General features: G+C 46.6%; 1 protein-coding gene across 1 annotated transcript; it reads left to right on the top strand.

Moving 5' to 3' along the window:
- Positions 1 to 26,653: 26,653 nt before the first annotated feature.
- On the top strand, positions 26,654 to 67,425 carry Ube2ql1 (ubiquitin conjugating enzyme E2 Q family like 1). Its single transcript, XM_032894829.1, is given in 3 exon segments — positions 26,654 to 27,401; positions 27,404 to 27,918; positions 66,101 to 67,425. Coding segments are annotated over 3 exon segments (906 nt in total). The 5' UTR covers positions 26,654 to 27,142; the 3' UTR covers positions 66,233 to 67,425.
- Positions 67,426 to 72,089: the final 4,664 nt, after the last annotated feature.

The raw sequence follows: 72,089 nt of genomic DNA, 5'->3' as shown, positions 1-72,089 counted from the left end.
ATCATTGCCTAAGCAGTGCCTTGGAGAGGAGCCCAGACTGGAGGCTGCAAGAGGTGTGGGAGCCAGGCAAGGGAGCCAGACAGATGGGCCAAGACTCTGAAGGATGTGCAGACCACAGTGCAGCCATGAACAGCATGCTCCACTGTAGTCCATACCGAGGAGTCAGACCTTGAGTCCCACAGTCAGATAGACAATGGGAGAAGCCCACACAGGACCCCCCAGCTGGTTCTCCAGCCCACCCACCCCCCAGAGCCAGTCTCAGCTTACTGGTAACTCCCTCTTTGGTTGACAACAAGACATGATCTTCCACCCTTCCAAGGACCTGGTGCCTCAGGACAGGGAATGGATGAGTGGTTCTTTTATTTGTCTACATGTTATTCCCAGAGGCTCTGCTGGAAGTGGGAGGGGAGTGCAGGGTCAGGAAAGAGATCAAGGCCTCTCCCTACCGTTCTCTCAGTTTGTGTCAGGGTCCCCATCCTCACGATAGGTACTTGATGAAGTCCTAGGTTCCAGTGCTTGGCTGGACACAGGGAAGAGGGTGTGACCCACTCACTCACAGGCAGTTCATGACCTACATGAGGGAAAAGATTAAGCAAGATCAGGTCTTAGATTTCTAGGTGAATTCTGTCAAAGAGAACTAACTGAAGAGAGTCACAGCACATACATAGACACACACCACACTCACACCTACACATACACACCACACACACCAACACATACACCACACATATATATACACACCATAGATACATACCATAGATACACACCACACACACACACACACATCTACACATACACACCACACATACCAACATAACACACACACACACACACACACACACTGTCCTACCTAAGTGTCCAGGATGGCCCCAAATGACATGATCAGCAACACAAGATAAAGTAACAATGTAGTCATCTGGGATAGAGATTTCTCTTCAGTCTGTGGCTTAACTTACTGATGGATGGTGAAATCACACAGAGGATAGCTGGGAGTTAATTCTAAACCGTCAGAGTTCAAAGCTCCTGGGTCATCTAGAATCTAATCACTGTACCACTGAACACAGGTGCTGCCCTCAGTCTTAGAAGTGATGGCGGTTCCATATGCAATCACCAAACCCAGACACTATTGTTGATACCAAGAAGTGCTTGCTGACAGGAGCCTGATATAGCTGTCTCCTGAGAGGCTTTGCCAGAGCCGGACCAATACAGAGGTGGATGCTTGCAACCAACCATCAAACTGAACATTCAGACCCCAATGGAGGAGTTAGAAAAAGGTCTGAAGGAGCTGAAGGGGTTTGCAACCCCATAGGAAGAACAACAGTATCAACGAACCAGACCCACCCCCAGAACTCCCAGGGACTAAACCACCAACCAAAGAGTACACATGGGGGAACCCATGGCTCCAACTGCATATGTAGCAGAGGATGGCCTTGTCTGGCATCAGTGGGAGGGAAGGACCTTGGTCCTGTGAAGGCTCAATGCCCTAGCAGAGGGGAATGCTAGCGTAGTGACCCCTAGGGTAGTGAGGCAGGAATGGGTGGGTGAAGGGGGAGCACCCTCCCAGAAGAGGGGGAGGGAGGAATGGAATGGGGGTTTGCAGAGGGGAAACCAGGAAGGGGGATAGCATTTGAAATGTGAAAACATAAAATAAAAGTGGTGGAGGGGTCCACAGCTGTTCCCCAAACAGATCCTGCCAGGACTTCACACATCCACTTTGTACAGCTCAGGAAGGCTGAAATGACAGCCACAGCCATCTACAGTGAGCAAAGGGTGCAGGCGGAAGACAGGGAGCAAGTGCCACTTGGGTTGACAGACTCCTTGGAGAGAGGAATGTTCCTTTGTTTGGGCTGCTATGCAATGGGGCCTACCTGGGTGGCTTAAAGAGCAAAACCTGTCACCCCTCATGGAGGTCAGGAGGGCTAGCATGAGATCTCTCTTTTTCTACACTCACACACACATTCACTCCTCCTCCCTAAACTTCTCCCAGATCTACTCCCCTCCCCACCCAACTTTGGAGCAACACAAAGTGAGCTTATTTTTTTTTTAATTCCCACATCTTAAATGAGCACCGACCATCTTGAATTAGGACCCATCCAACCTCCTTAACCTAAAGACCTCTTTGAAGCCTTCTCTTGAAATACAGTCTGACCTGTGGTGTGGTACTGACAGGGACTCTGACCTCAAACAGTGAAGAAGAGTGACTAGAAGCTTTGCAAGGGTGGAGAGGCAAAGAGAAAACCACTTTCTGCTCTTGCAGAGGACTTGCGTTCAGTTCCCAGCACCCAGATAGCAGCACACAACCTACCTGGTCTCCTCAGGCAGCAGGGCAGACACATGGCTCACGTGCAGGCAGAACAGTCAGTTACACAATACAATAAAAGTTACAAATCTTTAAAAAGCATTAATTTTAAGGGCAACGTGGTTTATTCCACACTGGGGAAATTGGAATAGGGAGGAAGGAGTAGACACACCATTCCCCTCCCCGCTACCCATGGGCTCAGACATAGTTGTGTCGAGCTGAAGCAAGTTGTCACGTTCTGTGATGTGTTGTTGCCAAAAGTAGATTCTATACAGAGCTGGCTGTAGCCCAGCTTCAAATATAAACAAGATGCCGCCTGACAGAGTGTGCCTCCCTGTAACTGAGCTACTGACTCTCAGCCAATCACAACAGTTGTGTTTTAACCAGTCACAAGCCAGCTACTGATCAGACCATGTTTACCTAAGGTCTGTACCCTCTGCAGCCAATCACACATCGCTTCCTTTCCTCTGGCTATCAATAGAACGCTTTTGTGTGGGGTCCATTCTTTGATCTGGAAAAATGCCTGGTTCTAAGTTTTTCTGGGTAAATTTCGTTAAAGTAAGCTGGTTTCTGTTTTTCTTGTAACTGTCTTAGTTAGGGTTTTACGGCTATGAACAGACACCATGACCGAGGCAACTCTTATAAGGACAGCATTTAATTGTGGCTGGCTTACAGGTTCAGAGGTTCAGTCCAGTATCATCAAGGCAGGAAGCATGGCAGCATCCAGGCAGGCATGGTGCAGGAGGAGCCGAGAGTTCTACACCTTCATCTGAAGGCTGCTAGGAGAAGAATAGCTCCCAGACAGCTAGGATGAGGGTCTGATAGCCCACATCCACAATGACACACCTACACCAACAAGGCCACAGCTTCTGATAGTGCCATTCCCTGGGCCCAGCATATACTAACCATCACACGGTTGAATTATCCAAATAATTGTCACTCCTCAGAAACCACTCGTAGATGTGATAAGGTCATCATGGGAAAGATGAGGGCATCAATTTTAAATATCCTTTTTTATTTGTTGGGAATTTTATACACCTGTCCAAGGTATTTTGTTCATATTCACCACACCCTTCAATTGCTCCTGGGTCCCCAGCACATCCTGCTCCCAACTTCATCTCCCCCCCCCCACTTTTTTTAATAACCAACCTAGTGTTGCCCATGTGTGCATGAGTGTGGAGCCATCCACTGGAACACAGGCAACCAGAAGGGCCAATAAGGAAGACAGATACTCCCCTGCGGTTGCAGCCATCAATCACCAAGAGCTCCTTAGCTTGGGTGGCGCCTTGTGAGCCCGTGCCCATCCATGCTGACCTCTAGACTGGCTTGCTCCTGTGCAGGTCTTCTGAAAACAACTTTAGCTGTGTGTTTTCATGAGTAAGAGGTCCTGTTGTGTCCAGCAGGCACCTGCACAGATGCTCCTAACTTGTGTTGCCTGAGGGAGAGTAGGAGACAGGGAGAACTGAATGTAGGAGGAAGCTTTCAGGAAGGGTGATGGCGAGAACCAGAGGACAGGAGTGAGGGCTTGATTTCTTCCACTTCTCAGTCTGAAAGTGAGCCTCGTGCTAGGAACGGATGGGGAATTCAACTTGCACACTGGTTGCAAGTAAAGTAGATCAATCAAAAGGATCCATCCAGGATGTATTTATTCATCAGGGTTATCCAGTGAAATAGATTTTATAGAATGAATCTATAGAGAGGGAGAGAGAGGATTTATTAGAATGGCCTACAGGCTATGGTTCATCTAGTCCAATATTGGCTGTGTACCAGTGGAAACTCTAAGAATCCAGTAGTCATTCAATCTTTGAGGCTGGATGTCTCAGCTGATCTTCAGTATATGCTGGAGTCCCAAAGACAATAAAGGAATGGACTTACTAGCAAGAGAGAGCAGGTAAACAAAGAGAGCTGGCTTCCTTCTCCCAGTGATACGGCTCAGTAGGTAAAGGTGCATGTAAAACCCCAGGACAAAACCAACTCTTGCACATTGTTCTCTGACCTCCACATTCATGACACAGCGCACGCGCGTGCACGCACACACACACACACACACACACACACACACACACACACACACACACCTTTTAAGGAAGATTTTTAAAAGGCATTCCCTCATCTTGAACAATTCCCCTTCCCAAAATCCTTTAGAAACCATAAGTATCTTTTTAAATTCTCTAAGTTACAAGAAACTTCAAGTCTAAACTCCTCTAGTCAGAACCAAAATGCTGTTTACATAATAAATTTGAAAATAAAAGGAAAGTATTAGCAGATTTTTTTCATGAATTCCAATAAGGGTATTACTCTGTGCAGAGGCAACCTAATTATAAAGCTACACAATAAACTTCCATTCTAAGAGTTATTCTTTTCTATTAGGCGGATGGTAATTGCTTTTAAAAATATGTATGTGTGTGTGTAACTCACGTCTTATCTGTTTGTAATCTCTTTAGAGGAAGTAATATCTATCTTTTAAATTGCCTACTTTTTATTCTGCAAAAACTAACTCGGAGTAAATTATCTTCTTAGGATGATTTTGCTGGCCTAGACCAAAATTTTAAAGGCAGTAAAAAATGAAACAGTATTTTCTCGAAAGAGATGAGGTTGCAAAGTGACAATAACAAGAAACTTTTGCTACCTGCTACTTGGGAATGCAGAGAGCAAAACAAAGCAATCTACCACGTAGCAGCTAGTCCACACGCCACAAGGAAGCGGTTTTGTGCGTATTATGAATGACTTTGTGCAATTGTTCTTGCAGTTTTACCAGAGCCATTCTATTTCTTTGAAAATTGGATTCAGATCAACTATCCCAGCTGTCACTCTTTCCTGGTGTGGTAGTTGGTCTTGTAAACCTGATAGCTTTTAGAATTACCTAGGAAACGTACCTCTGGATGTGTCTGCCAGTACATTTCTAGAGAGAAGAGCAGTCCTCAGAGGGATTAGGACCTTCTACTGGGAGCCTTCCACCTTCCACCTTCCACCTTCCACCTTCCTCCACCTTCCACCTTCCACCTTCCACCTTCCACCTTCCACCTTCCACCTTCCACCTTCCACCTTCCACCTTCCACCTTCCACCTTCCACCTTCCACCTTCCACCTTCCTCCACCTTCCACTTCCACCTTCCACCTTCCACCTTCCACCTTCCACCTTCCACCTTCCACCTTCCACCTTCCACCTCCCTCCACCTTCCACCTTCCACCTTCCACCTTCCACCTTCCACCTTCCACCTTCCACCTTCCACCTTCCACCTTCCTCCACCTTCCACTTCCACCTTCCACCTTCCACCTTCCACCTTCCACCTTCCACCTTCCACCTTCCTCCACCTTCCACTTCCACCTTCCACCTTCCACCTTCCACCTTCCACCCTCCACCTTCCACCTTCCTCCACCTTCCACCTTCCACCTTCTCAATAGAAAGGGCTCATGCCGTTTGACACCATTTTTCAGCTAATATGAAATGTACTAAGAAGACCTGGAACGCAACTCAAAAGAGCATCTTTTTTATTGGGATATTTTATGTATTCAAATTTCAAATGTTATTTATCCCCTTTCCTGGTTTCTCCTCCAGAACCCCCTATCACATCCCCCCTCCTCATTCTATGAAGTTTCTTCTCTCCCACCTACCCACTCCCTGCTCACCTCCCTGGCATTCCCCTACACTGGGGAATCGAGCCTTCAGAGGACCAAAGACCTCTCTTCCTATTGATGTCAGACAATGCCATTCTCTGCTACATATGCTGCTGGAGCCATGGATCCATCCCAGTGTACTCTTTGGTTGGTTGTTTAGTCCCTGGGAGCTCTGGGGGTCTGGTTGGTTGACACTGTTGTTCTTCCTATGGGGTTGCAAACCCCTTCAGCTCTCAAAGGGCCATGTTAAGTGTCACATAGCATCGAGGCACATAAAATTCTGATGGAGTGGGAGGCTCAGGATCAAAACTGCATCCTCTCTGCCTGAGTGCCCAGAGACAAGAAACAAGCCAGTGGCTCTGTGTGTGTGTGGAGCTGGAGTCACTGGGGTGCGAAGGTAAGGGAAAGAAGGAAGGATGCTGTTGCTGGCCAAATAAACCCTTTCCTCCCCAACTTGCTTTTGACTCATGATGTGCACCAAAACACCCACATCTTAAAGATAGATATGCACCTGTGGCTGTCTTCAGAGTCTTTTTCCTTCCAATGAAGTGCTGCAGATTTTATCCTCATGATACCTGAGTGTCTTACACCTCACTTTTGTACCTTGAGTGCATAAAATACATTTCTTGCTAAATATTTACAGCAAAATTGAATTTTCAAAAATAAATGACAAAACTGAAATTTAAATATGGGTATGGAGGACAGAGGTGGGGGTGAAGACAGAGGTGTGGGTGAGGACAGGGGTGAGGACAGAGGTGAGGACAGAGGTGGGGGTGAGGACAGATGTGGGGGTGAGGGCAGAGTAGTGGATGAGGACAGAGGGGGCTCAGCTTCAGTTTGTGGAAATCCAAGAGGTCATCTCCTCCCATACTTTCCATGCTCACCCTGAGTCGTTTAATTAAGAATTCTTGAGCTGTGGTAACTTTTAAACTCTGAAGTCCGAATAGGACCAGCAGTTATGTTCTATAACGCCCATCCGGTGTGTCGTGTTCATTGACACCATTGTGTTTGACAAACTATGGTTAGTCCTGTCTTTTATTTCTCATCAACATCTACAAAATTTCATTTTTCTCCCCAGCCTTCTCGTACATTTGAGAGGACTCTATTCTAAGCTCCTCTGCTGATGTGGTCATCCAAGAGGCCCTTATTCCTCAGAGGCCTGAAATCCTTCCTTCAGTCCCGCATTAAGATTTCTGGTGGCTCTGGGTTCTATAAGAAAGCAAGCTAAGCAAGCCATAGAGAACAAGCCAGTAAGTAGCACTCTTCATGGTCTCTGCATCAGCTCCTGCCTCCAGGATCCTGCCCTCTTTGAGCTCCTATCCTGACTTCCTCCAATGAAGAAATGCACCATGGGAGCACAGGCCAAATAAACCCTTTCCTCCCCAACTTGCTTTCGACTCATGATGTCCCATTGCAGCAACAGAAACTCTTACGACATTTCTCTACCATGCACTGCCTGCTGATTTGGGGGTTGTGTTCCCAACAGCACACTGCCTGAACTGAGACACCCTGAGACCTTTGGGAAAGGCTGCACATACCGGGCCATCCATTTATAACTGAAAAGGTCAGTCAGGTGAGGGCTTGGTGACAGAGGCTGACCTGTTGTCTCCTGGCTTGGAACCGTAAGAGGAAGGCTATAGGGACGGACATGTCTGGAGAGAACATCACAAGCTGTGGTGTGACCAGGACGCAGGCTTTCCACTGGCGTATTCATTCTTGCATCGCTTCGCTTCAACCAAAAACACTCTACAATTCAGAAAGCGCAGCAGATATTATCTGACATCTTCTCCTTCCCATTCCGTGAGAATCTCAGACTGTATGCAATGGATTTTAAGCACACCACCCCTCCTTAATTCTTCTCCAGCTCTCCCCAAGTCCTCCAGTCATGGTCCCCTCTTAACTTCATGTCTTCTTTCCATGAAACACTGAGTCCAATCACTGTTGTCCCTATGTGCAGAGCTGTAAGGTTGTTCATAGTTTCATTGACAGTGACAACCTGTCAGGGGTCACAGCCCTGGGGAACCATCACCTGCTAAATCTCCTCAGCCAGGAGTGGGGCTTCCCACATCCCTCTGTAAAGATGTCCCTTGCACGAGTTAAAGTATATATACATAGTCCCCTTTCTTTCCCTTCCCCTTGATCTTCCTCTCTCCATTCTCTCCATTCTTCCTTCCCATTCAGCTCTGTTCTTCAGTGTTAGGCCTTGACTTTGGTCCCCTTTTCTCAGATATTTGGTGGTGTTTTCATTCCTGAGATACTGACTGTTTGGGACCCCCCACTCACTGACTCTGGGAGATGCTTCTCCTTGATGACTGGTGCACTTCCAGGAGGAGGAAAGTGGTACTTCCTGCGGGTGATCAGATTTCAGTTCATCCTGGGGCATGCAGGCGCACCCATGATTTCTCCTAGATGAGAAAGCCTGACAGGCAGGGGAGCAGGAACCCCCATATCTTTGGGTTGTTTTCCACTCTACTGTATACAGTCTCATTGCCTGTCTTGGTTTCATTACCTGTATACAGTTTCTATTGCTGTCATTTAAAACATCATGACCAAAGCAACTTGTAAAGAAAGCATTTAGTTGGGTTTACAGATCCAGAAGGTTAGAGTGCATGTGGGTGGCAAGAACAGTAGAGCTCTCACATCCCAACCCCAGTCTGGAGGCAGGTAGCACACTAAGAATGGAAAACAGAATTTTTTGAAACCTCAACACCCACCCCACTTACACCTCCTCTAATAAGCCACACCTCTTAATCCTTCTCAAACAGCTCTACCAACTGAGGACTAAGTACCTGCCTATGCCTCTATGGGGACTATTCATAGCATCCTTGACAGAGAACTCCTGCTGTGGCCATGCTATTCTTCCAGAGTTCCTCTGAGATCCATGCTTTCAGGTAAGCTTCTTTCTTGTTCTGTAGCAGTTATGTTGATGGGAATATAAAATACAATCATCTCGGAGAGTCTGGCATTACCACATAAAGTTAAATCTGTGAAGTTAAATCCATTCCCACCTCTTGGTATAGTCCAGGCCATGCTTTGCCATCTGTGAAGAGAAGTAAAAATGTATCCTAAAAGACCTTAACAGGATCATTCCAGAAGCCGTGTGCACCACAGCCCAAGCCAGACGAAAGCCAAATGTACTCCAATGGCGAGATGGGTAAACAGTCTCTGGTGTCTGAATGCAAAAAATACTTCCAGCCATAAAAAGCAAACTATCCCACACACAAGATGGGCCAGGCTCAGGATGAGACTATAAACTGATTGACAGATGCTCGATATGTGCATCGTGTATTCTTCCATTTGTATGTCACTTGCACAAAGACAGAGACAGAGACACAGCGACACAGAGAGACACAGAGAGAGAATATAAAACAAAACTATGGTGATAGGAACCAAAACAGTGCCTCTTGCAAAGGGGTGGTATGGAGTTGACTAGAGAATGAGATGGGAAAACTTTTTAGAACTGTGGAAATCCTCCATGCATTGACTGGGGTGTTTCCTAAATTACATATGTGCCCCCCCCCTTTTTTTTTCTTTTAAAACCCAGTGTTATGCAGTTAAACTCTGTGTCTTCTGGTGCAAGTAAATGACTGTTCTATTTTACACAATTTTAAAAATCAGCTTCTAATATCAAACTCCTAGCTGAGTTAGAGAGGTTATTCTTGACTGTATTCTTCAAAGCTGGCATTGTAGCTGTAGACATAGTGACAGCAAAATAAACAGCAAGATTCTCTCCCGCTCTAACGCTCTGGGAATATCTAATGTGACTGTGAGGCACAGTCCTTGTTTCAGCTAATTATGGGATTTCACTCACCACCCTCAGCAACCACGAAACAGAATCAACTTTCTTTTCTCAGAATACTACGTACGGTAGGATCTATATTTAGACCTAGCACTGGAGGTGACATGGGATAGAGACACTATCTTGACACAATGTCAGCTGTCATCCCGCATTTCCACACAACTGGAGTGCAACTGCCTTTGCCTAAAGCAAAGATGAAAGGAATAGGAGGGATGAGACTCCTCTTCTGGAAGTCTCTTTAGGAGAAAACCATGTCTTCCTCAGAAAAGAACGTATGATTCATCTCGTCACTCAGCTGCCTTAGAAAACCTATATTCCGTGGTGACAAAAATCTCGATCCCTTCTTCCCTGCTCCCAAGCTGAGCACAGCACGTGGGGCAGATACTGGGTCCTCTAAAAGCATCAAACCCACCTGTGCCAGCACCTGACCAAAGAGCATCTGGAGGTCACAGATGAGCAGAGGAGCTGTGATGCTCCTAACGTCCCATAGTAGCCATGAACGGAACACATCAGCCATGCACACACTGTTCCGTGGCAACTCCAGGACCATGACCTAGGTATAGATTTGTACAGTGGAAGGGGGTCAGCAAAATTCTCAGGATGCTAGCCCCTCTTACTTACTTTTCCCTGTTCTGTTTCTTCCTTTGCTCTTAAATATCCCAACATTTTGTGACCGATTATCTAAATTAAATTCTTCTATTGGTAAAACCAGTGTACCCTGTGCTCCCAATCAGAGTTTAACCTGAAGTTCAGGGCTCACCTTAGGGAATGTATCCAAACACAGAGAGCTATTGTCTTAGTCAGGGTTTCTATTCCTGCACAAACATCACAACCAAGAAGTAAGTTGGGGAGGAAAGGGTTTATTCAGCTTACACTTCCACATTGCTGTTCATCATCAAAGGAAGTCAGGACTGGAACTCAAGCAGGTCAGGAAGCAGGAACTGATGAAGAGACCATGGAGGGATGTCACTTACTGGTTTGCTGTCCCTGGCTTGCTCAACTTGCTTTCTTATAGAACCCAATCCTAAATATCCAAATGCAAGGACACCTACATTTATAAAAGAAACCTTACTAAAACTCAAAGCACACATTGTACCTCACATGATAATGGTAGGAGATTCCAACACCCCCACTGTCATCACTGGACAGATCATGGAAACAGAAATTAAACAGAGATGTGGAGAAACTATCAGAAGTTATGAACCAAATGGATTTAACAGATATTTATAGAACATTCCATCCTAAAACAAAAGGATATACCTTCTTCTCACCACCTCATGGAACCTTCTCCAAAATTGATTATATAGTCGGTCATAAAACAGGCCTCAACAGATACAGGAAGATAGAAATAATCCCATGCACCCTATTAGATCACCATGAACTAAGACTGGTCTTCAATAACCACAATAATGACAGAAAGCCCACATATACATGGAAGTTGAACAATGCTCTATTCAATGATAACTATTCAATGGTCAAGGAAGAAATAAAGAAGGAATTTAAAGACTTCTTAGGATTTAATGAAAATGAAGATACAACATTCCCAAATTTATGGGACACAATGAAAGTGGTACTAAGAGGAAAACTCATAGCTCTGAGTGCCTGCAGAAAGAAACGAGAGAGCATATATCAGCAGCTTGATAGCACACCTTAAAGCTCTAGAACAAAAATAAACCCAAGAGGAGTAGAAGGCAGGAAACAATCAAACTCAGAGCTTTTGTTTCAACCAAGTAGAAATGAAAAGGACTATACAAAGAATCAACAAAACCAGGAGAAAATCAACAAGATAGATAAACCCTTAGCCAGACTAACGAGAGGTCACAGAGAGTGTGTCCAAATTAACAAAATCAGAAATGAAAAGGGAGACACAACAACAGAATCTGAAGAAATTAAAAACATCATCAGATCCTACTACAAAAGCCTATATTCAACAGAACTGGGAAATCTGGAGGAAATGGACAATTTTCTAGACAGATACCAGGTACCAAAGTTAAATCAGGAACAAATAAATCATCTAAACAACCCCATAACTCCTAAATAAATAGAAGCAGTTATTAAAAGTCTCCCAGCCAAAAAGATTCCAGGTCCAGATGGGATCAGTGCAGAATTCTATCAGACCTTCATAGAAGACCTCATACCAATACTGTCCAAACTATTCCACAAAATAGAAACAGATGGAGCACTACCAAATTCCTCCTATGAAGCCACAATTACTCTTATACTGAAAACACACAAAGACCTAACAAAGAAAAAGAACTTCAGACCAATTTCCCTTATGAATACTGACACAAAAATACTCAATAAAATTCTTGCAACCGAATCCAAGAACACATCAAAACGATCATCCATCATGTTCAAGTAGGCTTCATCCCAAGGATACGAGGATGGTTTAATATACAAAAATCCATCAATGTAATCCACTATATAAACAAACTCAAAGATTAAAAACCACATGATCATTTCATTAGAAGCTGAGAAAGCATTTGACAAAATTCAACACCCCTTCATGATAAAAGTCCTGGAAAGAAAAGGAATTCAAGGCCCATACCTAAACATAGTAAAAGCCATATACAGCAAACCAGTAGCCAACAATAAACTAAATGGAGAGAAAATTGAAGCAATCCCACTAAAATCAGGGACAAGACAAGGCTGCCCACTCTTTGCCTACTTATTCAATATAGTTCTTGAAGTCCTAGCCAGAGCAATCAGATGACAAAAGGAGGTCAAAGGGATACAAATTGGAAAAGAAGAAGTCAAAATATCACTATTTGCACATGATATGATAGTATACTTAAGTGACCCCAAAAGTTCCACCAGAGAACAACCAAGCCTGATAAACAACTTCAGCAAAGTGACTGGGTATAAATTACCTCAAACAAATTAGTAGCCTTCCTCTACTCAAAGGATAAACAGGCTGAAAAAGAAATTAGGGAAACAACACCCTTCATAATAGTCCCAAGTTACATAAAACACCTTGGTGTGACTTTAACCAAGCAAGTGAAAGATCTGTATGATAAGAACTTCAAGTCTCTGAAGAAAGAAATTGAAGAAGATCTCAGAAGATGGAAAGATCTCCCATGCTAATGGATTGGCAGGATTAATATAGTAAAAATGGCCATTTTACCAAAAGCAGTCCGTAGATTCAATGCAATCCCCATCAAAATACCAATCCAATTCTTCAAAGAGTTAGACAGAACAATTTGCAAATTCATCTGGAATAACAAAAAACCCAGGATAGCTAAAACTATCCTCAACAATAAAAGGACTTCTAGGGGAATCACCATCCCTGACATCAAGCAGTATTACAGAGCAATAGTGATTTTAAAAAAAACTGTATGGTATTGGTACAGAGACAGACAGATAGACCAATGGAATAGAATTGAAGACCCAGAAATGAACCCACACACCTATGGTCACTTGATATTTGACAAAGTAGCCAAAACCATCCATAGCACTTTCAAGAACTGGTGCTGGTTCAACTGGAGGTCAGCATGTAGAAGAATGTAGATTGATCCATTCTTATCACCCTGTACAAAGCTTAAGTTCAAATGGATCAAGGACCTCCACATCAAGCCAGATATACTCAAACTAATAGAAGAAAAAGTGGGGAAGAGTCTCAAACACATGGGCACTGGAGAAAATTTCCTGAACAAAACACCAATGGCTCATGCTCTAAGATCAAAAATTGGCAAATGGGATCTCATAAAACTGTAAAGCTTTTGTAAGGCAAAGGACACTGTCATTAGGACAAAACGGCAACCAACAGATTGGGAAAAGATCTTTACCAATCCTACAACTGATAGAGGGCTAATATCCAAAATATACAAAGAACTCACGAAGTCAAACTCCAGAGAGCCAAATAACCCTATTAAAAATGGGGTACAGAGCTAAACAAAGAATTCACAACTGAGGAATATCAAATGGCTGAGAAGCACCTAAAGAAATGTTCAACATCCTTAGTAATCAAGGAAATACAAGTTAAAACAACCCTGAGATTCCACCTCACACCAGTCAGAATGGCTAAGATCAAAAACTCAGGTGACAGCAGATGCTGGCAAGGATGTGGAGAAAGAGGAACACTCCTCCATTGTTGGTGGGATTGCAGATTGGTACAACCATTCTGGAAATCAGTCTAGAGATTCCTCAGAAAATTGGACATTGCACTACCTGAGAACCCAGCTATACCTCTCCTGGGCATATACCCAAAAGATACTCCAACATACAACAAAGACACATGCTCCACTATGTTCATAGCAGCCTTATTTATAATAGCCAGAAGCTGGAAAGATTCCAGATGCCCTTCAACAGAGGAATAGATTCAAGAAATGTGGCACATCTACACAATGGAGTACTACTCAGCTATCAAAAACAATGACTTCATGAAACTCATAGGCAAATGGAATGAACTAGAAAATATCATCCTGAGTGAGGTAACCCAGTCACAGAAAATCACACTTGATATGCACTCTTTGATAAGTGGATATTAGTCCAAATGCTTGAATTACCAAAGATGCACAGACCACATGAAACTCAAGAAGAATGGCCAAAATGTGGATGCTTCACTCCTTCTTTAAAAGGGGAACAAAAATATCCACAGGAGGGGATATGGAGGCAAAATTTAGAGCAGAGACTGAAGGATCGTCCATTCAGAGCCTGCCCCATATGTGGCCCATACATATACAGCCACTAAAAATAGATAAGATGGATGAAACTAAGAAGTGCATGCTGACAGGAACCAGATATAGATCTCTCCTGAGAGACACAGCCAGAACATGTCAGATACATAGGCGAATGCCAGCAGCAAACCACTGAACTGAGAATGGGATCCCCTTTGGAGAAATTAGAGAAAAGACTGAACGAGTTGAAGGGGCTTGCAACCTCATAAGAACAATAATGCCAACCAACCAGAGCTTCTAGGGACTAAGTCACTACCCAAAGACTATATACATGGACTAACCCATGGTTCCAACTGCATAGGTAGCAGTGAATAGCCTTGTTGGGGCACCAGTGGAAGGGGAAATCCTTGGTCCTGCCAAGGTTGGACCCCCAGTGCAGGGGGGAAATGGGGGAGCAGTAAGGGAGATGTATGGAGGGAATAACCATATAGGGGATTGGGATGGGATGGGGGCTTATGGACAGGAAACAGGGAAAGGGAATAACATTTTAAATGTAAATAAGAAATACCCAATTTAATAAAAATCGAAGAAAAAATAAAGTAAGTTAAATTTAAAAAAAATAAAATAAAGCTCACAAGACTCACCAACCCCTCCTGGAGTTACAGAAGGGTGAGCAGCTCTTCAGTGGGTACTGCCTGTGAGTTTCATGAGGTTCCAACAATGCAGTGTTCATGAATGGCCATCCATGTTGGGACCAGCCTTGGCTGGTGTTACTGCTCAATGTACCCAAGCACACATAAGTGATTCAATTAACCTTATTGGCTCATCAAGCCAGAATTGGAATTGTTTCTTTGGCCTACAAGTGCCTTCTCTGTCTGATGTGAACAGGTATAGATGTCCCCTTAAAAGAAATAGAACACCCAGTGTTGACTGTACCCCTGCGAAGAATTACCTGCTGTCTATTGTCAAACCAGAGCACAGCAAGTCACTGGACTACCAATGCTGTGGGTGTCTCAAGAAGAGGTAGCTTACATTCCCCAACGAATCACTGTGCATTGTCAACAAATCCTGGCAGGGACCTGAGTACCAACCAAGGGCTGTGGGGAGAATTGCTCTAGCCCAGGTGGGAGAAAAGGCCAACAGAGAGAATGGTTGTATGTGGTCAGAAACCAATGGCTTCACTTTTTTCTCTGGAACTGAGCTGTAAAAAGAGAAGAGCACCCCAATTAGTTATCTAATTCTAAATGATCAACCCTGAAAACATGTGTACAATAACAGTATACCGTCTGAGCTGCTTGTATTTATGTATTTAAGAACACACATTTATATACATATATGTGTGTTAACAATTAGCGATAAAGAAGCCATGGATTTGAGAGACAGCAATGAGAACTATATGGAAGGGTTTGGGGGCATGAAAGGGAAGGAGGAAATGATGTAATGGTGATGAAGATATTAAAGTCCACTTAGGACAGTGACAAGGCAAGGGCTCTTACTGGCACCTGCATTCATTGTCCCCTCCAGTGAGGAATCACCTGGACTCATGCATCCCTTCCCCAAGACATGCAGTAGCTACGTGTAAATGGGGTCCACCACAGGTGCTGTGGAAAGGAACACTGGAGCCACTATGGGAAATGTGTTAAGTCCTCTATGCTATTGCATGGGAGAGAAATAGACTTTTCTGACTGACTCTCATTACAGCAAGATGCTCTAAAGAATATGAGACACATTGCTGTAAAGTATAAATTCTGCTGGGAAGCAGTGTGTTATTTAAAGTCCATATTACTTACCTTAACCAAATTTTCCTCTGGATTCCTTATAGTTAATTAGGTCCAAGTCAGCTTGGTATAGATATGGCTTCTCCCAGTCCTAAGGGTAGGAGGGACTGCTGATGGTGCCCCTGCAGCACAACTGGTACATAAATCTTCCCAGGCTCTTTCAGGCTGCCGCCCCTCCCCTTGTGCTTACCTCCTTCTCCTCTTCTCTTCCTTTCTTCCCATTATTTTGATAGAGGTGCAGAAGCCTGTAGAATGTGGTGGCATGAGACAGTTCAGAGCTGTCAGATCTGGGGACCCCTTTCCCATGGCCTGCATGTATTCCAGGCATGACACAGATCTCTGATCTCAGACATCTGTGCCAGGAAATAATGGACTGTGATTTTTAACTCAACCAGGCCAACAGAAGTGAGTATGTGTCTACCCTGTTCCAAGCAAATGCAAAGTGGTTATATCACATTCCCTTGCATCTCCAGGGCCTGCGATGTAGCTAGAGAATGATAGTGGTGCTCTCTGTGAAAAGCTAGTATTAGAAAAGGGGGGCTTCCTTCCCTGCATCTCCACAGTGATGGTTCCTGGGGGCTCATGGAGCTGTGGGTTCAAGTGCCACCCAGAAGCCAAGCCTCCCTAACTGCTGGCTCCACTGGAACAGCCTGGCTTCTTTGTATTTAGCTCATCTGGCTCTAAAGTCCAGGTGGATACAGAATCTGCCCAGTAGCATTGTGGGAATTAAGTGGGCTGTGTACACAGAGTGCTTTTGGTGGTGCTTAAGACATGGTGAATGCCAACTAAATGTAGACATTTCTGCTAAAGATGGAGGAGTTGGTCCTGCAACCTCGTATATCACATATTTGTACATAGAAGCATTCATGTCAAAGTTCATAGTGACATTAATCCATTCCCGTGCAAACAAACAGTATTGCAAATTTAGGGCACGCGTTTCTTGACATGGTTATTGTTGCTGTCTTACTGTCCTTTAGGTGGAAGCTCATGAAGAAATAACCAAAAGCATTGAGAGGCAGTTCTTTTCCTTATTTATTTGTCTGATCATCACTGAGACAGTCTTACTCTGTAGCTCAGGCTGATCAGGAACTCACAAGCCACCTGCCTCAGCCTGTCACTTGCTAGCATTACAGACATGTGCCACCACACTTAACTCTTGGAGACCATTCTTGAGGGCAAAGAATAAATGTACAAACCCTCATTATTTCTCTTTATAAAAGCCTCAACTAAAACTGAAGAACTGAAGTCAAATGAGCTGCAGCCAAGATGGAAGTGACTGAAATAGAAACAACTCCGAGTTTGTCCTGCATGGATAGAAGCTCAGGGGTCACCTGCGAGCAGTTCCAGGAGCTTTAAGATAGACTCCAACCATAAAGAGGAAACTCTGGAAGCCTGGGCTGATGCACTCAAACTGGCAAAATGAGACATTAAGATTTGGTTCCTTTCTCGAAGGAATGAGATGAAGCTCAAGTAGTTGTCCAAGCGAGGCCCACACGTCTGAGCTGAAGACTATGTACAAGTCAAAGGACCACACTTTTGGGTCGCACTTTGTGGGAAGCTATGAGTTAAAGTCTTACCCAAGAGTTAGTTTAACATACCTCTGGCATAAGAATTGGGAAAGGTACTCCACACCCATAGGAACTGTCAGGCAGGACCCTGAGGAGTCTTCCCAAAATGACCCTGGACACCCCGAAGCTTTGGAAGCCTTGAAGAGGCTCACACCCTCTTCTAGGTGCCAAAGCAGAGATGGCACGTCACAGACTTCTGGCTCCAGAGCATAGGCTCTTTTTCTTCATTTTTTTCAACTTCCTTATTGGGGCAGGGAGCTGTTGGGTTTTTATGTCTGTTGATGGTACAGTAATAATAAACCTAGCTATTCCTGGGAGGAAAGCCTCAGCTAGAGGAATAACATGTAAGAACATTGATTAAATGCTCATGGGAAAAGCCATTGTCAGGTACAGCTCAGTTCTTACGTAGTGACCATCTCAATTCCTTCCCATCCCTACCTTCACTCTTGACTGTAAACCCCCTAGTCACCATTTCTCTAGCTGTCACTAGATGAGACCCATAGTTGTCCTTTGATGCTATCATGGTCAACTGGATGCATTCCCTTCAGCTAAGCCAAAGTTATAAACTTAATCATAAATAGAATGCTGTGGTGCTTTGAACAAAAATGGCTGCCATAGGCTTGCAAGGAGAGGCACTATTAAGAGGTGTGTCCTTGTTTAAGTGGGTGTTGTTTTGTTGGAGGAAGCGTGTCACTGGGGGTAGGCTTTGGGGTCTCAGAAGCTCAGCAAGCCTATTGCTCTCTATCTCTTCCTGCTGCCACAGATCCGGATACAAAACGTTCAGCTCCTTCAGCAGCAGCGTGTCTGCCTGACGCCATGCTTCCCACCATGACGATGATAATGCACTAAACCTCTGAACTAGAAACCAGCCTCGACTAAATGTTCTCCTTTGTAAGAGTTGCCGTGGTCATGGTGTCTTTTCACAGCAATAAACTCTAAGACAAGTTATTTTAAAAATTCTATACAAAGCCATTTTCATTGTGAGTATGGAACATCCTTTCAAACATCATCAATGTTCAAAACCAAGTAAGTGGAGGACGGGACAATTCTAACAGTGTATGACCCCTCCCAAGGGGAACAATTGTAACAAGGTAACAAGGTGTTTCCTCCCACATTTGGGTGGAGTTAGTTCAATGTCTTCATTCCTCCTGTGAGGTTGAACTTGCTGAAATCTTCCAAGTTAGCAGTGAGGCAGTGATAAACCCCAACAGCCCCTTTTTGCCTACCTCAACCAGCATCCTGAAGCTTGTAACTGTGTCCTGGAGAGAACAAAGATGGCTGACAACGTCCGCCTGTTCTAACACAGTAACTCAAAACAGCCTTTCTGGTCCTTTTCTCTAGTATATCCTAGTCTGTTGTCATAGCTACTATGTAACAATGTGGACACAACTCCTCACTCTGCTTGCTCACTGTGAACTTTTAAACACTCCCACCCTCTACATAATCTGCTTAACTCTCATGCCTCTGCTACATGGCAAATCCCCAAATAGACAGTATGTGACCCTCTTAAACCTCTCCACTTAAAATTGTCCTATTTAGGGTTTCTATTGCTACAATGAAAACACCACGATTAATATACAGGACTGGAGGAAAAAGGTTTACTTGGCTTACACTTGCAAATCATAGTTTATCATTGGAGGAAGTCAAGACAGGAACTAAAGCAGGGCAGGAATCTGAAGGCAGGAGCTGATGCAGAGGCATGGCAGGTCCCTGCTTACTGGTTTGCTCAACCTGCTTTCTTATAGAACCCAGGACCACCAGCCCAGGGATGACACCACCCACAACGGGTTGGGTCCTCCCACATTCATCACTAATTGAGAAAGTGCCTCATAGCTGGGTCTCATGGGGCATTTCTGCCTTTCTCTCTGATGACTCTATCTTGTGTTAAGCTATCACACAGAGCAGTCAGCACACAGATTTTGTGTTTTGTTTTATTTTGTTTAACTAACATTTTAAATAATACTTTGTTTTAGCCATTTTTAAAGATTTTATTTTATTTTGAATTGTATGTGTGTGCTCATATGAGCACATGAGTGGGATCAGTGTAAGGGCCTGTGGAGGCCAGAAGAGTGTGTTAGGTACTCTGGAGCTAAAGTTATAAGTGGTTGTGAGCCACTGAACCTGGGTGCAGGGAATCAAATTCATGGTCTTTATGGAGCTTTCTCTCTAGCCCCTGGCTTTAGCCTTGTATAGAGTTGGTCCTAGATTCTGTAAGCGAGGCAGATGACATATGAGTTAACCCTGGTATCTGTAGGTTAGACAGTCCTGTCTGGGCCAAGTGTCCCAGCATCAGCATGAGTCCTTAACATTCTACTCTCTAATAGTGTATACAAACAGGCAAGTTCTATAAATGCTGTATTACTCTGTCTTCTCCTGTTACAATGAAACTTACGGCTCATCTGTAAAGAAAAGATGTTGGCTTAAACACCATTGTGCAGGCCGAAAACCTGCACAGGCATCAGCTCTTTCAAGGTCCCTAGCTGACATGTCACAACATGGTGGGTGGCCTTCCACTGGGGGTGCTTACAGAGGGAGCCGAAGACCAGAGAGTGCCAATAATAATGTCTTATTAAACCATCTTTTGAAAGACACATAGCTCCTAAAGTAACAAGGGTTCCAACACAAGAACCCTTGGGAGACACACACCGTATCCATGAAGCAATTGCCCTAATGATAAGTGAGCCCAGGCACAGATGCAAATCAACACTGTCTGGGATTTCCAAGAGCAATACTGTTCTGGGAGAAAGGAATATCACTGTCCAAGTTCTCTTGTTTAGAGGTTATGGAAATTGCACTCAACCAAGCTTTCTCATCTCTGCTGGGACTAAGGCACAGCAAATCAGTCTCAGGCCAGCTGGTCAATAGCAAGTCTGGGAGCCTGAGGATAGAGAGTCCCCAAGGTCTGGGTCCCAGCTAGACCATCCCTCTTAGCATATGGCAGTGTGGAGATAGCAGATAGGTCTCTTAGGAACTTGGGGGATTTTTTTGCCAATAAAATATAAAACTTGGGAGGGCTTCCAGAGAAGCTAAATCATAAGGCATAGACTGTGTGATAATATTATCAACTTGGTGTGATTCAAAATCGCCATGGAAAAACACTTCTGGGCATGTTGATATGGGCATTCCCAGAAAGGTTTAATTGAGCATGAAAGACCTACCCTGAATGTGGGTGGCATCATGCCACCAACCTGGGTTCCTGACCAAATAAAGATGGGAACAGCAGAGAGAAAGCTGAAAATTGGTATTCACCTGTAGGATGATGTCACAGGTGAGGCAGGTACAGGATAGAAGGAGGCCTGTCATTGGAGGAGAAGGAAGGATGGGCGGGAGAGAACTTTGAAGGAAGAGGAGGAGACTAGGGGAGAGAGGAGGAGACAGGGTGGAGGAGAGGGGCTGAGAAGCCGGGGCAGGACAAGATGGCAGGTGATGTTAAGATTCTGCTCTGACATCAAAACAATCATCCACCATGATCAAGTAGGCTTCATCCCAGGCATGCAGGGATGGTTTAATATACGGAAAACCATCAACGTGATCCATTATATAAACAAACTGAAAGAACAAAACCACATGATCATTTCATTAGATGCTGAGAAAGCATTTGACAAAATTCAACACCTCTTCATGATAAAAGTCCTGGAAAGAATAGGAATACAAGGCCCATACCTAAACATAGTAAAAGCCATATACAGCAAACCAGTTGCTAACATTAAACTAAATGGAGAGAAACTTGAAGCAATCCCACTAAAATCAGGGACTAGACAAGGCTGCCCACTCTCTCCCTACTTATTCAATATAGTTCTTGAAGTTCTAGCCAGAGCAATCAGACAACAAAAGGAGATCAAGGGGATACAGATCGGAAAAGAAGAAGTCAAAATATCACTATTTGCAGATGATATGATAGTATATTTAAGTGATGCCAAAAGTTCCACCAGAGAACTACTAAAGCTGATAAACAACTTCAGCAAAGTGGCTGGGTATAAAATTAACTCAAATAAATCAGTAGCCTTCCTCTACACAAAAGAGAAACAAGCCGAGAAAGAAATTAGGGAAACGACACCCTTCATAATAGACCCAAATAATATAAAATACCTCGGTGTGACTTTAACCAAGCCAAGTAAAAGATCTGTACAATAAGAACTTCAAGACACTGAAGAAAGAAATTGAAGAAGACCTCAGAAGGTGGAAAGATCTCCCATGCTCATGGATTGGCAGGATTAATATAGTAAAAATGGCCATTTTACCAAAAATCTACAGATTCAATGCAATCCCCATCAAAATACCAATCCAATTCTTCAAAGAGTTAGACAGAACAATTTGGGTAAATTCATCTGAATAACAAAAACCCAGGATAGCTAAACTATCCTCAACAATAAAAAGGACTTCAGGGAATCACTATCCCTGAACTCAAGCAGTATTACAGAGCAATAGTGATAAAAACTGCATGGTATTGGTACAGAGACAGACAGATAGACCAATGGAACAGAATTGAAGACCCAGAAATGAACCCACACACCTATGGTCACTTGATTTTTGACAAAGGAGCCAAATCCATCCAATGGAAAAAAGATAGCATTTTCAGCAAATGGTGCTGGTTCAACTGGAGGTCAACATGTAGAAGAATGCAGATCGATCCATGCTTATCACCCTGTACAAAGCTTAAGTCCAAGTGGATCAAGGACCTCCACATCAAACCAGACACACTCAAACTAATAGAAGAAAAAACTAGGGAAGCATCTCTGGAACACATGGGCACTGGAAAAATTTCCTGAACAAAACACCAATGGCTTATGCTCTAAGATCAAGAATCGACAAATGGGATCTCATAAAACTGCAAAGCCTCTGTAAGGCAAAGGACACTGTGGTTAGGACAAAACGGCAACCAACAGATTGGGAAAAGATCTTTACCAATCCTACAACAGATAGAGGGCTTATATCCAAAATATACAAAGAACTGAAGAAGTTAGACAGCAAGGAGACAAATAACCCTATTAAAAAATGGGTTCAGAGCTAAACAGAGAATTCACAGCTGAGGAATGCGAATGGCTGAGAAACACCTAAAAGAAATGTTCAACATCGTTAGTCATAAGGAAATGCAAATCAAAACAACCCTGAGATTTCACCTCACACCAGTGAGAATGGCTAAGATCAAAAACTCAGGTGACAGCAAATGCTGGCGAGGATGTGGAGAAAGGGGAACACTCCTCCATTGTTGGTGGGATTGCAGACTGCTACAACCATTCTGGAAATCAGTCTGGAGGTTCCTCAGAAAATTGGACATTGAACTGCCTGAGGATCCAGCTATACCTCTCCTGGGCATATACCCAAAAGATGCCCCAACATATAAAAAAGACACGTGCTCCACTATGTTCATCGCAGCCTTATTTATAATAGCCAGAAGCTGGAAAGAACCCAGATACCCTTCAACAGAGGAATGGATACAGAAAATGTGGTACATCTACACAATGGAATATTACTCAGCTATCAAAAACAATGACTTTATGAAATTCGTAGGCAAATGGTTGGAACTGGAAAATATCATCCTGAGTGAGCTAACCCAATCACAGAAAGACATACATGGTATGTACTCATTGATAAGTGGCTATTAGCCCAAATGCTTGAGTTACCCTAGATGCCTAGAACAAATGAAACTCAAGACGGATGATCAAAATGTGAGTGCAGATCGCTCATGAGAGACACAGCCAGAATACAGCAAATACAGAGGCGTATGCCAGCAGGAAACCACTGAACTGAGAACGGGACCCCTGTTGAAGGAATCAGAGAAAGAACTGGAAGAGCTTGAAGGAGCTCGTGACCCCATATGTACAGCAATGCCAACCAACCAGAGCTTCCAGGGACTAAGCCACTACCCAAAGACTATACATGGACTGACCCTGGACTCTGACCTCGTAGGTTGCAATGAATATCCTAGTAAGAGCACCAGTGGAAGGGGAAGCCCTGGGTCCTGCTAAGACTGAACCCCTAGTGAACTAGACTGTTGGGGAGAGGGCAGCAAGGGGGGAGGTTTGGGAGGGAACACCCATAAGGAAGGGGAGGGGGAGGGGATGTTGCCGGAAACCGGGAAAGGGAATAACATTCGAAATGTATATAAGAAATACTCAAGTTAATAATAATAAAAAAAAAAAAAAGATTCTGCTCTGTGTATTTACGGGTTGTTATTAATGTTCTCAAGGGATGGATAGTACCGGGCATTGTATGTTTAAGTGGGCAGTTATATCTTACCAATTGGATCTAAGATTATTGTGTTGTGTGTTCTTTTATGTAAGGGTTTGAGTGTAGGAAAGTGTGCGGCTGGGATATGTTTCCGCCAAGATATCTAGCAGATATCTGGGCACCACGGTACAGAGCTAGTGGGGTAAAAGACAATTACTCTTTTCTATTTTATATATTTTTACAACAAGAGAGAAAGCTGAAAATTGGTATTCACCTCTGCTTCCTGACCTTGGCTACAGGGTGACCACACTCCTCAAGCCCCCTCCCATGCTTCCTCACCATGATTGATTCAAACTGTGGCTAAAAAACTTTTCCTTCTGTCTTAGTTAGGGTTACTGTTGCTGTGATGAAAACACCATAACCAAAAGCATGTTGTGGTAGAAATGGTTTATTTCTGTGTAACTTTCATGTAATAGTTCATCGTCAAAAATCAGCAAGGGCAGGAACTCATGCAAGGCAGAAACCTGGAGGCAAGAATAGATGCAGAGAGCATGCCATGGAGGGATGCTGCTTACAGGCTTGCTCTTCATGGCTTGCTTAACCTGCTTTCTTATAGAAGCCATGACCACCAGCCTAGGGATGGCTCCACCCACCATGGGCTGGGCTCTCTCCCACCATTCACTAAGAAAATGCCCTAGGGCTTACCTACAGCCCTATTTTACTGAGACATTTTTCTCAGTTGAGGCTCTCTCCTCTCTGATGACTCCAGCTTGTGACGAGTTGACATAAATTAGCTAGCACACCTTCCTTCTGTTTTCTTTGCCAGACATTTTGTCAGAGCGATGAGAAAAGTAGTTGATAGAGACACCTACCTGGCCTCTCTGTGTCTCCCTTTCACCTTTTTTATGCAGCCAGCATGCTTAAAGGACACTGCAGGCAGATCTACCCTTTCACCCTTCCCTAGTGAGGATGATGATGATGATTGTGATGGTAATGATGATGGTGGTGGTGATGGTGATGATGGTGATGATGATGGTGGTGGTGGTGGTGAAGGAGGAGAAGAAAGGGGGAAGAAAGAGAGGGAGGAAGAGGAAGAAGCAGAGAAGGAATAAGAGAAGGTAAAGGGAGAGGAGGAAGAGAAAGAAGAGGAAGAAGAACATGAGGAGGAGGGGGAGGAGGAGGAAGAGGAGGAGGAGGGGGGGAGGGGAGGGGAGGAGGAGGAAGGAGGAGGAGGAGGAGGAGGAGGAGGAGGAAGAGGAGGAGGGGGAGGAGGAGGAGGAAACTGCTGTAGAATGAAGTGGTAGAATGAAGTGTTAAACAAAGCAATCAGGAGCCCAGGACAAACAGACCCTTGATTCAGCTTCCCTCAGATTCTACCAATAGTCTGGGTTGTTCTTAGTCCAAATCACCCTGTGGGTCCTATTGAAAGCCAAAGGACTGCCAGGCCCTCTGGAGAACCACCCTCTCCCAAGTGCAGTGCCAGGTGGGTGGTTGTGAACTTTCTGCTCCTCTATACCAGCTAGTTTGTCTCCCCCATACACATCTATCCCCAGTCTGAACCCCCAAACCCAGGTCTGTGTCTTCACAATGACCTCACCAGTTATTTTCCACAGTGAAAACTCAAAATTTTGATAAAAGATGTTAGGGGCAGAAAGGCAAACGGCTGCCACGCAGAAGGAATGCCTGTCCTGAAGGACTGAGCTGCTCCCCCTCCTCAGCGTCCACACACCAGCAGAGGCAGTAGACTCTGACGGGCAGCGGGATATTCGCAGTTCTTGAGAGATTCGTTTCGCCTACGCCATTGAGCCACAGGCAGCACACCGGAACCTTCACAGTTCGCGCTAATCTGAAATAGATTTTAGCTGGAATTTTCACCAGGTTTTAAGTGAGTTTCTACCGGCTAAAGGAAGAAAAAGTCAGGGAAGACTGGGAATCTGCAGGTGGAAGGCGGATCCCTCTCCCATTCGAGCATTGTGGAGGTCCCTCACTCAGGAGAGCAGCCCTGAGGGATGACGGGGTTGCTGCTCCGAGCCTTTCCCTCTCTCAGCACCGGTCAGCTCCAGAGAAGGTGTCTGGTGTGCTTCTCCGCCGCATTTTGGAAAGCAGCCACTACGCACAGCCTGGCTGTGGAAAGCGGAGACGCTGCAGCCAGGAGGCAGAGATGGGGTGGGGAGAGCAAGCCAGTGAGGGCTGGGTGGGTTGACTAAAGGTTTGCTTTTACTCAAGTCGTGACTTTGAAGGGGCTACTCTTTAAGTTTGAGGCAGGCTTGCCCTTTCATCGGGCTCTCCGGTCTGACTTTTTAATCAGTCCTTAAGAAAGTGTCCCTCCTGCCATCCTCCCACCGCCCAGAACTGTTGCGTAGAAACACTGGGCTCATCCGTCAGGTTGGAAGGCTTAATAAAGAGGTTGATTTCCACCTTTACCCTCTACGTTGTCCTAAGGAGGTGAAATGGGATTTGAGACCCGGACCCCAGCCACAGCATCTAGGTTTGAGGACCAAAGAGTGCAATGATTCTGAGAGACCTTATTAGGGCGCTCAGGCCAGCCCTTCCCTGGCTCCCCAGCGCACGCAGCTAGCATGTAGCCCGGAGAAAACGGTGCGGGCACGCACCGCTGTCTCCCCCCAGCGGCCGTGCGTGTGTCGCCGCAGGAACCCGGCGGCGGGGGTGGCACGGTGCAGTCAAGCCCGCGGCTCCGCCCCGCGCTCCCCCTCCCGGCCAGCAGTGCCGCCCCCTCCGCGCCGGGCTCGGCTCAGACGGAGCAGCCGCCTCTGCAATGTCAGCAGCCGCAGAGGCGGCGGCGACGAGAGCGGCAGTGGCCCGGGCCCCGCGGTAGCCGCCAGCGCAGCACGGCCCGGCAGGAGCACAGCGCGACTCCGCGGCTACCTCTCTGCCTCCAGGGCGCCGCGGGCCTCTGTGAGCGCCGCGGTGCAGCTTTTAGACTCCGGGCCAGCCGGTCTGCGGCCGCGCACAAAGGACCACGGACACCCGGCGTCCGGGGACTGCGCCCAGTGACCGGCCAGGGACAGCAGCTGCGCCGCGTCTCCACGCCTCCCCTCCCCGGGCTACCGGAGCCCTTGCCGGAGAAGACCCGTCATATGACAGCGGCGACGCGGCGGCCAGCGAGCGCTGGTGCTGCCCGCTCCGCTGCGCCACGGCCGCCGGCTCCTAAGGTGGCCCTCGCCGCGCCCCACTGAGCGGTCGCCTGCCTCCCCCCACAAGCCCGGTGCGTCCCAGCTATCCGGCTCGGGGATCAGGAGTCCCGGGGAGCTCCCCGCCAGAGCCGAGCCTAAGATGGCCACGCTGCTCCGTAAAATCGGGCTCATTCGCCTGCACAACCGGGACACCGAGGACCCCAAGCACCACCACAACCACCGCGGCGGAGGCGGCGGCCAGCAGAGCGCATCGCTGCGCGGCAAAGGTGGTGGTAAGAGCGGTGGCCACAAGCAGCAGCAGCAACAGCAGCACCCCGGGGGCTCCGGCGACGCCAGCCCGGGGCCCGGCAAAGGCAAGAGTAAGCGCGCGGCGGAGCTGGCCGCGCGCGACAAGCAACCCAGCCAGCCGCGGGGGCGGCAGGGCAACAGGCGCCAGGGGCCCCCGAGCGGGCGGCGGGCGCCAGGGCGGGGGCCGGGCCCCGGGTGGCCGCGGGCGGCGGCGGCAGTCTGGTGCCCGCGGCGCGCCAGCAGCACTGCACACAGGTGCGCAGCCGGCGGCTCATGAAGGAGCTCCAGGACATCGCGCGCCTCAGCGACCGCTTCATCTCGGTGGAGCTGGTAAATGAGAACCTCTTCGACTGGAACGTGAAGCTGCACCAGGTGGACAAGGACTCGGTGCTGTGGCAGGACATGAAGGAGACCAACACGGAGTTCATCCTGCTTAACCTCACCTTCCCCGATAACTTCCCCTTCTCGCCGCCCTTCATGCGGGTGCTCAGTCCGCGACTGGAAAACGGCTACGTGCTGGACGGAGGCGCCATCTGCATGGAGCTGCTCACGCCGCGCGGCTGGTCCAGCGCCTACACGGTGGAGGCCGTCATGCGCCAGTTTGCTGCCAGCCTGGTCAAGGGCCAGGTAAGGCAGCAGGGCCGGGAGCAGGGGGGCTGGATTGGGTAGGAGTTCGAGGCTAGGCCTGAGATGGAAAGCAATGTTTGCTGCCTCTAGGCACAGGTGAGAGCTGGTCCAGCTGATTCTGAACAAGCCTGCCGGGGATGCTTCGCCCCACCTCCTCCGCTTCTTTTCCTAAAGGATTCCTTCCTGTCTTATTCTGTATCTGGTCTCCGACACTGATCCTACTAGATCTACAAAACTCTCTGGTTTGTCTGTTCTCTTGCTTTCTGCCTTCTGCTCGAAGGTCCTCCCGGCCTTTCTTCATCCCTGCAGGCTAACCTTCACTCCCTCTTCTTCCTTCCCCTCTGATGGTCCTTCTTCCTATCCCTCTTCTACCCCTCCTTTCCCCCTTTTCCACCCTCCTAGTCTCCCATACTTTTCCTGCCCTACCCTACTTCTCTTCTCCAGTATGCTTCGGTGGTCTCTAGTCAGTGTCATTATCACGAAGATTGTGAACTTTTTCTAAAGCCCAGGATCCAAGTGTCCAGCCCAGCACATCACACTCAGGTGCATCACGCTTTTGCACACACACACACACAGAGAGAGAGAGAGAGAGAGAGAGAGAGAGAGAGAGAGAGAGAGAGAGAGAGAGAGAGAGAGAAAGGGGTCTTCTTCGAACCTCTCAGGTGGGCTCTGTTTAGACCAAGGCTGGTGCTAAGCCCTCTCCCCTGTTCCCTCCTTCCAGCAGCTACCCTTGTAAAGGCGAAAGTTCTCCCGGAAGGCTCTCTCCAGGCAGAGTGTGTTTGAGCCCTTCCTAGTGGTTACATCAAGCCAGAGGTCAACCAGGGAAAGCTGTTCTGGCCAGCCCACCTCCCAGCATAGCACTTGCCCCTTCAAGGAACATTTCTGGGACAGATGGTGAGCCGCTGTCTCTTTCAGACCTTGCTACTTTTCTTTACTTCCTGTCTTCCCCCCATGGGGGACAGGGGTGAGTTTCAAAGCTAAAGACTCAACCCAGCACGGACAGGATGCTGAGCAGGTCACTTCAACCTTTTCACCTATTGCACCACAGGGCTTCTTCCCAGACAAACAAGCCCCAAACTTACAGAGGGAAAGTAGATTTTGGATTTTGTGAGCTATGTCTCCCACTCGGCTTCAGGGAAAGAAGGGCAAGATGGATTTGTTCTCTCATGTCACGTTGGCCACTTTCAAATCTGCGGTGGGCATTTCCTAAAGTTGATCCTTACATCATTTTATCATATCCATTTCTATCTGGAACAGGCCTCTTCAATATTTACAGAGAATTCTCCTTTTCTTTGAAAGACCCCCAGTGACCTCCAAGTATGCTTTGTACAGCTATCTTATCAGAAGCGATCATTTCTTCTCCAGTGCCTGCCTCTGCCCCTTTCACAACAGGGTACACCACACTCATCAAATGCACTTCATTCTGCCCGTTTCTTTTAAGGCTGAACTCTGGGATTTAAAAAAAAAAATCCAGCAAAAAGGTCACTGTGTCCTGAGCCATCGGGAGTCGGGCTCCCAGAAGGAGGAGGCTGGGCACAGGGGCTGTACAGCAGGTGCTACAACACAGTAGGCTTATGCTGTGACAGCCAGTTTCCTCTGTCCTACAAAGAAACACAAAGTGTGTGTGTGTGTGTGTGTGTGTGTCTGTGTCTGTGTGTCTGTGTCTGTGTGTCTGTGTGACTGAGAGAGAGGGGTCCTAAGCTTCTGTTCCAACTGGGCTTATCTGAGTGCAGTGGGAGGACGGGCCTCGGAAATGCCCTCCTCATTTGGTTTTCAGTCAGTTCTTCACAGAGGAGATGATTTGGAGGGTGGGGAGAGACCCTGTAGACTCAAGGCTATGGCATTGTGGACTTGGGTGATAGTTTAACCTCCAGCATGCATTCTGAACTCTGGGGGAATAATGGTTCTAGATGAGGAAGTGGGATTTGTAAAGGGAAATATTTCGATAAATGGTTTTTACCATTTTTTACTTAATGCCGTAAAGGACAGCATTCCTTGGTACCCTGCTACCTCCAGGTCTTGCTGTGTGTGTGTGTTCTCTCTCTTTGTGACCAAAAGAGTCATTGCAGATGAGAGAATTTCTCACTGAAAACAACAACATTTTCTCCATTAATCTGATAAGCAAGTAGTGCCCGTTCCTTCCACTTAGCTGGTCGAGTTGTGCCATCTGACAGATGTGGCACTTTTAAAAATGATGGCCGAGACTTGGTGCTTTTTAGAATAGGGATTTACTTTCTCTGTGGTTCCTATCCCCTGGTCTCAATGTACAGTTCTCCACATGAAATATTCACGTGCAGTGAAAGAATTGAAGAGGTGAATAGTCATTAAAGTTTTAGGGGCCTGGGTATGACAGAATGGCAGCATCGCCGGTAACCTGAGGACCATGACGTGTTCATCCCTTTGCAGATCCATGACCCAAGGGCTGGCCACTCCACGTGCAGCGGTTACTGAGCTATGTTCATAGTTGGAAGTAATGAGCTTGGGACCCATCCAAATACCTAATCCGCTATCCAAAGGAGGGGGGCTGCTGCTCACCCTGTGCTTACCTTAAAGGGCCTTTATGCTCTGTGACTGTCCTATTTGTTTGCCTTTCATTTTAGGACTCATCTTCTTAAGGTGCAGTTAGAAAGGGCTGCCGTGTCCCTTTCATATTGAAAAGCACTCCGCTAGCTTCCTGAATTGAGGAAACACCCCTCCAGTGTCTTCAGAAAAATTTCATGGCAGCTTTAAGGATTTAACATGTAACCTCCCCCAAAATATCTGTTTAACTCTGGGGTCTACGAAGTCAAAAGCTCAGGTTTGTCCTCTGGCTGAAGAATTCAGGGATTTCGTGAGGCTTTACTGAACTGAATGTGGGCCTTCATGTTACCAGAGTGGCCTTCATGTTGCATTGTGGATTATTCTAGGTTGAATGGTTACATTTGTCTCTTATATACTCTATTCTGGATATAAAGAGACAAAACTCTCTTACCTCCTTATGACTAAATCAAAGGATTCTAAATAGAGACATTCTTTTTTCCCCCCAAGATTGTGTGAACATGGAGCTGAAGGCAATCCTCTTGCATCAGCCTTCTGAGTGTTGGGGTTCCAGGTGTGATCCTGCACACTCAGGATGAGAGAGTTTAGGTAGTGCATGGTTCTCTACTGTTGGATGAACAGTTTCCGGACCTTTGAAATAAGGCAGAGCAAATGTTAAGAGCTTTGAGAGAAGCATTTTCCTCCTCTGCCACACATGAGCCTTAAGAACACAATTCCGAGTTCAATGTGCCAGTGTTGCCAGTAAAAAGCTTTCAGAGTTTTCTCTTGGAGCTGGGGGAACTACAGAGCCAGGACAGAGCTGTGCTAGCAGGTACCACAGGCAATAAGCCCCGTGCTTGAGTTTACTGAGAACAGACCCTGCAAGCCGAGGCCACCAACTCCAAGAGTGAAAGAGACCTGTCACCGAGGCCTGCAGGCTCACCAGTGTCTCCGAGTGGGGACAGACAGCCCACCTACAGCTGCAGATAAAAGGCACTTGATTATGCCCTAACTCAGGGTTCTCCTCAGACACTGGCACACCTCCTGAGTGTCCCCATTTAATTAATTAGCGATGATCGTCATCAGAGAACCAGATGGCCCATGAATGACAGTTCCTCTCCCTTCCTTGTCCCCTCAGAACAGAAGTGACAACAACAGCTAGCATTTTTCCATTTTCAGTGCTACTGTCTGGTCCAGCCAAGCATAGAAGGCACCAAACCTCCTGGGTGCATTCTCCCTGCGACCACCGCACAGGGAGAAACAGCCACTCCTTGGAACTTCTACCTAGGGGTCTCATAACGTCTCATGAGAGGTCAGACTCATGAGCCAAATGTGTGAAAAGGCAGTCTCAGCTGGGCTACCTAAGCTCCTTGCTGCTTCCAGGTGGTCTGATTTTAGTTGTCCCCTACATGACCATCACTGTCACCCACGGAAAAGCAGCAGCAGCCAGCTCCCTGAAAGAGGTTTGCAGGCCCTCGGGACCAAACCACCCTTGAGTCTTAGTGTTTGGATAGCAGTGGGTCAGCAACTTCAAGAGTGCCACATTTCTAAGATCTTATTGGTGAGGTGAACCATCAGGACTCTCTGCTTGTGTGCATGTGATGCCCAAGTGGTGCTGTGCAGCCCAGCTGGGGCCAGTAAGATGTCATAGCCCAGGAGCCACACTAGAGCTTACAGCGAGCAGCCAGGCCTGTGTAAGCGTCTTAAACACACATGAATTTATACACGCCCAGAGTGTATTTTGATCATACCTCTCACTTATCTAACTCTTCCCAGAGTCACACCACACACCCATCTCTCCCAAGTTCACGTCTAATAACCTATTGTCTGATATGCCGCTCATATACTCAGGGGTATGGGTCCATCAACTCGTCCCTGAATGGCTTGCCAGAAGTTAAACATTAAAGCAAATTGATCCTTCCCTAACTGCAGAAGCTATAAACTGCCAGTATCTTCTCAGCTAGGTATGGGAGCTCCTGCCTCCCCATTGCTGGAATGTTTACTGGTTTGATCTGGTACAGGTCTTGCAAAGGCAACCTTGGCTGCTGTGAGTTTATTAAGTGCAGGAATTCTGTCATGTCCAAAAGACACTATTTTGATCCAGTCCCGCTGACCTCTGGTGCGCTTTCTCTCTCTCTCTCTCCTTGTTGGTGGCTGCTGAGCCTTGGGGGTCGGAGGGGGCACAGATGTCACTTACTCTGCACACTGACTGGTCATCAGTTTCCATCCTGAATGCCCTCTGCCCAACCTTTTGACATTTTAATACCATGTTTCTATCTACAATATTCACTCAAGAATAGCAATATATACATAAATATACACATATATCTTTATGTATACACATATATAAAACTTTAAAAACTAAGTGTGAAGTTTTGGGTCATATTCACCACTGTCCTGGAGCATGTGTGACCTGTAGACTTCAGGTTGGACACATCACACTGTGTCACCACTGCTGAGTGTCTAAGTCCTCATGCACACAGAGTCACAAACCTTACCTTCCTTAGACACCCTTTTCTTTAGCCCTGCCTCCAGAGCAGTGAACCAAGCAGCAGCAGCATCTGCTTCTGGCTGCATAAATCTACATCATCATAAGAATGACCCAGGCCATCAGCCTCTGGACCCCTCCAACCTATGGCTTCTAAAACATTGGGTGTTCACAGCTCGGTTAATTTGCAAGAGCTATCGTCTGGAGGTGCTGGTGGTTCCCATGACAAACCTCCATTCTCTCACAGCTCTGAAAGCTAGACAACAAAGGTCAAAAAAGCAATAGAGCCTGCTTCCCCTGAGGCCTCTGTCCTTGGCTTGTAGATGACATCTTCCCTCTTGGCTCTCACACCATTGTTTCTCCGTGTGTACCTCTCTGTCTGGCTTCTTGGGATATTAGTCCTGCTGCATTAGGGCGTATCCTGATGACCCCAATTTAACCTGATAACCTCTTAAGACCCTGTCTGAAGGTAAGGTCAAGTTCCCAGGTTCAGAGGGTGTGGGTTCCACATTTAAACTGGGATAAAGGAGACACCCATAGCCAACCCATATGGGGATTTATTAACTAGTTCAATATCTTAGTTCCAGAGAGCGTGCTGCTGGTCTGTCAAGCATCGTGTGCCAGGCTTTAGAGGCACAGGATGGTAAATCTTGCCTGTGGTGCCAAGCCTCCTGAATAATGTCAGGTAGAGTCGGGGTGGTGAGTGTCTGATTCACCCCAAGGGACAAGGGTTTTAAGCTTATGAGTCACTGTGTTGTTTTGTCCTGTGCTGCATGGAAGGGACAGAGATAATTACCAACGACGATGACTCTGCAGCTTGAAGTATCGATACACCCGACTATTTGGAGAAAAAAAAAATAGCTACTTGTTCTCCTATCAAGTAGGGCAGGCAGGAGGACACCGATGGGACTTTGCAGCCTAAAAATAGTCCCATACCCGCTCCAGTGCTCCGCCCCCAGCACCTAGCACAGTTAATAATAGGAGCTACCACCTCTCCTGCCTTGGAAGTCCAGAGTTAGAGTTTGCTACAGCAGATGGTAGTGAGTGTTTGCTTCTCTCTCTGATTTAACTGAAAGGAGGGTATTTTTCTGTTTGAAGAGACCACATGTAGGGACCATTGTGTGATGGAATGCCACGCTGAAGTCTGACAGTGACATGGCCTAAGACTCCAGCATCTCCTCCACATCTCTTTATCCCTGGGACTGATTCTCCTGGACCCAGGTTTAGAGGTAGAAGCACCCTAGCACCCTACCATGTTGGGAATAAATACAGGACCAGCCATAGCAGCCGCCGCTTACCTTGCGGGTTTTTTGTAATTGCTTGAGGAAGTGCATGTTCATAAAGTATTCTCAGACCTGGCAATAGGCAATTCCCCAGATGTGCGCAGGAAGTCTCCTATGACTCTCAGGGACATTTTCAAAGGTAACATCTAGCTTAAGGTAGCCAAGCCTTGATGGGAAGCCTGCTTATTCCTCTGATGTGTTCTGTTGCTAAGAAGCTGAAAGGTGGAAATTTCCAACAGCCCACCGACAACTATCATGGCAGCTGCACTTCCACAGGGGCCACTTTTTCCCAGTGAGTGCCTCAGGTGAGCTGCTATTTCCTCATTGCCACTTGGTGGATGGGCTATGGTTTGATTGATTAGCTATTTACTCCTTGTCCTCCACATCAGTCCATCAGCACCCACTTGCCGAGGGTCTACCATGGTTTGTAGTGACATCACTCTTGTCTTTCCCAACATTGTAAATCGTCCTTGGTTCTTTTCATGACCTGTTAATCCTGTGAACCTTGAAGGAATCCTGTGAGCAGGGCCACCAGGGGCACCAGACTGGGAAAGCTAAGGGGGAAGGAGATTTGGGGACATCCAGGAGGAAAGGTTCATAGGTGAGGGGTCGGTGAGGCCCTGAAGGCAAGGAAGGAGCTAGTGAGGTGTGCCCTTCCTCAAGCAGCAAGGCAGCTGTATTCAGGGGACCCATACACAACGGGAATCATCATGTGTGCTCCCCCAAGCTCCAATCTGCTTCTTTCTCACACACACAGCATTTGCATGACAGTGCAATGCTCACACTATACATTATGAACTTTCCAGAACACAGCCAGAGTTCCCCAGGACTGCCCACTACAGTGTCAATTCTTCAGTTCCCATGGCCCCCACTGGGGTCCTACCAGCCTTTTCTCCTGGAATGCCTTCTGGCTCTGTTCATCAGAAGAGCCCCTGTCCATCCTTCAGAACTCTGCCTACATGCCAGGTTCCTCCAGCCGCAGCAGTGGCTTCCTCCGTGAGCCCACCTACATTGACTGTGAAATACTCCTTTCTTGCGTGTCCTGCTGGATACTATATGTCGACAGTTGTCTTTTCCTTGTCTTCACAGTGTCTGTCTGTCTGAGCAGACGCCCCCAACACCCTTCCCTTCCCCAACTGCAGAATAGCCTAATAATGAGGATGTGCATTGGTTTCCTCTATTATCAGTGAAGGAGGATTGCGGTTGGGAAAATTCAATGGTGGCCATTCTGGGCTTTTGTTGCTTTGAGAGTCCAATCCCTGAGACCCGATGGTCTGTTGCTCCGAGCTTTAGAAGCCAGAGACTTAATGGCTCTGACCTCTCTAATTAGAGGCTCTCTGTGGGCGTTAACTCCCAGCTCCGTTACTGGCAGCTACCAGGAACCTCTATTAGCAGTGGCACGCGGCAGCAAGGGATGCTTTCTGGTCTACAGGCACTGTGTGGGTCTCAGGTGCTGGGCCCTCTGTGCTACATAAGGAGGAAGTGTGACAGCTCTGAGGTCTAAGGTGCTGAGATGCTCAGCCCTTGACAGCGACTGGTATTGCAGCTTTCAGACCCAGGGTCCCTGAGACCTCTAGCCCTTTGGTATCTTCCAGAAGCCAAGACCTACAGTTTCTCATCTTCAGCCCTCTGTCATTTCTGCCCCCTGTATGTCTGCCCCAGAAAATCACCCAAATGCCTCAGCTGTTCTCCCAGTACTACTACAGCTGTTGCCCGAATTGCTACATCTTCCTTCCTTTGTGTTACCAGCTCAGCCTGCTGAGAAATGCCTCTTGCTGTCCAGATGTTGATAGTCCAGATGTTGGACAGCACAGGAGGCTACTCCTAGCTGACTTCAGCATGAGGAAGCAGCCTGCACTGAGAGCCAGAAAAGGAATTTGGTAAGGCCACCTGCCAATCATAGTCCTGGATGCACCACTCACTGCGGTCCCTCATGGAAATCATACTAGCTACCAGCCTCCTCCTGGGCCACTGGGGAAAGTGCTTCACCTCTAACCTAAGCAAAAATAGCCTGCAGGGTCATCTAGAGCTCCCCACAACGTGGTAGCAAAAAGCACAGTGAGCACTGTTTTGCAACAATCTCTAGCAGGAAGCAGCTGTGATTGCCACGTAGCTTCCTCAAGGCATCATGGAGTGTTCAAAGCAGCCAGAGGAGGGTCCAGCTGCCTGCTTGGCTGATCGTCCTTGACTTAAGGCATCTACATCTGGGGCAAGGGATAAGTATCTAGCAGCTGTCAATCACAGTTAAAATGTCCCAGCACTTTAGTATATTTAAAGGAAAACTAAACATTAGGGGGAATGATTACAGTAAAGACTCCTCATTAACGTTAACAGTGCTTTGAGAGTATTTAATGGTGCTCTGACTACCTAATGCCCACACAGTTACCCCAGGGAGCATGGGGTCCCTCTAATTGGTCCCACTTCCTATGAGCTAGTTGTTTCCCACGGATCATTTCATTAAATCCCTGCAGCAGCCTCTGAGGTGGGCACTGGTTTTATTCTTACTTCACAGAGGAGGAAACTGGGGATCTCTGGTGAGTCTACATGTGCCAGAGGCAAAAGGGAGGAAGGGCCAGGGCTGAGCCACACCATCAAAGGCGCTGGGGCCGCAGCCCTGCATTCTACTTAGCAGCAAGAGGCACTTAACCAGATGTCATACAAAGCTAGTTTGTTCACCGGTGGGTGACTGTGGGTGGTAGAGTGGCCCTCGCAGACTGCCCATGTTGCTTCCACTCCCAGGGCTGAATCATAGGGGGACAGGCAGAGTCCCCATCAAATCGGAGCCATGACTCTGAAGTGCAAGCAGAACCCGCATTCCACAGAACTTGCTGCGTCTATTGTGAGAATGGTAAACATGCTTTAATTCTTTGAAACTGTAAGAGGAAGATAATTATCACCATTTTATTTCTTCTCTGTACAAAAGAGAAAGGCATTTTTAAAGGTTCTGAAAACAACGCAAGAATGGAGTACTTTTTAAAGATAATTACCACATTGGAAAAATCGGTAAGATTGGAAAAATTACCACTTTAAATATAATTTTTGAAAAATAAATACCAATTCCCCGTCACAATATTTGGCAATCATTCCCCTCACCCCCAGAAAAATTGTTAGGGTTTTGTTTTTTTTTTGTTTTGTTTTGTTTTTTTTTGTTTTTTTTTTTTTGTTGAGGGAGATAAGAAAATTCTGTTATTTTACTGATAAGGTCACACTTCAAGTAAAAATGTGCCCTGCCCATTCAGGAATAGCAGAGAAAAACAATCTCCAGATAAATGCCATTAGGGGTGCTTTCTGATTTTAGTCTTGAAAATCAGACTTTCCAAAATTCAGAATACAGAGTGACATTTTTCCTTTATCATGGCCGTGGTAAATCACAGCTTTTGGGGGAGAGTATCTGGAGCTGCTCAGAACACAGTAGTTAGAACCCTGATTCTGCCCTCCTCACACCCAGGGTGACCTCTGAGAGTCAGGAGAAGGTAGCTGGAAACTGGGTATAATTGTATCAAATACATACTGATTGCTGCAAGAATTCATTTGTCTGGGGTTCTGGGAGGCTAATGGCAGACCTTGTTAACATACCTTCCTGGCAAAGGGGAAATAAATATCTTGCAGGAGAAACCCACCACATGCAGTTTGTTATGAGTTTGTAGGAATTGTAGGGAACCAGACAGTGAGCATATTGAGAAGTCTCTTTGAAGAGTCATTAGAGTATCTCTTCAAGCACTACTTTCTGTTCCCTGCCTTGGAAGATACACGGAGTAGTACTGGGGGTTTTGTTGTTTTGTTGATTTGCTGTTTTGTTTTGTTTTGTTTTGTGCGTGGAGGAGGGGTGCCTGCATTCCCATTCCCGAGAGAGGCAGAAGACAATCTCAGGTGTCATTCTTCAGTGTTCATTAAAACAGAAACAAAAACAGAACAAAACAAACAAAGACAGTCTCTTCACCAAGCTTGGAACTCACCAGATAGTCATCAAATAGGCTACGCTGGCTGGCAGAGGTGGGGAGCTGCCTGTCTCTTGCTGCCCAGTGCTAGGTCTAGGGCTCCAACTCAGGTCCTCAGTATCAAGGCAAGCACAAGGTGGCAGTCACTCTACCTCCTCTTGTAATCGGAAGCCATGCCTGCAGCTCATGCCTGCAGGTGTCTGAAGACCTTGTGGAGTAAATGCCCAACACCCCTCCCAACCCCCACACTGCATCTTCTGGCCCTTCCTTTCCCTTGAGGTTGACCTGGAGGGGAGAAAGGGCAAAAAGGAGGCTTCTGGCCCACCCATGGTAGCAAGTTCCTTGTTCTCCAGGGACAGTACCCGCATTCCACATACAGGACAAGTGTCCTGCGCGCGAACAGGACACTGGGGGCTTCTGAACGTAGCCCTGTGCTCGGTGCCCTCTGACCATCTTTATGATGGGTGTTATACAGCATGACAGTCAGAGAAAATGTCTCCAACTGTATCAACCCATAAAATCACATAGACTTTAAGAACATTAATAAATAAAAATAACCCGATCACAAACAAGCTTGAACTCTGCTGAATTGAATTAGGGTGATTTTATTAGTAATTTTCTTTTAAAAGGATCCTGCTGTCCACCTTTTCATTAACAGGAGAGATGGACGTCTCCTGGTTATTCCTGAGGAGCAGGCAAGGAGAGGCAGAGAACCTGTCCCCACAGCACACGGCCCCTGCAAGGTCACCTACACGGAAAGTCTTCCCTTAGAAACACAGAATAAAAACTGTCATGGCTGGCTACGGTCACTACACTTGCAATGTGATGAGCTGAGCTGTGAGGTCAGACAACACCCCACTAGCACACTCTCAGGGCTGAGAGGCACAGCCATCAGTCCCCAGGTCTCACAGACGTGAGCCTCTACCGTGTTTATAAATACAGACTACCATGTGACTTTTTTAAAATGTGAAGTGTAGGCATATATCTTTCTCAACCTACTTTAATAAGGGTTCAACCTCCCCTCTAGCCCACCACCCACCAGAGGTTATTAGGATACCAGGAAAGTGGACCTGTTTAGAAATAGTTTTTGTTTTTTTTTTTTTTTTTTTTTTTTTTTTTTTTTTGGACTTGGGGGTTGAACCCAGGGCCTTGCGCTTCCTAGGACAGGGCTTTACCACTTAGCTAAATCCCCAACCCCAGAAATAGTTCTTTGGGTCCATTCCAATCGTCATTGTTCTCAGTCCAGTCTCCACTAGCAAACACCAGGCACAAATCAACAGCTGCAATTCAGTCCGCTCGGCAGATACCACACGCAAACCAGCAAGGGCAGTTCAGTCCAGAAGAAACCACAAGGCTCTCCAAACAGCCTGAGTCAACAGGAGAGTCAAGAAGTTCACCATGAAGTCGCCACAAGCAGAACTCAGCAGTGTGATGTAGGCAGAGCAAAGTGAACCAATACTTGAGCTCCCAGTGTCTGTGGAGTCATATTTATATTCTCTCTATTCATCCTCTCATGTGTCTGCTTCAGCAAAACATCCTTTCACCCATGTGCTCTGGCAAAACATCTTTGGCATCTGACTTTCCAAAGAAACCAGAAGTTTTCACTTCAGCGGAGTTCTCTTTTTGCTTGTTCTGTTGTTTGCATCAGGATCTCACTCTTAGTAAAAGCTGGCCTGGAACTGATTATGTAGCCCAGGCTGGCATGCAGCTCATGGCAATCCTCCTGTCTCAACTTGCCAAGGGCTGGGAATTCTATTGATGACAAAGTCATGCTGTTGTTATTGTGGTTTAATTCAAGCAAGTTAGGGAAGGTAATGAAGTTTTCCCCATCCAGAGTGATAGCCCCTGCAAGCCCTTGGTTCAGACAAGAAGCTTCAGGGGCATTGCTACAAGATGGTGATAGTCTTGGGAATGCTCTGGAAGCTTATTATACAGGTCATAACCAGAACCTTTGGGAGAGAGGTTTAAGAGCCATGCCTGTTTTGTTTTGGTTCTGTCATGTTACTGTTACGTGGGGTTAAGCTAAAACTCTGGACCTGGTGGCTCCAATCACATTATTCCTCCTGATCACACTTTAGCCCTGGCTTAAGGTGCTGCCCCTGAAGGTGAAAACCACTCACCCCTGCACAGGGGAAGCCCACACTCAATGCCAATGATGGACATGGTAATAAGTAAGTGGAAATGCCAAGTAGATGGACTAGAACTTTCTACAATACAATAAAACTATCACCACAGGCCCAGCCACGCATTTGCAAGCAACACTCACTATGCAAAGGAATCTGCTGTTCTTATCAGTGTCTCCTGATCACATTGACATCAATGACTCAGATTTCCCCAACTCATTCTGAAGAAGCACTGATAACCCCTCTTTTGTTCTGGAACCACTGACGCCTCCCAGGATGGGCCCTTGTCATGGCCTTCATGGGCTTCACCTCATCAAAGCATTGTGCATGACGAGTCTCTGACAACTGACAGCTGAGGCAGGCAGGGCTCTAGTCATTACCCAGCTACCTCCCCTTGCACTGTATTAATTAAACTGTGCTTTCTCTTGGAAGTTGGGAGCTCGTACCTTTATAACTCTACTCAACTCTGCTGGGAGATGGCCCAGTGGCTGAGAGCACTTGCTGAGCTAACATGAGGACCTCAGTTCAGATCTGAGCACCCATGTGTAAAGCCAGGCATGGCCACTCATGCTGTATTGCCAGTGCTTCGAGGTGAGCAGGGGAGCTGCATGGTGCAGAGGCAGAAGGATTGCTGGGGTCTGATGGCCTACGGACTAACTCTAGGACAGGGTTCATCCTTCCATGGTAGTGGAGCCTACAGAGATAACTGAGAACGGGGCCTGGGTGTGTTGCCATAACTACCAATGTAGGCATGACGAGGTTTTGAGCATCATGGTTAGCAAATAGAAACAGTTCTACCCAGCAGCTCAGACTGCTTCCTCGTACTTATTTTTTCATTTTAAATTCCTTTTTAACATTTCTTTGACTGGATTGATCCTCACTTGAAAGCTTTTCAGTTGTCCTATCTGACCTGAGATCTTGAGAGTCTTACATCTCCACTATTGCTTCGAGAACGCATACAAGCTCTGTGCCTCTCTGTGTCTCTATCTCTCTTAGTGTCTCTCTGTCTCTGTCTCTCTGCCCCCCCCTCTCTAACTTGTGGATAAAATGTAAGCCCTCAGCTAATGCTCCAGCCCCATGCCTGCCTGGAGCCATGCTCTCGCTTCAGTAATGGTTAAGGACTCACCCTTTGAAACTGTAACCAGGTCTCCAGTTAAACGCTTTCTTTTGTAAGTTGCTTGTTCACAGTGTCTCTTCACAGCAATGTAACAGTAACTAAGACAATCAGTATCCAACTGCAAAACAGGCCTACAGCCCGGTCTCTTCACAGCAATGTAACAGTAACTAAGACAATCAGTATCCAACTGCAAAACAGGCCTACAGCCTGGTGACCTCTAACCCAAATGTGCGAGGAAGGAAGTTTGGTATAAGAAACAAGAGTCCAGCAGTCGTGTGAACCAAGACAAGGCCATGCTTCTAATAGTGACATGGCTGAACTATGATATACCAGGCTCGTAGGGGACACTCTGGGGTGTCCCTGGTTCATTTGTCTTTCTGTTTAGCACAAATCCAAGACTGACAGACCTCTAATTAGAGAAAAATCTACCTAGCCTGCAGACAGTACAAGTGAGCCCATCAGAGGATTGAGAAAGTACAAGACTACCCAACCCTTACCCATCTGCACTCAGGGCAAAACAAGCCCCTCTACAGATGTGGGACAGTGGGTTTGAATCTGATGGGAGTGTCCAAATTTCACCACTAAGTTAAGACTCCCAGCAAGGCTGAGAGATAAGGTCGTTGCTGTGGGGAAATGAATAAAATGTCCAACTATGAAATACACTGTGAAAGACGATTTTGTAAAAGTTGGGTCGCAGTAAGGATGACACACTGGTATCAACTGGCCCTGTATCAAGCCGAGTGGAACAGAGCAAAGGAGGACACATCTCGCCCTCCAGAAGCACGTGTCTGTACGTAATGCAATGTTTGCCATTTAACTTTTCCTTCACATGTTGTTCCTTCTACATAATTATAATTAAAATTGGTGCAATCTTAATTTTGTACCCAATCTTAATTTTCTTCACCTTCCTTTGGTTTCTTTTATTTTTCTGTCTCCTGCTGTTGTTTTAAATGAGTAAGTCATAACATTCAGGGATGGATGATGTTTTGGAAAACACTGCAGAATATTCAAGGTCTTACTTTGAAATTGGGTGAGTAAACCCTTTATACTTTAGCAAGCTAGATTTTGAATGTGGCATGAGCATAGGGGAAGATTATTAATTTGGGGAACAGAAATTACTGGAAGAGAATGAGCCACATGAGGAGATACAGAGATGCTGTGTGCTCAGAACAAACATGGGGGCGGGGGTGGGACCTGTGACATGTGACACGCTCCTCATTGGCTCATGGTAATGTAGTGGAGATTTATGATGGAATTTTATACCAGAGTTTCATTCTAGAATACTCTTAGGACTTTTACAAACAATGTCTTGAGCCCCACGCTAAGCAAAGTTAGGAAAATAGGAAAATAGGCCTAGTGACCAAGGGCACATGCAAGCCAAGAACTCAGTGACTTGTGCTGATCCCAGAAGGACTTAGCACCATGTCCATAACCTATGAATTTTTCTTCCTTGTGCAGTGCTGAGTTTTGCATATGAACAAAAAATCCCACCTTAGACGAAATTCCAAATACAAGGTGAGAAGATGCAGTGTCTAGACAAAAGAGAACTGAGAAATCGCAATGCGTGTTGCTTTCCTCAGACACCACATACACCTCCTGGGTGCTTCTCCACTTGTCTGTTTAATGTTCCAAGGCTGCTTTGCTGGTGTGATAGAGGGTGCTCGCTCATTCCTGGCTGCATTCCTCAGCTAGAGAAAGCCTTGGACAGCTTATGAAGGTCACCAAGAAGACAAGATAGCTCTTGCTTTTGCCGTACCCCACCTGGATCTCAGAGCTGCTGACAGATGACAGTCTGGAGGCATGACCGGAGAGGCTATCTTAGCCCTGGAGACTTCATTGGCTGTACCACAACTGTCCCAGGGAACCCAGGTGCAAAGCGTAACATATTAATGACCTTTGACAGTAGATTCATTCTCATTGGGGGGAGGGGTGGCAGACCTTTTCCCTCCAGGTGTTTTTAACCCTTCATAGAAGGGCATTCAGAACTTTTAAGGACCAACAGTTCTACTGCCCAGAGAAAATCTATACCTTGGAGGGATAGACTATCACCCTTTCACAGGACCTGTGAAGCCTCATCACGAGAAGCAGGACACTTTTTAAATGTAACTACCAGTTTTTATTTCAGAGTCCCCAAATTTCAGAGCTGAGGGGGAATGTCCAGTGATAAGGATCTAACTGGTGTCTTCATGAGAGAAAACCTTTTACTTTCAAAGCAGGAAGTCAGAAGGGGAGGGAAAGATGGTTGTCCCCAAGTCATCTGTGCCAGAAGTTTGGTTAGCACCTTCTGGTCACTAAGGACCGCTATACCAAGTTAGGACAGACTCCTTGCCGCCATGCCTCTTTATGCTTGCCTGCACTGAGAATGTTTCTGTGGGCCCAAATGTGAGCAACACACACAGAGGCGCATCTCACAGTCTTAGCGAACCTTCACCTTCCCGTTTCCCCTTCAAATGCAGGAGCAAGGGTATGCCTGCCGTCTTCATCAGGGCCCAGTAGTCTGTGAGGGAAGCATTTTGCTTGTTACTATGTATATATGAACAGGTCACAGGTCTCTTTCAGAACCCTAATGTCAAAACCCCCTTTTGTGTCCCACTTGTCCACCAGGGCTACCTCATTGTCCTTCTCTCCCCTTCTTCCCTACCACCCCAGAGCATCCTCTTGCAGTTTCCCATGAGTCCCCACACCCTGGGTGAAACAAGCCCTTAGTAGGTCTGCATGGTGGTATCCACAAGCCATTGCAAATGATGTCTGTGGAGGCTACGCTGTCCAGCCATCTGTGTTCAGATTTCATTCTTATTCCTCAGATGTAGAGGAATTCATGAAAATAATCCCCCAGAAGAAGGGCTGGCAGGGTCATGGGACTCCTTGGACAAGCCCAGACCTTGCACCTCGAGGACACTCGGTAGATGTCACCAAATGAAGCAGGGCAGGTGCCTTTGGGATCCAGCAAGATTATGATTCATTAGAGAAAGCTGGAGGGTGCTGAGTGCCTGGTAATTGCAGTGTCGGGAGAGTGGACATTTTTAGCAACAAAGCCAAACTCCACGCAAGGACGTTCTGTGGTTGACACCAAGGACAGAGTGGTTTCCCTCCTGGGACCATGCACACTCCATGCAACTGGAAGTTTCTGCCTTCCCTTTGCTCAGCATCGCATGTACCAAAGACAGTGCTTTGGTGAATTTAGATCGGCTCTGTGGGGATGGTTTGTGACTGAGCCTTTGAAGGGTTGTTTTGCCGTGTGCCGGGACAGACTAGAGGGGTGAAAGAATTGCTCACTGGCCTGCACCGGCCAGGCAGCAGCACACTGTGTGGTTTTTATTTGTAGGGAAATTCAGTCTGAGACTTAGTAATGCTCAAAGAGCTCTGCTCTTGTCCTTTATTTGTTCTTTGAATTGTATGATGTTACTTGCCTGGTTACAGTCAATCTGAGGACAATTAGTGATCAAACAATTAGTTTTATCAAACTGGTTGCAGCAAACACTGAATAACCCTGAGCGAAACCCCAGACCACTGCAATGCACCTCAGGGAAAACATCTCTGTTAGTCAGTCTGCACGTGTGTCTGTTCTTACCATCCTCAAAAATAGAGACATGTGTAGAGTATTCCTGATTTCACCAACAATCTACTTCCAAGGCCCAGGAACAGGCTAGGATCATCCTTCCTTCTGGCTCCCAGCAGAGACTAACAGAGTCCCTCTCTCCAGTGCCCCACACTCTCCTCTGTATTCTTCCCATTTGACAAACCTCCTGCCTCTTGACTCCTTGCAACTTTGAACTCTGCAAGAATGAGGCAGGCTTGGTCCACAGAGGATTTCAAAACTGCCAGAGGCTTGGCTGCATCTCACAGATGGCCCAGCTGCTCAGCTGCCCCAGTGGCCCTAAGCCTGTTTCTGCACTTGACTGCCAAGGCAGACCAGCCCCCAGACATTTAGGAGATTCTCCATATACCTGTTGAGATAGCTAAGGTTCTCTGTGTGTGCAGACATACATATATGCATGTATGTAAATTGTGTAAATATAGTCACATATATATTTAAGGCATTTGTAAAGTTAAAATGAATGTTTAAAATACTCACATAAATTGTTATTCAAAGTGAATGCATGTAAATATTTATATCTTAACTTCAGGGTGTTATCCCCAGTGTTTGCCACATGGCAATTAAAATGATGTATAGATTTTCTTTCTTCCTCTAAATGTACCTAGCCCTATAAGGCAATTAAGTCACAAATGGCATAAATAGATTTTATCTGTTGCTACTAACTTTAGCCATGAACCCCCATGGTGGTGATGGTTTAATGAAGAGATAGATGGCTCCCCAGTTCCATCCCTCTGTGATGCTTTATGATAAAGCTAGAGTGGGCTCCATCTTGATCTACAACTAGCCAGCCATGGTAGCACAGGCTTTTAATGGTCATGTTTGGGAGGTAGAGGCAGGCGGATTTCTGTGAATTTCAGCCAACCGGTGCTACATACCAAGATATTGTATTAAAATTTTAATTAATTAATTGAATGATTTAATTCAATAAAAAAAGAGTGCACGCTTTGAGGAAGTGGGTTCTAAGGGGCTGCCTTGCTATTTCCACTCAGTGTGTGAGCCAGCAATGAAATACAGGATTTCTGTATTTCATTATAATGGCTCAGTGGTTAAGAGCACTGACTGCTCTTCCAGAGGTCCTGAGTTCAAATCCCAGCAACCACATGGTGGCTCACAACCATCTGTAATGGAATCCTCTCCTTGTGTGTTGAAGACAGTGACAGTGTACTCATAAAATAAATACACAATAAAAAATATGTTTAAAAAAAAAAGAAATACAGGATTTCTCCAGAGATTCGGAATTACCCAGAAGACATAGCATAGCATCTTACAGGTAACGTCTCACAAGGCCTGTCCCTCCCAGGGACACCTCTATACACCTCTAAGAAGGTGGCTCTGTCCTGCTCCACTGGTCCAGAGCTGTCCAGGCACCAACAAGCCAACAATAGTTTGTTACAGAGGTCAGTATTACGCCATAGCTCTCTCTGTGACTGTCAGGGGTTTGTTTCTCCCTGAAAGGGTCAGAAAGCTCCTGGACAGGGTGATAGTGTGGGAGAGTATGTTGGCACAATGCTGTCTAATGACTGTAGGTCTTAAGAGGTTTCTCCTAGTAGGGAAGATCCTAGGTTACTGTCGATGTCTATGCAGCCGCGTAGCTTGAAAGTAGAAAGTGGGCATTCTGAGTTTCCACTTGCCAGAGGACGTGGATTTTCTCTGCATTCTAATGTGCTCACATGAGCCACACACACTTACCCAGGGACACAGGGCCATCCCTGCACAGTGGTCTGAAGCTCACGCATCTTTCTGCACATATCCACCCATCTTCTTTCCAGTCAGTAACCTGTTTAAAGATGGTTAGTGTCCACCCCCACCCAACCTGAAAGGACAGGAGTACTGTGGATGACTGACCAGACAGACAGGATCCTCTAGCCCTTCCCTGAAATCAACAGTGTGCATAAAGCATAGACTGTCCTAGTGTGCATAGAGTATACACAATCCTAGTGTGCATAGAGCATGGACTGTTCTAGTATGCATACAGCATGGACTGTCCTAGTGTGCATAGTGCATACACTGTCCGAGTGTGCATTGTGTATACACTGTCCAAGAGTGCATGGTACATACACTGTCCTAGTGTGCATAGAGCATAGACTGTCCAAGAGTGCATGGTGTATACACTATCCTAGTGTGCATAGTGCATACACTGTCCTAGTGTGCATAGTGCATACACTGTCCTAGTGTGCATGGTGGATACACTGACCTACACATCAGGTTTCCTCCTGTGCTTTCATTATATAAAGGAAGCCTCAGAGGTGCTGGATAGAGGGTGGGGTCATGCTGTATACCGATTGGATACACAACAGCCAACTGCCCTCAGGAGAAGTTACCATGAGCATCTCATCATGAGCCAGAGGCTGGGGCCCCTGGCCTCTTGACCCCCAAGCACGGGCCCACCTAGTCTCCCTGGTGAAACGTGACTCATTATTTAGCGTATTTTCTCATAATATTGAGATTTGGCATCTGCGCATTGTTTCCTGGCTGTATGGCTTTTACCAGTTTCTTAGAATTTCATTATTTCCCTGTGGGCTTTAGAAGTTACCAGTGTTTCCAACATTTTCTCTGCTCTCCTCCTCCAGTGTTTTAATGGAAAATGTAGTGGTTTGCATTTGCTTGGCCCAGGGAGTAGCACTATTAGAAGGTGTGGCCTTGTTGGAGGAAGTGTGTCACTGAGGGAGTGGGCATGGAGACCCTCCTCCTAGCTACCTGAGGATGTTCAGTCTGTTCCTGGCTTCCTTCCGGTGAAGATGTAGAGCTCAGCTCCTCCTGCACCATGCCTGCCTGGATGCTGCCATGCTCCCACCTCGATGATAATGGACTGAACCTCTGAACCTGTAAACCAGCCCCAATTAAATGTTGTCCTTTATAAAACTCATGTTGGTCATGGTGTCTGTTCACAGCAATAAGACCCTAACTAAGACAGAAGTTGGTACAAGGGAGTCAGTCAGCATTGTTGTGATAGGCCTGACCATGCTTTTGTTTGGAAGAATGTGGATTTTGGGACTTTGGATTTGGATAGCAGTGGAATGCTTTAAATAGGGCTTAATGGGCTACCTTAGTAGGAATTCAGTTCCTACTTCAGTTCCAAATTGAGAATAATTTGAACTGTTAGGACCTGGCCCAAGGTGGTTTAGTGAAGAAGAATTTCAGTATGTGGCCTTGAGACTGTTTCTGTGGTATTTCGGGGGGAAATGTGGCTGCCTTTTGCCGTTGTCCAAAGAGTGTGCCTGAGGTTAAGGTGTGAAAGGTAAAAGTTTTAAAGTTGCCCCCCTAGACACAAAGTTTAGAGCAGAAAAAAAAAAAAAAAAAACAGGTTAGGCCCCAGAATTGTATGTTCCAAGAAGCCTCTCCTAGGGCTATAGAATGGATAATTACATTGGCCAGCTCAACAGCTTTCTCCCAGAAAGTAGCTGACCATAAATCTTAGAGAACAATCTTGAGAAGCAGGAAACAACTTCTCCTAGGAACTAGCGGACCATGAAGTTAAACAATCTGAGAAGTAGGAGACAGCTTCTCCTAGGAAACAATCTTGGGGGACAGAGTTCTTCCTTGTGATTTTTCACTGTTATTCTACACACTTTTCCAATGATGCCATCCCTGCCCCCTCGGGTTGTGGTTTCTCCTTTAAATACCTCTTCTCCCAGCCTCCTCGGGTCGAACTCCACTGCCCCTCTGCGTGATATGAGTCTCGACCCCAGTGCACTGGTTCCTATCGATAAACCTCATGTGATTATAGCAAGGATGGTCTTGTGTGAGTTCTTGGGGAGTCGTGTCTTCCCAAGACTTGAGTGAGGGTCTCCCCACTCTGGGGGTCTTTCAGGTGAAGCGATTTAGATTAATTGCTTTGAAAAAGGAAGGTGTGAATTTTGTTGTATGGTTACTAAAATTCATTCTTATGAAGAGCATTTTAATGAAAAAAGGGAAGTTGAGAAAGGAAAAATACAAGGAAAAAGGGACACCCGGAAGTGAAATGGAGCTGAATCCTGTGCCCAAGGATATAAAATTGAATTAAGGAAGTAAGCTTAAGTTAAGTTAGCTCCAGGCAACTTAGTACAAACCTTTAATCCCAGGAGTCAGGCACATGGATCTCTAAATTCAAGGTCAATCTACAGAACAAGATCCAGAACAGCCAAACTGAGGCAGTGAAGGAGTTCGAAACAAGGAAGCTAGTGATAATGTAATAGAACAAGGAGGCCATGTTGCAGCTTCTGCAAGCAGCAGAACTCAGCAGCTTCAGCCATGTGTCTCTGGCTTTATAGTCAAGAGGAGAAGGGAACTCCTGGAACAATTGACGCTGGTTAGCTGGAGCTAAGAAAGAGATCAGCATCACTGAGGTGAAATCTTCTGGAAAGTGGGTTTTTTTGTTTTTGGTTTTTTCTTGTTGTTGTTGGTGGTGGTGGTTTTTTGGTTTTGTTTTTTATTTTTTGGTTTTTTTTTTTATTTTGAGAGCTGTTCTCCAGAGATGCCAAGGTTGAACCTCATGCTGTGGCTGAACTTGGTAATGTGTAAGAGTCACCCAGGTGGAACTGGTTTTGAAGGCATGAAGGGGTCATGAAGAACAGCTGAGGCTGGGCACTGTGAGAGGCCATGGAAGGCCATTGGTGAAGGTGCAGCCTCAGTTGCAATTGATGGCCCAGGACTGAAGGGGTTAGGAAAAGTTGTTGAGGCTTGGCACCATGAAGAGAGCCTATGAGAGGCTATTGGTGAAACCTAGTTGCACACAGAAGACCCCAGTGTACTGGAGATGTCAGTGCCATGACCACCTACAACAGCAGTGACAGTGGAGTGGAGTCAACCAGAACCTTCAGTGTTACAGAGGGCAGAGCTGAAGAAGTGAAGCCAGCCCTTTGGAGGATCATGTGTGGATCTCAGACATTGAAGCTGCCTTGGAGACCCAAAGATGTTAAAGATGCCAGAGCCATGGGCTATCTGCTGAGGAAAGCTGCTAACAGGGAGTGGAACCAGCTCAGGAGAAAGAAATTTGTTGTAGTCAACAAAGATGAAAAAGGAGTTGAAGATCTGAAGACCACTTTGACATCAGACATGGAGATGGCAGAGTTTAAAGTTTGCCCAGCTGGTTGCCTGTCTTAATTCGGGGATAACAGTTAGGTGATTGGATGGGTCTTGGAAGAGACTTTGAACTTTGAACTTTTAACATTGTTGATACTGCTATAGACTATGGGGACTTTGGAAGTTGAACTTAATGCATTTTTTATTATGCTATGTTTAGGTGTGGCCTCCATAGACTCATGTGTTTGGACATGTCTATGGAGGCCAGGGAGTGGAATGTGATGGTTTGCATATGCTTGGCCCAGGGAGTGGCACTATTAGAAGGTGTGGCCTTGTTGGAGGAAGTGTGTCACTGTGGACGTGGGCTTCAAGACCCTCCTCCTAGCTTCCTGGGGATGCTCAGTCTGTTCCTGACTTCCTTTCCTTGATAATGGACTGAACCTCTGAACTTGTAAGCCAGCCCCTATTAAATGTTGTCCTTTATAAAGCTTGCATTGATCATGGTGTCTGTTCACAGCAATAAGACCCTAAGACAGAAAAGCAAACTCTAGGTTGGAAGTAGATCTGTCCATCTATCTTTGGTGGGAGATACTGTGTCTAGATCTCCCCTCTCCAAGCTCTCATAGAATGGATTCATCTGCACCAATGGTCTTAGATTTCCCTCCACTTGGAGTCTCTCTGTACACATGAGCTAAGATCAGCTTCACTTCTCTGCATACAGTGAATGCTTTCTTGTCCAAGTTTTTTTGTGGCTAATGAAAATATTTCAATTATTGTCAAGAATTTTACTCATAGCAAAAAACTCCAACAGGTAAACAGAGTCAAGTCTGATGCAGGTAAACAGAGTCAAGTCTGATGCAGGTAAACAGAGTCAAGTCTGATGCAGGTATGGTTTCTATGTCATGTTCCTGCCTCACCTGAAGCACGTGGGTATCAGGCCTACCGCACATGAGCTCGTGTTGATTATCTGGACAGCACAGAGCCTGGGCTCCCAAAATGTTAACAGTGACAGCATGTATGGCTTAGCAAGAGCTGGCTCTTCTGTAGCTCAGTGAGGTTGACATGTCCTGGTTCAGTGAGGTATTGAAGGGTTCCAGGAGTCCACAAGGGGCTGACATTTCCAGTGAATATTCATGCATTATAAGATCTGGCCATGATTCTAGAACTGGACAAAAGTTTAGGGTGCTGCTTGTCCTTCACAAGAGAAATGACCTACCCCCAATTCTTCATTTGTAAAAGCTAACTATTCTTAAAATTATCCCAACTATCATATGTGAACCATCAAATGGAACACATTGAGAAATGGCGATGTGTCCATCATCTTTCTAGCAGTGATATAAGGTCTACACTTCCAGTCTCTAAAGGTTATACTTCAGTCTCTAAGGGCTACACTTACAGCCTCTAAGGGCTACTCTTCCCATCTCTAAAGGCTATACTTCCGGTCACAGGGGGATAACTAAGCGTCAGCCATTGTGCACTGCCCCATAAACTTGCCAGAGCACACACTGAATGCTGGGAATGGAGCTGTGCATGGCTTGCAGGGCAGAACTCAGTGCAGTGAGAAGCAAGCCCGGTCATGAACTCTGTAACCCAGCACTGCTCAGTCTACAGCTGGCCGTGTAACATGGTGCCGCTTAGACCGTACCTCAGTTTCCTCTTCACCAGGAGAGATTATGGAATTCTTTTACGTGACTCCTTTGAGTGGGGACTAGAACAAGCTTTACCTATGCTAGAGTATACAGTAGGCCTTGTTTGAAGGTTTCCATGGGTGCTCATGAAATCAGATAAAATTCTTTTCTCTACTTACATAATTCCTACCCAAAAAGCAAACTGTATTATCACATATACACACAAATTAAGGAACTTTTACAATGTATCCCCAGAAATTACTTGGAAGTACTAACATTCTCCCCAGTTCCTTATAGAGAATGTCTTTTTAGTTGTATTAGGTCAGCTAAAAAATATATGTTCCTTGGTTTTCTAAGCTTTTGAAAAGCAACTAGAAACTGGAATTGAGAATCAGCATCCTTGCTTGGCTGCAATCTTAAGTCTATTTCCTAGTAATAGAACACTATGTTTCACACTGACGTCCCCAACTTGTTTAGGAAACACTCACTAAGCTGTTCCACTCCCCGTTTCTCTGCCCGTTTCATTGGCAACATAAAAGCTGTGGTTGGGTCTCGTCGTCTCTGGAGCCAGCCCCAGGTGCTCAGAGCACCTGTGTAATGCCAGCAGGTTTGAAAGCCTGCACAGCCCCGACAATGTCATATGGAGCCTTTCTTCTCCAACTGGTTACAGCACCCTGTGTGGTTGGCATTTTCCTGGGACTCTGAATTGCACAAGATGTCATGTTAGTAGACAGTGGGGAGTAGGAAGGCAGTGTGGGTGGGGGAATGAAGAAGTGAAAAAAACAACTTGGGGTGGCTGAGGTGGGCTGGAGGGAACATCATTCTCAGGCCATAAAATATAATGTTCTTCTGGGCGTTGCTGGTTAGGACTTGGGATTCCCCAGCCTTACAAGAACTGCATGCTTTGAAGATGCAGGGTGAGCAGGCAGAATAATCTAGAATCACTGAGGTTCCAGCATGGAGGGGTACAAGCCTCCAGCGTTAGCCTCTGCTGGTGGCTGCCAGATTTCACAGCCAGGCCTGCCATAGAGCAGGCTTGGGGAGAGAGACTATTTCCCTAAAGTGTATTGAGGGCATCACACCCATTGAAATGACTCAAAGCAAGCACTTTGGGGCCTTTGAAATCGGGGTGGTAATCTGCTGAGTCATCTGGAACCCAAGGGATATGAGACTGTGGGCTCCTCCTCCTCCTCACAGCCTGGAGTCCTGGCAGGGAGGGGAGGAGTCTTCATTCTTGCTGAGTGGATGTTGCTTCTGCACCTACAGACTGCCACCTCATTAGCACCTCATTAGCAGACACTGCACAAAACAATCCAGAGGGTGTTCTCGGGGCAAATGTATCCAATGGTTACAGCATCTTTATAGAAAATTTGGTCATTAAAAGTTTTTCAGGGCCTAAAGGTCCAACTTTCTCTGAGGGGGTTGAGGGACATCACATTTTAAGATAGTGTTCAGGGCTTGCCCCCTGGGTCACAGAGTTGTTGAATCTTTGCTGTCTCCACTAGAACACTGCTGTGCTTGCTCATTAGGGAAATGGGTAGATGAACAGAGAGGTTCAAGGCCAAGGGCAGAGTCCTGGACAAGTGCTCCTGAGCTCAGCTAGTTTTGAGAAAGGGCTGCAGGAAGCCAGCACCTGTGAACACACAACACATTTGTGTGACATTTAGGGCATGCATGGTATGGTCTCCAGTCCACTGGCTAATGGCATTGTTTCCTCAACAGGAAAACATTGTTGAGCTTCTCAATAGTCGCCTTGTTACATACTCCCTGCCATCAATAAATAAACCAGTGACCCACCGCCCAACTCCAAGTATTACGAATTACCATGTCTGTCCCCCAGAGTTTCCCCAAGGTAGCCTCACATCTAAGCCCTTAGAATGTAGCCAGCATTGACACTGAAGTTTCTAGGTCCTTGAAAATCTAGGCTTGTCCAGGGCACCAAGAGCATCGAGAAGTATCCATGTCACATGTCCACACTCTCTCAGCCACCAACATCCCTCAAGAACAGCAGTAATAATCACTCTGTGGCCTCTAACTAGCCAGGTGTCTATCCATGTAGTGAGTTTGCCTAATGGTTATACTATAATGTTAATTTGGGCCCCCAAAACTGTCCCAAAGATGAGTCCATATATAAGATATTGAGGGATCCTGTCCCCTGTTAATTCTGGTTGGTAAATAAAGATGATGCCACCAGCCAATAGCAGGGGAGAAGAGACACAGGCATGGTTTAGGTTTCCTGGGCTAGGGAAGAGGGAGGAAGAGAGAAAAAGAAGAAAAGAAGGAGAAAGAGAAGACAGCAGCACCATGGGTTAGAAAGGACATGCAAGAGAGAAGAAAGGAAAGTCGCCATGGGCTAGAGGCCAAGAGAACGTGGCCCCGAGGGCTGCCTAATTGGAACTAAAGGCAGGCCGGATGAAGCGTAGCGAGTAACAACTTGGGTTGTGGACAGGAAGGTGGATTCTAACAGCGTGGAGGGGAGGCGGCTGCCCAGCTACTGTGCTGCTTAAGGCATGTTAAAATATAAAGGCTGTGTGTCTTTCATCCAGAAACATAAATAGGTTAAGGCAGGAAGGAACCCTGCGCTGGGACTTCATATATTTTATACTACATGTCCACTTTCACGTACATACTCAGACTCCCTAAACCCCACGACCTGAGCTCGGCCCTGGCCATGATTTTCTCCAGATCATGCTGATGTAGAACCAGCCACTATGGGCCACTGTGAATCCAGCCATGGCAAGAATTCTTAACAGTCGCCCTGGAGCTCAGCCCATCATGCTAAAGTAGACCGGCAGCAGCTCACTGTCATAGTGGGAATCTGAAACAAATGCCTGTGGAAACCTCCAGGTATCCCTCACTCAGGATAGCCATGGTTGCACTGGGCATGTACTCTTGCCCAGAAGATGAAATACCTCACCCAGCTTCTTGGTGACATTGCAGCCTTTAGAGAAACAGCTTCCTGGAAGTTGCTTTTTAAAATGTGTCATGAAAAGGAGACACTGGGAAGAAAGTTGATCATTTGGACCTTAGCGATGTCCTATGTCCGTGATGAGACAGGGAGAGTGACCTTGTCATGAGTCTGGTGGCAGTGAAAGTGGCAGTTGGATGGGTAGTGAATACTGAAGCTGTAAATGCCATCCCTGCACACAGTGGTAAACTGAGGACCAAGTGACTGTGAGCAGTGTGGGCTGTAGAGACTCCTCCATGCAGGCTCAGTCCTTTCCCACAGCACGAGTTCAGTGTTCACCTGACATTGTATGAGACAGCCATACCTGGACACTGTGTTCCATTCCTAGAAACCAAGCCACAGAGCCTAGTAAACTCCCGTGGCTATGCATAGTGGTCAAGAGTTAACTTCCTGTCCTCATGAATATATTTGATAATGGAGACTAAATTCAGGTCCCTGTAGGCTCGTTGCTGTGTTTTTATACCAAGAACAAACTATTCTAAAGAGCAATGTGTATTTTATGCAGTGCGTGCCCAAATCATAACATTTTCTCACTTGAATTTCCCAGAAAACATATCTCAAGTTGGTTTTATTTGTTTAATGCGGTAGCTCTTTCTCCATCTGCAAATGCCAGTGCTGTGATATGCATTGTGAACTTTCTCTGTCGTTGGGAGTCCTGTTGCTTAAGAAACAGACTAGAGCCGTGAAATGTCACAGCACGTGCAAAGGCAGACCTGTGCCTCAGGGTTGGAAACCATCTGCAGAGGGAACCCCAGGCCTGCTGCCCTGGCTGCCTGTGCAATCCTGCTCTTCTTCTTAAAGCAGGTTTTCCAGAACAAATATTTTACCCCCAAATAGCACTGTTCTGCTAGCAGGGTGCCCCTCTACTGGCACCCCAATCTCCTGGGACTCTCTGCAGTCACTAGTGTTGACTTGGCTCCCCCCACCACCCCACCCCCAGTTAAGAGGAATTTCTCTTCAAAGGCATTTCCTATTATCTGTGCTAGGGTAACCCGAATAACGGGACTGTGGAACAGGGAAATGTTCCCATTGCTTGATGGTGAGAGAGTGATGAAGTCAGTGGAGGCCAGCAGCTGATGGAGAGCGTCTATGGTCACTGGGGGAGGGTGGGACTTGCCAGTGTTGAGCTTCTGTAGGAAAAGGGCAGCGGGCAGGAAATGGGAAGGGTGAGTAACTTTCCTCACATCCTGACTCCCTGGAAACCATCTGCTCTGCTGTGTGTACCACTCAGCAGTGTGTCCTTTCTGGAGACGAAGGTGTAGCCTCCTCCACAGGGTGACTAGCCGTGGGGTCTGTCCATTTCTATGTGAAGCATTATGGGAAAGCCCCTTGGACAGATGGAGACATTCAAGTCGTCGTGGACTTACAGCATGCGATGGCCACAGACTGGAAGGAGCAAAGTTGTCCCCAGCCCCAATGGGAGAAGGGAAGTGAGAGTGGATGAGTAAAAGCCCACGCAGCGCTGAGGGATGCGAGTTTGACTCTATTTTCCAAATGTCCCAAGGAGAAGGGAAATTGTGGGACCTGGGGAAAATCTACAGGTAGGGAAGGAGTTGAGAGAAAATCTGAGGCAAGAGCAAATTGGCTGGTGAACACCATTGTTCCTTAAAAGTCACTCACAGAGTAGCAAAGTCCTCTTTAGCTAGGGGACCAGAGGTATTGCTGAGAGTGGTGACATATACTCCCATGGAGCTAAGACCTTGCCTAAAGTGTTTATGTAAATGCAGAAATGCAAATGTATACAATATGCCAGTCTGCCCATGACAATGAGGTGGGCATATAAGGATATTTAGAGAGTCACTCATATAGAATTGAGAAGTATTGAAGAGAAAGCACAGGGGTGGTTGTGTCTCAGCTTGGCCCATGTAAAGTAAAAAAAAAATAAGCAGGGCTTGGGAATGTCTCTTGCCTGGTAGATTGCTTGCCTGTCTTGCAAGTCTGTGGGTCTATGCACAAACCAGGTGCAGTGGTGCCTGCCTGTAGGCCCAGCACATGGGAGGAGAAGGCAGGAAGAGCAGTCAGGATCGTTCCTTACTTTGTATTGAGTTTGAGGCTAGCCTGAGGTACAGGGAGCTCAATCGATCCATTCATGCATACGGACATAGCCTAGATGTAAAGTGTTTGCCCAGCCTGTATGAGGCCCCAGGTTCAATTCCTAGCACAGCACAAAAGTAAATATTCACAACAGTGGCCATTACTCCTTGTCTTGGAATAAGACTATCCCTGATACTGTATCAACTGTCAACTCCATGCAGCCTAGAATCCCCTGAAGTCTCAAAGGAGTAAATGTCTCCACCAGGGCCTGTCTGTGGGGAAGAGACTTGATTGTGAATGTGCCTGAGAGCTTTCAGACAGTCTTCCTCATGATTTCTGATTGCTTGCCTGCCCTGACTTCCTCAATGATGGGCTGTGACCTGGAAGTGTAACCCACATAAACCGTTTCCTCCCTTAAGTGGCTTCTGGACAGTGTTTTGTCACAGAGACAGAAGGGAAGCTAGAACAGGTGACACAAACAGATCAAGTCCTGCTGGAGAGGAGAAGAGGCCAGAAATGGCCATAGAGCAGAGCTGACGCCTTGGAAATCTTGAGGTTTATGCATAGTGGTGATAGGGAGAAACAGGCTTAGAGCTCCGGATTAATGGGGGGTTACCAATGGCAGGACAGAGCTCCTGGGGAGAGAGCACCCAGTGTCACTGAGAAGCCAAGACAGGAAGTATGTGGGGGATAGGGGCCACTGCCTTGCTTGTCTGTCCTGTGGGTCCCCTTCTCTCTGTGCTGTGAGAATGTTTCACAGCCAAAGATTCTTTTGTTGGGACCTGGCTCTGTGCCCTGAGCTTTGAAGCGTCCAGCACCTCACTGGTCTGTCTGTGTCTCAGTTACTTCATGTGTGTAGATGCTTGAACAGTCACTGAGCCCAGCCGCTACGGTGTCCTGGCGTGTCCAATGTGAAGACTGCCCCAGCCTGAGAACAGTGCTTGGCACATGATAGGCCATTGTACCTTCAGTGGAGTCTTGCTGCCTCTCCACCACATTGAGATACACCTCAAAACAGCAACTTTAAGATGATCATCTGATATCGGGAACATTTTTAGCAGAAATGTTGCTTTTTCTGAGCTTGAGTCCTCCAACAAAACACCATCTGTTTCAGTGCAGACTCAACAATTGCTAGAACTTTCTTTAGGATGGAGAGGAAAGTGATGTTCTGTGTTTGTGAGAATCTGTGAACTGCATCTTTAGCATTGCCAGTGGCTGGGGGTTTTATGGGAATGATAAATAAAATGCCTTCACTTTATAAGATCCTCAATTAACACCATCAAAATGTACACAAAACCAATGGTGATTTCACAAAATTTAGAGTATGCCTGAATATGTGAATTGTGTAAGAATTTGGAAAATGCTTGGGACTGGGTTAGATAATCTTTGGTCTCATAAGATTTCTCTTTAAGGTTCTAATAGGAAACATTTCCTGTTGAGTGGAGTGGCTTAGTGTTAAGATGCTGTCCTCCTGGGTCTGGAGAGAGGGCTCAGCAGGTAGGAGCACTGGCTCCTCTTCTAGGGGACCGGGGTTCAATTCTAAGCAGCTCACAAGTGTCAGGGGATCTGATACCCTCACACAGACATGAGTGCATGATCCTTCCCATCAGGGGTTTTTTTAATCTGCCTACTGCATTCATTCATTCATTCACTCACTCACTCATTCACTCATTCATTATTTCCTGTACTAACTCATTCAACTGGAGGATCCCAACTGAGTGAGAGGAAGCCCTGTGCAGTTTGCTTTTCCAATGTCTCTTGCACCCACTGGAGTGCTAGGCAATGACAGTTACTTTACCAGCCCTTGGGGACTCTAGCCTGCCTGCTTAGGGCATGGTTAAGCTGCACTTTCAGTTAAAGAAACATTTTTATACCCAAATGCAGCAGCTATTAAAACAATAAAAGCAGGAGAGTTCTCAAGTTTTGATGCTTTTTTTAGCCAAATAGCCATCTGCATGGGTTAAACTTTTCTAGTCTCTGTAGTCAGGGTCCTGACACAGGAAGCCACTTCAGGGAGCAAGGATTTATTCTGGTTCACAGGCTGAGAGGATGAGGTCCACCACTGCAGGAAGGGCGTGGCAGAGTGGCTCCGAGGAGGTGGGAGCATCTCAGTAGCATCAGGAAGCAGAGGTAGACCTTGGTCCCTCACGGCTTGCCTCCAGCAATCAACTTCCTTCAGCTAATCCGAGGCCTAACCATTCCACCAAGCAGCACCACCTGCCGGGGACAAGGCTCAAAGGCATGAAATTGTCTTATTCAAACCATCCCTTCACACATCTGAGGCTCCTTAAGAGCTGGCCCTGTGGGTGGTTTGGGGTCACCTGACCTATGTGCCCTCTCTTGCCCTTCCCACAGCCCACAGAAGGTGTTCACTATGCTGATCCAGAAGCTCAGGGGTTATTGACACACAGGACACAGGGCAAGTACTGGGACTGGGAAAGAGTGACTTCCCTGGGGGTGCCTGTGGTCCACTTGAGAGGGAAGTGAACTTCCTCACACCTGTGCTAGGTACCCTCTTCACAATAATTGCTTGAATTCCTTGCTGTGGGCTCCTGTCCATCCTGTCATCCTTACCACTCCACCCTGTTCCAAAACCCAGCTCCAAAACCCAGCCAGCACCTAGGCCTGGAACTCTTTGTTTTCTCCCTTAGCCTCTATGGTCTTGTCCTCCCTGATCCCTCCCAATCCCTCCCAATGTGTGCCTCGTTGGACTGACAGTGTTGCCCCAGCCAGGGCTTCAGCCATCTCTGCACTGTGACAGTAGCTGAGCTGACCACTGAACCTCCCACCCCAGTACTCTGTCTGACCTCGTGCTCGTTCTGGCTGATGCGCTGCATCCCACTGGGATTAGAGGCTGCTGAAGCTGGGAGGGCGTTCACTCTAGTCCCACTGCCTCCATTTGTATTCAGAATTACACCCTCTGAAAACACAGAAGTGACTATTCTTACCCAAAATGCTGGAGACACGAATGGCTGGAAGTTTCAAAGTATCTGGATCATTGTACCTGAGGGCTTTAAGTGACTCTGAGGGGGTCAGGGGGTGTCTGAATCATGAAAGGAATTCTGAGTCTTACTGGGCAGGCACCTTTCAATGAAATCCCATCGGAGAAGCCAGGGAGCCCAGATGCTGGTGACTAGGACCGAGCAGGTGGCTGACTGGGATCAGTAGTCACTGGAATACCCTGGGTCCCTGAAGGTGGCCCACCACATAAATCTTCCTCCAGCCTTCCAAGAAGCCCTTCTGCCTGATGCATCCAGGGGCCTGACCATGGTGTTCCTTCCTGGTTCTTGCCAAGGTCTCACAGGGTACAGACCTCCAGTCTCAGTACCCTCTGCTCTTCAGTAACCCTGGGAGTGGACGGGTTCCGGGATTGAGTATCTGAATCCACACAAGTCCTGACTACCATGTGAAGTCCCTGAGAGGGCCGATGTGAAGCAGGGAACAGCAGCCACTCACCAGTAACAGTGGGTCTGTGCCATCCCTACAGAGGCATGAGGGAAGTCAGCACTCTGGGCAGTTTACTTCAAACAATCTCCCACCCGGCTTTCCAAAGCAACCCGTCTGCTCTAGGGCGTGATCCCACCGTCTCACCCCTTGGTATATGTCCTCATGGCTCCCAGTGTTGACTGAAATTGGAAAGTGTGACTATGCCTGGGCCTAGGCACAGAGCTGATGGCCTCCAGACTGGGCCGCTCAGCCTGGGGCTCTATCTGTTCCACTAAAACTGACCTGAGGTAACTGCCAGGCTCCAGTCAGTAGTTATATCCTTTCAGAGAACTTACTCCTGTCCCCAGAGTTTGAAAGCCACCAGTATGGTGTAACTCTTGCACATGCACACTAACAGGCTCACATGTGACAAGATATGTGCATGTGTGTGTTACATACATGTGCATTTACCCATACATTAATATATACACGTGCATGCACACATACTCGGGTCATGCTCAAGGTTACATGTGCTCTGAGTCATTCCATCTGATACCTCACCTTATCCATCCAGTAAGGTCTCCTTCCTGTGGATCTGATGTCCTTTTCTGTGACTTCGAAGCCATCTTTTCTGTGTCCTGTCTTCCCTGCCCCTTCAGAAACTTACAAATGGATTCTTGCTTGGGATTTGCTTTGGATGTCCAACCTTTGAAGAAAGTCTACCCAGGTGGGCCTCCTTTCAAGTTTCCATGTGCCTGGTGTCTGTTTGCTTCAAGCCAGAAGCCTGTGAGCTTTCTGCGTCTCCCCAGGGAGCAGCACAGCAGAAAGGAAGGCTGAACAAACGCTACCTGGGTTTGGAGAACAAAGTTCCTGGCTCCCTGAAACCAGCAATTACACCTCCAAAGGTTTTGAGCGTAAGGATCAACTCTGGAATTGAGGCTCAGAAAAAAATGTTTGGTAGCCCTGAAACTCTTTAAGAGGACTCTGGAAACATTAGCATACACTCACAACTCACAGGTGAATAGAACACAAATACCACAAAGGGTAGTTTATATATAAAAACCTATGGAAGTAAACCATACAGAGCTGAGGTGTTAATGTCAAACTCGAAGGGCAAAGGCTGGGAAGTCAGACAATGCAATGCACCCAGGTTGGCTGAAGGCAGATTCATAACAAGCAAACGAGACCTGAGCCGTGACGTCCACTTAAAAGTCGGAATTGTTGTGACTTTTTTAAAAGAAGGAAAACTGACATTTTGCTACAGGACAAGGGACTCAGGATAACTTGGCAATGAGACCACAGTCTCTGCTTTGCACATCGAAGCCCAGAGCTTGCCAAATGGACTATGAGGCTTACTTTACAGACAGTGAAACTGAGAGCTGGTAGCTTGCCAAATGTCACACATGGAGGGAGTGCTAGAACGAGGATCTAACAGTGAGTCAGTTGGATTCTGCAACTCCTCCCCATCCAGTGCATGTGCTCATGTGTAAGCATACACACACGTGTGCACCACGCAGCCTAAAAATTCCATGTGTAAGCCCACAGAGCATCTGGTCATGGCTCCCAGACTACAGCAGTCTATTTCAAGCCTTTACTTGGGGTTACATTTCAAAGCTAACTCCAGCGCTATCAAGAAAAATCACTGGGGACACAAGTACATCACACTCCTTCTCCAGGCTCCTCCTTCCCGTCTTCCTTTCCTAAGCTGGGCTGGAAGATGTTCAGGACCTGATTTGTCCCAGCAGCCAGCACTGTCCCCACTCCTGGGACACAGCCACATGCATCTGCTGGGCCCCACACCGTATATTGGTTGGGAGTGACTGTTCTCCCCAGGACATTGGACACCATCTGGATAAGTGCACTGCCTTACCTGGCACCTAGTGTAATGGAGTCGGATGGGATGTTTATACCACTCTGACAGAATAACCTAGGGTAGACTTATCACACTCAGGCGTCACTAACACCAATGAAACCACCACACACTTGCACCCTATAGCGTCCACATCATAGTTCCAGGCTCCCAAGGGTGGCCTCACTTGATCAGCCCAGTGCCCAGCACATTAAATGAATGAGGCCACAGGGCAAACTGACGGTGACTCTGACAACTGAAGGACAGTGTGCAGGAGGGTACAAAGGGAACTGTGCAAAGTCAAACAAGGCCAGTCTTTGGATTCACCTATTAGCCTGTTGGCCACAGGGGGATGTCTTCCTGTTTAATCATTTGGCCTTCCCCCGCCCCCTGCTACCGAAATCCAGGACTCAGTAAAGTATTATCAGTGTGAGTCTAAGTCTCTTAGCCTGACTCCCAGAACCCAAGTGGAAAAGCATGGTGGTGCTTGCTTATAACCCTAGTACTGAGGAGACAAAGACAGGAGGATCCCTGGACTCACCAGCCAGGCAGCCTAGCCTAATCATCGAGTTTCAGATAAAGGGAGAAATGGTGTATCAAAATACGCAGTGGATCACACCTGGAGAATGACACCTGAATTTGCCCTCTGCCCTCCACACAGGAGCCCACACACCCAGGTAAACACACACACACACACACACACACACACACACACACACACACACACACACCACTACATCATACCACACCTATATGTTTTAAAGCCTGTGGCAAAGCCAGATCAAACCAAAAGCAGGTACAAGTTTTTGTTTCACAGGGGAAGTCCAGCTCCTGTGTTCTTGTTAACACTCTTCTTATTCAGTGTTGGTCTAAGCCCCTAAAGGTTGGGGAGGCAAATACTATGTTCCCACAGTCCTTAACAGCCTGTAGCTCTGGAGAGAGAGCATCGGGAATGTCACAGACTCCAAAGGATGATGCCAAGCTCTGGTAGTGAAGGGGGAAGTGTGTCACATCTGAGTCTTTTCTCATGAAAATACAAGTAGGTAGTTGAGAAGAAGTGAGAGTTAACCAAAAGAGACTAGCCTCTGGTTATTAAATGGAAACAGACAGGGGCAGTGGGCACTCTGAGAGTAAGACAGACAGACAGACAGACAAATGTTAATTGTCTCTCTCACACCGTTCTCAGCCTCTCCAATTCCTGTTCTTGTCCCAGTGACTCTGTAACAAGTGCTTAGTTTGCATTCTTATCGCTGCCACAAAAGTTTCGACAAAAGAAATTTAAGGGATATTTGGGTTTGTTTCAGCTCACAGACCCAGGGTAAGGTTTACAACCACAGGGAAATCCTGTCAGCAGGAACGAGGGCTGCAGCCTTACCTTCCATCCTTTGTCAGGAAGCAGGGACAGATAAGGTCTGGGTGCTCAGCTGGTTTCCTGCTCTTACTCAGTCTGGGACCCCAGTTCATGGGATGTTGCCAGCCCCTTTCAGGGTGAGTCTTAGCACAGAGTCTGGAAGCTCCTGTATGAGTCAGCAGTGGCCACAGGACAAATGAGAGCAGGGTCTCCTCTCCCGGACTCCTGGTGCTACAGGACACACCAGTGGAAACAAATCAGCCACCTGGCAGGACTGGAAAAAGTAGTGCTGATTCCAATATCTGGTCTTCCTGTGTGTGATCGAGAAGTGGCCAGTCTGGAGAGGGTAGCAGTGTGGCTCACTGCAGGACCCATGCCTGGGGACTGCTGGGCGCTGAGAGCCTGTCACTGGCTCTGACTGGGGAGAAGGCACTGAGCTGCTGACTCCTGGCAGCCCCTCTCTGACCATCAAATTGACATCGCCCTGGACTCTTGCTCATGATTCTCCCAGGAAGGAGAAAAAAGAAGCAAAGGGCCGCTTGTTCCTCTACGGTTTGTTGGTTGTATCTTCTAACAGTTGGGACTTTCACAAACAGGCAAAGTTTATGTTCATGAAAAAAGCCAGAGTATTCCAAAATTACTGCAAGCCTGCTTGTCTGGGTCCTTTAACTCAGAACTCTCTGTCGGAACATCAATTGTCCATCTGTGCAGAGGAACTAAAGAGATGGCTAAAATATTCACATTGTCCAAAACTATCTGTCCTCGCTGTGTACACAAATCAACTTCCTTGCACAAATACCTGTATCTGACACCAACGCTTTGGGTTTGACCTGTGTAAGTTTTAAGGCTCAGTGGCCCCTGCCACCCTTCATAAAAGTACAAGACTATATAATTAAGCATAGGGCTCATACCCTGGCAAGACTCGGGGACATTACTACAGTCATCAAGTAGCTAATTCCTTCCCTCTCCTCAAGTTCTTTCTCCCTTTGAAAGCTCACTGGGTCTGACTGGAAGCCTTTATAAAGGGTGTCAAATGTCGTGATAGCAGAGAGATGAGCAGGCCAGGGGCCATTGGATGCACATAGCATTCCTCCCGGAGTTTCTCCCTTGTGAATGAGAAGAGTCCCATTGGACAGTAAGTGCAAGCTCTGAATTCATACCTGCAAGCTGCTTCTCCACCCCAGGTTCCTGGGGTCTGGCACTATCGGCCATTGATTCAGAAGCCAGTTCAGAGCCTCCCACTTGGTTTACCAGAGAAAGCTAGACAAGCTACAAGCTGCAAGCTGCCAGCCTCTGGTCCCGTAGCCTGGGTCGATGCCACCCTCTCTGTATATGGTGGAGCGGGGCTGTGGTGTAGTATGGAGGCCGGATTCCAGTTCAAGGCCCAGTACAAGCACACTGAGACACGAGTGTAGCATCCTGGGAGTGCAGACAGCCTGTGCAATCACGATGAAACCACAAGAAGTAGCGAGCACCTGAATGAAGGTATTGGCTGGCTGTTAGAAGGCAGCCGTATTTGATGGGGGTCTTTGTTGCTCAAAGAGAGACCTGTGCCCCAGGGAAGCATGAGCCTGGTTAGGAAGTGAGCACAAGTGTCTTCAGGCCAAGGAGACAATTCAGGTGAACTGCCTTTTAAGAAGCCAGAAGCCTAAGAGCTTCCACAGGCTGTCCAGTAAGAGCCCACTGTCACTCCAACTGCTGGTGACAACAAGCTCTTAGATATATGTTCATTTTGTTTGTGATACCTCCTTTCCCACTCCTCGTGGTCTAGCAGGTCCACGGCTCAGCCTTCCTTCAGGCTGCATGTGGCTGAGAATGGCTATGAATTTGACCCAACATGAAAGTGTAAAACCCCTAAAAATATTGTAAGGGTTTTTCGTTGTTGTTGTTGTTGTTGTTTTAACTTTCTTTGTCACTCAGTTATGTGGTTTTCAAGAGTGAACTTTGTAAATGAGACCATCTTGTCACAATATCAAATGGTTGGACACACCTCACTTCTTCTCAGCGTTGTCTCAGCTGCCTTAAGATGAACAAGGTCCTTCCTCTTGTCCATTGCAGGACCCAGTCTTCAGTTCTTCAGAACACACACAGTTTTTTGTGGATGTGGCCCTGACCTCTGACCCCTACCTGCCTCCTAACCTATATAATGCATAAAAACGCAGAAGTCCAGTAATTGTTCCCAAGCGGACTTTAAACTTTATTTATTTTTTTATGGATTTATTTATTGTATATGATTACACTGTAGCTCTCTTCACACACACCAGAAGAGGGCATCAGATCTCATTACAGATGGTTGTGAGCCACCATGTGGTTGCTGGGATTTGAACTCAGGACCTCTGGAAGAGCAGTCAGTGCTCTTAACCAGTGAGTCATCTCTCCAGCCCTAAACTTTACTTTTTAATTGCACTGTGAACACATCATATACGTATCTATATATAAGTGTATTTATTTCCATGATGATCACAGAAGACCCAGAAGTTATACTTGAAGTGTGAAGTTCCCGTGAGAATGCTGTTTGCTTCTGTCTGATCTGATGCTGTTCTCCTAAGGGATCCTTCAACTGTATCTTAAGGATGGAGGCAGACCAGACCGCCTTCCAGTCTCACAAATGGAACCAGTTTGAACAAAGCAAAGTCTGCCCTGCACCCTAAATGGTTTACAGTCCCTGGCTCCACAACGTGCCCTCCACCAAAGCCCCACGTCTGACCTATGACAGTGCCCACCCTTACTTGTGGTCAAAACATCTTGATTCAAACATCAAAAATGACCTACCGCCCTATGTGCCTTTGACAACCCTATTAGGAGACAAAGATCTCTGCTGCTGCGCCTCTAACCTGCTGTCTCTTTCCATTCTCACACAGGGACGGATCTGCAGAAAAGCCGGCAAGTCAAAAAAGTCCTTCAGCCGCAAGGAAGCTGAAGCAACCTTTAAGAGTTTGGTGAAGACACATGAGAAATACGGCTGGGTCACCCCGCCCGTGTCTGACGGCTGATGCCTGCACGTGCCCCAGACACTCGAGCCGCCCGTCCACACTCCACCCTGCCATCTCCTCCACCGCTGTGCATCTTCTACCCTTTTCTACTCCAGCCAGAACTGTGTTCTGAATGCAAAGGACTCACTTAAGTTATTTATGAACTGACGTGTTTACGGAGAGAAAGAGCAAACTGTTCGGGGATTGTGTTTCCATAATAAATGACCGTCTCTAAGTCACTTTAGAACAAATGCGGAGATGATGACGTTTCCCAGCCCGCCCCCTCTACCCACCTATCGAATTGCCCTTGCTTCTTTCCTCCAAGACAGCAGCCCCGAGCAGCCCCAGGGAACTCAATGCCCCGCCCACTTCATTTCCATATACAAGGGGGCTGTTCCCAAGTCTGGAGCGCCGCAAGCCACCGGGCCGCCGGTCTGTGTTTGCTGAGATCTCTATTTGTTTCTCTTCCTGGCAGGTCGACATAACTTGAAGACATCTCATTCTCTCTGTGGCCTGTGGTCCTCTGTGATGACATTTAGACCTCACGAAAACACAAATCTAACATTGCCAGGTTTTAGTGCTGACTTAAAACTACAACTGCCCACTTGATTAAAATGTGCTCCCATGCTTAACTTGTTCTGTGCTGCTGTTCAAAAATAAATCAGTGCCATTTGATGAGAGGCAGGGGGTGCTGCGCCACCAGGGGGGTTCAGGACATAAGGTGCCCCTCCCTGGGTGCTCAGATCAGTGGACGGCCAAAGGGAACAGTCTCTTCAGACATTAGAGAATGCTCCAGCAGCCACGCTTCTGTGTCTGTCTCCTCTCAGCCAGCAGAAGACAATTTCCCCTTTGCCGATGTTGTCAGACTCACTTTATCTTCTGTGCTAGTGACAGGAGACGCCAGAACTGCCAAAGGACACCAGGTGACACAAGGGGACTTGCATGACCCGGTCTGTTACTTCACCCACTAGTCACTTGTGTGTCCCTGACTTGAGGCAAGAGCACCCTCGCTGTGGTGTGACCTCCCTGTTATTTAATCTCCCCACACTTTCATTTTACTCTTCTGTTAAATCACCTAGAACTTTCTAAGAAACTCCATGAAATGAGGAGATAATGTTTATGACAACATGCAGAAAGAGGTAAAAAAAAAAGAATGTTCATTCCAAGTGGAAAATCTTATTGGAGACATTTTAAATAAAACCATGCATACCTGACACCCAGACTTGAGAATCAATCATGGTGGGCTAGGCTTCTACTGGAAGTCTGTCTCTTTCTTCTTAACTTCCTTCCTTCCTTCCTTTCTTCCAGTCCGTCTGTCTGTCTATATATCTTTTTTCCTTTATTTTTTAATAAATGTAGATGGTTTGCCTGCATGTATGTCTGTGGACCACATGCATGCCTGGTGCCTTCAGAAACCATTACAGGGCATCGAATCTTCTGGAACTGGGATCACAGATGTTTGTGAGCCACCATGCAGGTGCTGAGAATCGAATCCAGATCCCCTGGAAGAGCATCTGGTGCTATTAACTACAGACCCAACTCCCCAGCCCCACTGGAAATATTTCATCTGCATTTGAAGTGTTAATAATTCAGGCAGGGCCGACACCAACACACACATGTCACGGGAAGCATGTTACAGGCGGGAGCCCACACTCTTACAAACACCTGGTGGACTGAAGCTGACTAGAACCTACCAGAAAGCACAGCTGGCCATGCTCAAATGTTGGTTTTCTGCTATGAAGGGAAAGCTGGCTTCTTGGCTAACTCCGTGCAATTACTTGGGCAGTGGAGGCTTCTCCTTGTTCAAGGATGTTTAGGGACCCAGAAAACCTCACCTCAAAGGACAAGGGGTCTTCCAAGTGTGTGTGGAGGCCAACCAAGTATAGCCAGTCACTTCTTATCACTGTTTCTTTTGAGACAGGGTCTAGTGTATTCCTAGCTGGCCTCAGTCTCGTTACGTAGCTGAGCTGGTCTCGATCTCCCAATCTTCCTGCCTCCACTCCCAAGTGCTAGGACTGTAGACACGCACCACTTTGCCCAGTGCATTCAGAGCTGGGGCTTGGACACCGTTTCCTGGATGCTAGGCAAGCACTGTACCAACTCAGCTACATTTCCAGCCTCTGATACTTTCTTACTCTCCCCAGATACACACAAAGCAGCTGCTAGGCTCAAAGGACAAGATATTAAAAAGAATTTGCCCATTCAAGTTCCCCCAATGCAGTCATCGACCACCAAACTGGATGGCAGTAAGCATGTGCAGTTCTCTGTCCTGAGTACTGACTGGCCTTTGTATCTGCGGCTGTCGGCTGTTCCAATGTGCCTTCAGCTTTGGACCTTGAGAACTCAGGACACAAACTTCCTCAGATATCTAGGGGGGCCAATCTCTAGGTAATCTCCTATAGCAACCAACACATTCAGGAGAAAAGAGGATGCAGGTGCATTTTATCTGCTAGCGGAGGGAAGAACTTTTCTCTCGTTATTCCAGGGTGGGCTTTACCAGAAGTACAGCCAGAAGACTTGGTATCGCTCCAGTGGCCCTGTGACTGCCATCCACCAAGAGGGAAGGCGTTACACCACATTTTACTCTTTCTAGTGCCTGGAGTTTAGTTTATTTTGCACGGTATTTCTATTATTTTGCATACATGTGTGGAACAAATCAATTATTTGCTTTAAGAAATGCAATTTTCAGCTAGAGGGATGGTTCGGTCTCCTGACTGCCTGCAAGTTGGAAGACCTCATCCAGATCTTCAGAGCCTATGTGAAAAGCCACGTGTGGTAGTGTGTGCCTATAACTACAGCCTAGGAGGGAGTGGAGGTGACACAGAAGATCCCCGGGGCTCAGTGGCCAGCCAGTGTAGCCAATTAATCATTGAACTTTGTGTTCACCGAGAGACCTGTCACAAAACAATGAGGTGAACATCAACCAAGAGCAGACACCAAACACTGGGCTCTGGACTCCACATGAGTGTGCAATGCCACACGCGCCAAAAGGAGTTTTTAAATAAAAATTTTAAAAGGTTGAATGAAATGGGTGATTTCTAAAAATTTTAAAAGCAATAGGGGAGCCCTTAAAACACAAATATTGCTATGGCTCTGTCAACCAGAAGCCACCTTCCCTATGGACTGTACCATGGCAGACCAGTATAGATGCACCATGCCTACTACATGCCAACCACACGGCTGTGTCCTGGTTGGTCCTCACAGGGCCCTTCCTAAGGTCATGTCTGTTCCAGAGCCCAGTGTGAGGAGAAAGCTCACTCCAGACCTAGAGTGCTCCTCGAATCTCATTTCCACAAAGCTAAGAAATCTATCTCCCTTCAGGCAAAAGTAGGTAACTGGACAGTGGGCAGAAACTCTCATCTCCCGTCATCTACCCTTACCAGCTAGAAGTCAAATCAAGCCAGAGGTCACAAAGCCACGAGAACAAAACACAGAGACAAGTGAGCTTCCTCACAGGGAAGAACCCCTTCTGCGGCAAAGCATCCTGAATACCCACCACAGCCTGCAGACACCATTCTGGGACCTCGAGTAATCCATCAGGTAACTTTGTAGAAGATGAAGGGTCGCTGGCTAAGAACACCCTGAGTAAGCCCTGTTTCTACACCAACCACCACTCCAGCTACACAGGTGATAGTCCTGTAAGAGCCATGTTCATAAACGTTCATCATTTTATGATCCAAACTTTAGCTCTCAATTGTTCAGTTTCCATGTGCACACTATCTATAAAATTGGACCTCACTGCTGTTGGAGAAACAAGCCTATAAACCAGTGAAAAATACCTTGGGTTGCAAGAGGAAAACCCCATCTATTCATGTAATTCTGATGGGTTCATTCACTGGCCTCAACCTGGGTTTTCATTGGATGCAATCTCTTAACTAGATACGTGCCATGTTGACACAAAGGTTGGAAAGGCAGCACTTTTGAGACCAAAGACTATCATGTGCACTTGAACGACCCATGTCACTGCATTTGGTAAGTTTATCGTGCAGTGACATGCTGTAAACAGAACACGATTAGCAAGCACGGTAATTAAATTATAACTACCCTATGCTCCCATTCCTTCATTTACAGCCAATCCTGTGCATCAAATCAGACCCGGTGCCTCTCCGTGACATCAGTGTCCTCTCACACATGGGGCAAATGGGAGTCTGAGAGCATGAGGGTAATTCATAAAAAGAAGTAAAGCTGTCGCAGATCACATCACTCAAGTTTTCATCATTTGTCCAAGCCAGACACTTCCTCAACAGGAGGCTTTGATTGAGAATGTGGCTAAGTGAAGGAGAGAAGGCTATGCCTACTCCCATCAATACTGGGGTCCATATCCTCACTGCCCCCATACTGGGTGCTCATGGTTCCTGGCTCTTCTCATTCAAGGACCCATTTATAGGCCTCATCTCAGAGGAAGGACACAACTCAATCCGACTGCCCAGCACCCATGGAAGCCGCCCTGTGTGTAGAAATTACACGTCAGCATGTTAGCCGAGCCCTTCTGAGGGTGTGAAGAATTTTAGTGGAATTAGCTCTGTGGGAACCTAGGAATCATGTGCCAACCGTGTGAATGCACAGAATCCCCTTGATGCACTCAACGGAGAAGGAGCCAAGGCCAGAGAATAAGTGACTTAGACTGGCCAAGCCGAGACCATCCTGCATGGCTTTCCATAACTTTGTGGTGCTTCTCATGAGACAGTTCACATGGCACATACTTTTCTTCTAACATTAGACAATGCAGCACCAGTCCTCCATGGTGTCTGGGAAACACCCAGGTTAATCTGCTCCAATCTAAAGCAGTAGGTATGTGGATGGAGCCTCCACAACTGCGGCTTTGGAAAGCCACTGTGACTGGCTTGTAATCATGGTTATTTACTTACTTACTTACTTACTTACTTACTTACTTACTTACTTACTTGCTTACTTACTTGTCCAAGATCTAGAGGCATTATTTAGAGATTTATTATCTAGATTTATTATTATCTGTTATTATAATCTATTAACTATTATTATCTATTATTATTTATTATTATCTAGAGATTTACCTACTTATTTTTTACTATGTTCTGCCTCACTGTTTTTACAGCCTTTTGTTTACATGGTATTAGCTATCATTAAACCCTAGGACCCATCTGACCCCCAACATGTGACTGATGAACTAGGAAAGCCAAAAAGTGTTGGCACTTGGGAAAGCAATGAGTGAGGCTTGCTTGCTTCTTTTGAGCAAACATGGGAGCTAAATGTGCTGATCAAACAGATGAAATTGGAGCCTTCAACAAACCAGGAGGAGGCAAGATTGTAGTCCAGGTTGCAGCAATCTATTCAAAAGCAGAATGGACTGGGGGGTGTTCCGGATGGTTTTGTGTCAACCTGACACAAGCTAAAGTCGTAAAAGAGGAGAGAACCTCAATTTAAAAAGTATCTCCGCATGTTCAGGCTACACACAGCCTGTAAGATATTTTCTTAATTAGGGATTGATAAGGGAAGGGAAGGTCCATTGTGGGTGGAGCCATCCCTGGGTTGGTGTTCCTAGGTTCCATTTAAAAAAGCAGGCTGAACAAGTCACGAGGAGCACCCCTTTATGGCCTTTGCATCAGCTCCTGCCTCCAGGTTCCTGCCCTGCTTGAGTTCCTGTCCTGAATTCCTTTGGCGATGAACAGCAAATGTGAAAGTGTAAACCAAATAAATCCTTTCCTTCCCAACTTGCTTTTTGGTCATGATGTTTTACTACAATAGTAACCCTAAGTAGGACAGGGGTCAAGCCTAATGGGTCTCCAAGGAATGCACAGTTAGAAGTAGAGCCCTTTGCCAGTTCCCAGGAAGAGGTAGGATGGCCCCACTTGGTAGACCTGCAGCCATTTTGTGCCTCTAGATCTTGGCAATGACTGGT

This window comes from Rattus rattus, chromosome 2 (assembly GCF_011064425.1).
Source record: "Rattus rattus isolate New Zealand chromosome 2, Rrattus_CSIRO_v1, whole genome shotgun sequence".
Lineage (NCBI taxonomy): Eukaryota > Metazoa > Chordata > Mammalia > Rodentia > Muridae > Rattus > Rattus rattus.
This window is presented reverse-complemented; position numbering and strand designations above follow the sequence as displayed.